At 39.6% G+C, this 71,831-nt stretch overlaps 5 protein-coding genes and 1 long non-coding RNA gene across 8 annotated transcripts; 2 read left to right on the forward strand and 4 right to left on the reverse strand.

Annotated features, from left to right (window-relative positions):
* The first annotated feature begins 283 nt into the window (after positions 1-283).
* On the forward strand, positions 284-819 carry LOC127533976 (uncharacterized). The gene is made up of 2 exons (XR_007941874.1): positions 284-316; positions 397-819. It is a non-coding gene; the product is annotated as an uncharacterized LOC127533976 (long non-coding RNA).
* Positions 820-8,908: 8,089 nt separating this feature from the next.
* Positions 8,909-10,297, reverse strand: LOC110945642 (synapse-associated protein 1-like). The gene is given in 2 exon segments (XM_051948079.1): positions 8,909-9,406; positions 9,408-10,297. Coding segments are annotated over 2 exon segments (1,173 nt in total). The 5' UTR covers positions 10,235-10,297; the 3' UTR covers positions 8,909-9,060.
* A 9,494-nt stretch (positions 10,298-19,791) lies between these two features.
* ergic3 (ERGIC and golgi 3) lies at positions 19,792-47,916 on the reverse strand. 3 transcript variants are annotated; one of them, XM_022220580.2, is made up of 14 exons: positions 47,731-47,916; positions 46,488-46,558; positions 44,395-44,482; positions 44,183-44,302; positions 42,463-42,559; positions 42,224-42,389; positions 37,561-37,618; positions 34,294-34,308; positions 33,101-33,132; positions 32,624-32,720; positions 26,812-26,876; positions 26,442-26,578; positions 24,238-24,293; positions 19,792-24,102 (listed from the first exon to the last, which is right to left on the reverse strand). In XM_022220580.2, exons 1-14 carry the CDS (start codon positions 47,816-47,818, stop codon positions 24,023-24,025), a joined length of 1,170 nt encoding a protein of 389 aa, XP_022076272.1. In that variant the 5' UTR covers positions 47,819-47,916; the 3' UTR covers positions 19,792-24,022. The 3 variants fall into 3 exon arrangements, with proteins under 3 accessions (XP_022076272.1, XP_022076273.1, XP_051804041.1); XM_022220581.2 differs by lacking the exon at positions 34,294-34,308; XM_051948081.1 differs by lacking the exons at positions 19,792-24,102; positions 24,238-24,293; positions 26,442-26,578; ... (2 more) ...; positions 33,101-33,132; positions 34,294-34,308 and adding an exon at positions 35,794-36,298.
* On the forward strand, positions 27,902-31,711 carry romo1 (reactive oxygen species modulator 1). The gene is made up of 3 exons (XM_022220582.2): positions 27,902-28,039; positions 30,535-30,665; positions 31,458-31,711. Exons 2-3 carry the CDS (start codon positions 30,535-30,537, stop codon positions 31,564-31,566), a joined length of 240 nt encoding a protein of 79 aa, XP_022076274.1. The 5' UTR covers positions 27,902-28,039; the 3' UTR covers positions 31,567-31,711.
* Positions 47,917-49,416: 1,500 nt separating the features above from the next.
* On the reverse strand, positions 49,417-51,928 carry LOC110970318 (homeobox expressed in ES cells 1-like). Its single transcript, XM_022220583.2, has 4 exons — positions 51,714-51,928; positions 50,141-50,292; positions 49,908-50,009; positions 49,417-49,611 (listed from the first exon to the last, which is right to left on the reverse strand). The coding sequence occupies exons 1-4, from the start codon at positions 51,853-51,855 to the stop codon at positions 49,417-49,419; spliced, it is 591 nt and encodes a 196-aa protein (XP_022076275.2). The 5' UTR covers positions 51,856-51,928.
* A 3,174-nt stretch (positions 51,929-55,102) lies between these two features.
* On the reverse strand, positions 55,103-63,694 carry LOC110970315 (cytochrome c1, heme protein, mitochondrial). The gene is made up of 7 exons (XM_022220579.2): positions 63,532-63,694; positions 61,273-61,463; positions 59,972-60,098; positions 59,610-59,767; positions 58,568-58,728; positions 56,075-56,175; positions 55,103-55,752 (listed from the first exon to the last, which is right to left on the reverse strand). Exons 1-7 carry the CDS (start codon positions 63,691-63,693, stop codon positions 55,648-55,650), a joined length of 1,005 nt encoding a protein of 334 aa, XP_022076271.2. The 5' UTR covers position 63,694; the 3' UTR covers positions 55,103-55,647.
* Positions 63,695-71,831: the final 8,137 nt, after the last annotated feature.

Genomic DNA, 71,831 nt, shown 5'->3' on the forward strand with positions numbered 1-71,831 from the left:
AGTCATTTTAATTTCTTTTAGGATTTCCCAGTGTGATTGGTTGCATAGATGCACACACATCCCCATCACAGCTCCCTCACATCATGAATAGGAAGTCCATTCACAGCATAAATGTGCAGGTAGGCTACAGGTAGACTGACTACTGTTTCTAAATGTTAAAGACTGCATCATAGTTCAACATTTGTCGTTCTCTGCACTGTCCAGATCATATGTGATGCTGCATACATCATTTCTAATGTGGAGGCCAAGTGGTCTGGGTCTGTTCATGACTCCAGGATTTATTTAGAGTCTAACCTGAGCAACAGACTGCAGCATGGTCAGCAGCCTAAAGATTTTCACAATAGAATTCTCTTGTCTCTCTCCTTTAATATAGTCTGATGTATCCACTATCCACAGGAGAGTTTGATGGCCTTCTGCTGGGTGACAGGGGTTACCATGCCAACCCAGGCTGATGACCTCATACCCTGACCCTGAACCAGGCCCCCAACAGAACTTCAACCGGACTCACTGCAGGACCAGAGCCCGGGTGGAGATGACCATAGGCCTGCTGAAAGCCCGTTTTCAGTGCCTACGTCTCCTCAGGGTGACCCCTGAGAGGGCCTGTGATATTACTGTGGCATGTGTTGTTCTTCATAATATTACCACTATTAGAGGAGAGCAACACCCTGCCCTACAAACTGAAGACCCAGATGATGAGCCCATCCACCTGCAGCTATCCAGGACAGCAGAACAGTCAGAGACACCGTATGCAATAATCACTTTAGAGTTTAAGTCACCATCATCACCACCACAGCAAATAAAGACATGATACACATTTCATTTGGTCTTCTTTATTTCCTACAAATAAAAGAGATAGTTCAGTGCATGTTCCAGTAATTAACATAATTCACCTGTGACCATCACCTACCTCTAACTTGTGCTCCAGTATTTCAATTTCCAGATCTGCCCTCCTAATCTGTTTTTTGGATTTTTCTCAGCAAATGCAGTTTGTAAATCTGTTTTACTGATAACTGGGAATACATAGAGGACATTAAATTATACTTATTTTCAGAGGGTTCTGTATTTCAGTTGAAGTTATTTGTGGGTTTTTCTTTGCATCCCGAACAACTTTCCTGGCAGTTGTGGTTGAAATTTTTGTTGTTGTACAAGACTGTGGTTTGGTTTAAACTGAATCCTTCATTTTCCACTTCATAATTAGAGTTAGAACACTGCTGATTGGCATTCTCAATTCCTTGGATATCTTTTTTATATCCCTTTCCTGTTATATACAGTTCAGTTACCTTTTTCAGCAGATCCTTTGACAATTCTTTTGCTTTCCCTATGAATCAGAATCCAGAAACATCAGTTCAGCACTGGATGAAAGATGCAAGGGTCTGTTAGGAACCCACAAACTCACTGATCTTTTAAGCACACTGATTCCAAGCAAACAGATGAAAGGTGAGGATGGTTACCTTTAGCAGTCATTCAAACCCATTTGTGCCAACATGTGAGCATGTTTTCAGGCCAAAATGACCAGGGTATATAAACTTTTGATCAGGGTCATTTGGGTGGTTTCTATTGTCATGGTTTAAAAAGAGTAAACACAGTTGTTTGACAATAAATGGCTTCACCTAACCACTAGCCATGAGTGAAAAAACGATTTTTCTCTTAGCATTCATATTCTCTGGTCATTGGATGACCATAGAGCAGGAATTTTATTATTATCATTATTTTATAAATATTTTTTTAAAACAATCACTTCCAGCATTTTCAAATTTGTCATTTCCTTTTTTTTAAAATAAAAAAACTACAAATATGGTGGATGGGGTGTGGCTAAGGGAGGGACTCTATGACATGACAGCTTCTCACTGGACCCCATAGGTCAAAGTCCCGCCCCTTGTGACATGACAGCTTCTGATTGCGAACTGTCAAAAATTGATAAGAAGTGTCCCATGTTACTCTCTATTTTTCGTTGATTCATCTAAGGCATTTGATACCACTGAGTATGAAATGTTATGTCAGAGGCTGTCAGATATATGCCTATCAGACCAAACTGTTGGCCTGTTCTCAAATCATCTCACCAATCATAAGCAATGTGTGCAGCTCAGTGGTCTCTCCTCTAGCTTTCTTCATGTGACAAAAGCTGTGTCACAAGGGTTTTTCTTTAGACCCACTCTCGTTACTATTTATGCCAACGATGTGGGTGAAAACATAAACGTATCTGTTCATCTTTATGCTGATGACACAATCATATACTGCTGCGTGAACACTGTTACCCTTTTATTTGAAAATAGAGAGGTTTCTTCACCTTGATAGTCTGGTACAACACTCACATTAACGCTGATGCTGCACCAAACCATCTGTTCATCCCACATTTTTCCAATCACTTGTGAGCAAGATCAGAATCAGAATGTCTTTATTGTCAAGTGAGTACACACAAGGAATTTGATGTGGTGTATAGAGAGCAGCGCCAAGCAACAACAACAGTCAATAAAAGAATAAATAAACAAATCTCAATCTGAGAATTCTAACTTAGAAATGCTACAAGTTGCTGCGACATTTAGATTTATTTGCTTAATATTTATTAGCAGTTTTAGTAATCATGAAGTATTTTTAGGAACCTACTCATGCCACTAATTAAATACATGGCTGCAAGAAAGACAATCAACAAAAATGTACTAATTTTGTTCAATTTCTTAAGCTGCAAACATGATTCAATTGGTTAGGACAATACAGCAATGTTGCATTAACTCAATATTGTGTGTTGTTTCAACTCAAATTTCTGTTAGTTGGTTTATAGCTAAATTCAAGCTAAGGTAACAATGAAAATGGTTTAATAACTTCATTTTTCTTCATTTTGCATTCATGGATTCAAGCCCCCTCCTCTATCTTAACATGCTTAGACAATTCAAGACAATTAACTAAAAATACCTAACTACTGTTATGCCCCCAAGTCAGAGTAATTTGTTGGTTGAACGTAAAGCATAGTGAATAGATATATGTGGAAGTTTAGTGCAGTAGTACTTTAGTTCATGTGAAAACAATATAAAATATTTCACAATATTAAGAAATCCTTCTAAAAACATGACATTTGGTTCTCAGTTGCAGTTCCCAGGTGAAATCCCTTGAGTTTTTGAGGATAATTTTTACTCTACAATTCTACAGTTGCATTTAGCAGATGCTATTATCCAAAGCGACGTACATCTGAGGATAGATACGACACCAGCAAGGATCTAGTCAGGAGAAAACAACCCAGATAAGTGCCATAAAACAACTTCAAGTGTGATAATAGGATCAGGGTGCCCACAGGCAGTGCGAACGCAATAGGAAATTGTTTTTATTTATTTTTTTGATAGTTTGTCAAGTACAAAAGTGTAAAGTGAGTAGCTGGGTTTTTAGTCTTTTCTTCTTTTCTTCACACGGCATTTAGTAATTCGTTCCACCTCTGGGGAATCACAGAGAAGAGTCTAACTATCATAGTGCGAATTACGGGGGGGTTTGGGGGGTTGGACCCCCCCAATTACAACTTCAACCCCTCTAAAAGGGGTACAAATAAGAGATTGGGGGGGTTGAAACATTTATCTGTCTTTTTAGTGTCAAAAATATTACAGTGTATTGTATTTTCCATATTCATGCCAGGAAGAGGCTTGTGCTAAAACACACACACCCAGACAGACACCCCTCGAGTGGACTATACCATTTTCACTGTCACTCGTTAGTTCCCGGCTGCCTGGCTGAAATCCAAGTAGCCGCGTGCGTGGAAAAAAAAAAGAGCTAGACGGAGAAAAAGTTGGCTTTGCGCTGTCATCGACTTGGGGAGCACTGTGATGTAAGTTATCTAGCCAGTTTATTTTTATTTAGTATACCACTTTCAGAGTTACGAATTATATTTGGATTCATATTGTGTCCGGTGTCTCAGACGAATGTTATCATGTATATGTGTAAATGTCAATATGTTAATGCTAGCTTAAACTGGTGTGAATGTTACGTTAGCTTACACCGGTGCTCATGAGCAGTTAGAAAATGGGGGGCTGACGTTCATACAGTAGACCTTCTCGCAATGACGTCAGAATCTGGGACACGTGACCACACCTTCCATAGCAACGCACGCCGCCATTAAAGGAGGGGGACACAAAGTCCTTAGCAACCGTGATTTGACCGCCGAAACCACGCAGTTTTGACCCGGAGAAAAATGTCTGGTGATTATTTCGGAAATCTTGAGCCAAAAGCCAAGCTACGGTATAAAGAAAAAATAGAACTGGTCGGTTTGCAGTCATGTCCGTACCAAATTGCACTGGGATCATGGGAAAACGACCCTACTATGTGGCCAGATCTTCAATGGCACTCCATTTACGAGTACCTTATCAACAGCCCAGGCATCCACACAATGGAGAAGATGAAGACTTATAAAAGCCTGAACTCATACGTTTTCTTTGAGGTATGCTTATATTTATATGTTTTTGTGCATACAGGTCAATGTCAGAATGATAAATGCCTTGTAAGATACGGCTACACCAGCTCCGCTATGCTAATCTAATGTTAAGCTAATGGGGTGAGCCATTACACCTTTTAATTTAATGTGGAAGTAGTGTATGTATATTAGTTAGATGTGCATTATCAAAACTAAGAATCAGATACCTGTAAATGAGCTCTACCCACCCTAGGCCCAAGGGTATGAGGTGCTAACAATAACGAGGACAATGCTGCTGTTTACAGCATAGTAGTTAGCAGAACTAAAGGGAGGAGAGAAGGGAGACTTGTTTGTTCAGTATTGAGTTTAGGAGTGTTTAAAAATAGCAGTGTGAGTAGAAAGACCCCTGACTTTTTGTGGGAAGCACAGCTAGCACTAGCCTAAGCTAAGTAGCTAGCCCTCAACATTTCAGATAATTATAGACATCATAAGCTGCAGTCAATTCCAGCCATTTTCAGTACAAAAAATCTCTAATATTCTATTTGTAAATAAAAATATGACGAGAAATACAGGGAATATTGGACGCGCATCGCGAGGTGCATTTCCTTGAAAACGACCTATTCGTGGATTATATACCGACTTCAGGACATGTTTTGGACAAAATATGTTAGTGGCTTGTTTCGTCTGGATGTCCAAGGTTGAATTATGGCTGTTTTTTGTGGAATATTTTCATCTGTGTGTAATAATGAACCCGGAAATGTGAGTCGCGCTGTGTACGTTGAAGCCGTGTATAGAGAACGGATGGATGGATATTCGTTGTTTGTCGGACAAATGTGTTTATATTACCCGCTGTGGTAATCACATCTAAAAGTGGTTTATACCGGCGGATTCATGAGACTCTAAGCTTTCCATCGGCGTATAGTGTTTGTATAATCGCGTTTGCAGTTTCAGACATTTAGCAAATTGCTTATGCAGATCTCAAAGTGTACTGCGGGCGGGACACTGAAGTGCAACTGAAGCGCAACGGGTTAAGCTTATTAATTAATAATTTCAGAAAATCAGTTAAGAGGTAATAATTTCATGAAACACAACATACCATTGACGAAATGCTGACTGCAAACATAGGACCATTTTGACTGTGGGCTCCATGTGGTTCCATCATTGTTAATCCGCCTCAATGCTTTGAGCCATAAAGTCCTTTTCTGGCCCTTTCCAGTCGGAATTCTGTAAAAGGAAATGTTCTTGTTGCTCCATGAGTGAGAACTACAGCCAAAAACAGCGCAGGTTTTGGGCATATCTGCTTTTGGTCGTTAAAATCGGGTGGGAAAGGTGGGAAAGTACTGGTCGTTAAGGCAATAGCATACCCCTCTTAAAATGGCGGAATCGAGTTGCTAGGGGCGGTGACCAGCGGTGACGTTCGATGATGACGTTTCGGAAAAAGGTCTATAATGAAGACCAGTCCTCACTACTTTTAGCTTTTAGCTCCAGTTCTCTCTCAATGACTGACAGGCCTGTCAGCCTGTATGTCACCTTTATGAATATAGGAAAACACAGAACTGATAGACAACATGTAATCCAATGTCAGTCTGTTACAAAATTATATTATTTAATTTTAATAGTCTTCTGAGCGGTGATCTATTTACGCTTTTGCCTTGATATTAGCTTTTATAATAGGCACTCCATGACAGTAGATTTCATGCAGAACTATAATCTGGCTGATTAGTTGAACTGTTAAAATCAACGTACTAAAAGCTGATTAACTGATTGCCTGTGATAGTCGTATTAGTCCAAATTTATGACAACTTCATTGAACTCAAATTAGATTTCATTTACAGAGCCAACATGGTCAAGAGGAAAGGAGAAGATATCAGGCACTATATTGGTGCCAAAAAAAGAGTACCGTATTTTCACGACTATAAGGCGCACATAAAAGTCTTAGATTTTCTTCAAATTGTGCGGCGCGCCCTATGGTGCAGTGCGTCCTGTGTGCGTTGTTGTTGTAAGGCGGACGTAGACCAGGTGGTTTTTTCCACGCATCACCATCGCTGTTGATCTGTGACTCTATGCGTGCCCATCTCACAGCCGATGTGAAAAAACAAGTGAAGCAAATGAACTCTGAGCTTGCTGTCATTCCGGGAGGCCTGACAAAGGAACTCCAACCGTTGGACATCGGTGTGAACTGGCCGTTCAAAGTAAGGCTGCGAGCGGCGTGGGAGCGATGGATGACCGATGGAGACCACAGTTTCACTAAGAGTGGAAGGCAGCGCCGGGCGAGTTACGCCACAATTTGCGAATGGATTGTAAATGCTTGGGCTAACGTGTCTGCTGGCACTGTTGTTCGAGCTTTCGCAAAAGCCGGCATCATTTCCGAGGCGCCGCACGGCACGGAAAGTGACTCTGACAGTGAAGAAAGTGAACCTGGCATGTTTGATGGAGGTTTAGCGCAGCTGTTCAATTCAGAAACAGAGGATGAGGACTTCCATGGGTTTGATTGATGACGATTACCGGTAAAAAAAAAAGTGAATACAAAACTCAGTTTTGCTCCCGCTCTATTTTTAAATACGCACACTTGTATGCTTGTGTGTGTGTTGTTGTAAGGCCGACGTAGTAGAGGACACCATGAGAACGTTAAAGGGGGAAGTGTGGGCGTGGATTGTATATAAAACCCTCGCCATATAATCAGGTGCGCCTTATGTGTGTTTTAAATACAGTAATGGCACACATAACTGAGACTGCGCCTTTTGGTACAGTGCGCCTTTTGGTCGTGGAAATACGGTAAGTTGAAAATTAGGACATAGTTAAGAAAATGCAGCCTGTATTTTCAGTGGTTGTTATAGAGGCTACAAATACAGAGCATTATAGCATGGTGAATTTTACATACGTGCTGTTGTATTAAGGAGGCAGAGGGAGATATTGTGAGCAAGAAAGGAGGAGGAGAGGACAGTGAGCAGCCAGAGGACAGTGAGCAAGCAAGAGGAGGAGGAGGAGGACTGTACACAATGCAGACATTTTTTTTGAAACAAGTAAGATTTCTGTAAATATTTAAAATGACCTGTTAAAATTTAATGATTTTGTTTTCTTGTATATATGTTTATTTTATGTCTTTTCTCTATATTAAACAACAACAATAATAAAGATTGTTAAACCTTGGACCTTCATGATGCTGTAAGAATTGTGCAAGACTTCTGTTACCTTAAGCAGGCGCCTGCGCTGTACTGGGTTCCCTTTTCACCCTGGCCTCTAAAAAATGTTGACCCCCCCCCAATTGTCATTGTATCATTCACACTCTGCTAACTATCAAACTGACCTGTTGTTTTTGACTGTTTGAAAACCAAACATGGCACTGCATTCTGTTTTTTTGTTTTTTGTTTTTTTTACAACAGATAAATATTTATTAGAAGATGTCAGATAAAACTGAAAAATGAACAGTATTTCAGTTGAGAGAAACAAAATAAAGCTACAAAACACAATGAAATAGAAAAGCAGGGAATTGCAACTTGAAGTATAGTGTTAGAGCCCTCTTTATTTACAGAAATGTAACTTTACATTTAACTTTATTGTGCTACAATTATAGCAGAACTTGACTGTACAACCCACCAGGAAGCAGCAGTGGAAACAAGGATAAAAAGTGAAAACACACAGGCCCGATTCTTCATAAAATTGATAGCACTTGTACTGGAGCAGCCTGTACCAATCGTCAAAAAGATAGAGGGTAGGGGAAAACAAGAAGACAAATTTAGGAAGGAGCCATGAAGTTCTACTTCACTAAAAAGCCTGAACATACTGGAACTGCTGCCTCCAGCAGAGATGGCACACTCGTGCTATTATTGGCTCTAAACCACTTCATCAGTTACAAGAGAATGTCACAAATCCCAGTTGTGTTGGGCAGAGGATTTCAAGGCTCATACCCTTTTCCATCACTGGTCACTTTTCATCCATACTAGGTCAGATCACTGCCTGTGAAGGCTACAAACACACAGAAGTTACCTCTGCCAAGGAGGTTATGTTTTCAGTACCATCTGTCTGTCAGCAGGATTACACAGAAACTACCAAGCCGATTTTCATAAAACTTGGTGAAGATGTGGAGAATGGGCAAAGAGAGAGAGCCCATTAAATTTTGGTGCAAAATCGGATATCACAGGAGAGTGTACTATCACAGCCCGATCTCACGGGGATTCGTGAAACTGTCACGTAAGTTTTAGTTTCGGTTTCGTGTGCACCAACACGATTTCGTCATGTTTTTCGTGCCGCTCACCACGAAATGCGCACCAATGTATTTTAAACGGCGGACTTTTCGTGCCACTCAGAACGTATTTCAAAAGAATGTGTATATTATATTTTTAATGTAAAACCGTGGCGAATCCAACGCTATATTTTGCATGACATCGTCCCTAAACATAACCCTAACCATAACCCTAACCATAACCTAACCATAACCTAACCATAAGCCGGTGGTACACTTACCAATTTGCATAGGAATTTCAAGAATGTCCGGCGGCCGGCGGCCGCAAACGCGATCACACAAGCAGTATACGCCGATGGACAGCTTAGATCGTCATGAATCCACCGGTATAAACCACTTTCAGATGTGATTACCACAGCGAAAAACATTTCGTGGTGAGCGGCACGAAAAACATGACGAAATCGTGTTGGTGCGCACGAAACCGAAACTAAAACTTACGTGACAGTTTCACGAATCCCCATGAGACCGGGTTGACTATCAGCCTTGGTGGAGGTCTGCGCTCTCCCAGTGTTCTTCTAGTTTTCTTGCTGTCATCAGCCTGAAGCATCTTCTCAATCTCTTGATCCCACTGGTCGTCTTTGTTGTCTGTCTCAGTCACCACCTCATACTCCTGAAGCTCTTGCTGCAGTTCCTTCTCCCAGTCTGCGGACTCATCGTCAGGAGAAGGGGGGCTGTCCTTCTTATCCAGCACCAGCTGCTCCATCTCTTTCCTCAGGTCCTCCTGGTTGATGGCCGTCGAGTCGAAAGCGTCGCTCACAAACTCAGACACTCCGCGTTGACATCTCCTCCTCTTCTTCCTGAGGTGGCTTCTGTAAGTCGTTGATGGACACCGGTGGAGTTTTTGGTCTGACATTGTCTGTTAAGACGACGTCCTTAGGTGAAACACCGTCGCCGCTGTCCCGTTGCTGCTGCTGGGCTGCCAGCGCTGTGAGCTGAGCTGACTGCTTGATCAGAGACACCCGGTAGAAATAATTCCTCCAAAACACCTCCTCCTTCACATGTTTGAGAACCAGGTCAAAGCGCATCCGGTTGAGGAGCTGATCTTCCTCCAGCATCACTGCAGCCAGAGGATACATGTGTTCCATGTCGAAGTGGAACTGAACACCAGCTGGTGGGTCCCGCAAGAAGTTCCTCTTGTCAGTCGACAGCGCCAGAATCTGTTGCTGGATCGTCTCTTCCTCATTGTAGCCGACCCACGGAGGCACTGCTGCTTCTGATTTCTTTGCCTTCTTCTCTTGGACAAATTTCTCTTGTTCCTTTTGGAAGTCTCCTAAAAAGGTCTTGTCTATGATGACATCAATTTTCCCCTCCTCCACGCTCTTCTTGATGGTCTGAGCGGTCTCTGCCACAGACTCTGAGATCTTCTTGGTGGCACTGGAAGCGAAGCTGAAGATGTAATCTCCCAGTCCTTTGCCCTGCTCCGAGTTTTCCTGGTTCGCCTCTTGATCTTCGTCCTGCTCAACTGGCTGCTGTTTGTTTACCTCGTTCTGAGCCTCCACCACCTTTTCTTCCTGCTCCACTATCAGCTCTTCTTTGTCATCCGACGACTTGGTGTATGTCAGGTTCTCCAGACCCAGCCACGTCCCTAAACCTCGGAACATCCTGCTGGAAACAAACCGTCGCTGTGGAATGAAGAAAAACAGGAAAAAAAAAACAATTCGAGCAGCAGGAGACTGGGGACTTTATGCAACCGGGAACTCTTGGCACTGCATTCTGGTTTGACCATGTGCATGCCGGACCTGGCAGCAAGGAGTTGCAGCAGTCGATGCGTAATAATACGAGAGCTTGTACCTGGAGTTCAGCCGCATGTTCAGACAGGAATGAGTTGATTTCTCTGATGTTGTACAGGGTGAATTGACATGACGGAGCAACAGAGGACAGATGAGCCTTGAAGCTGAGTTGGTCACCAATCATTACACTTTTACTCACATACAAACTGATATCAGTGTGTCATGATTAGAAGTCTCCCACTGCATACGACCACGAGGTCACAAATCAACAACGGAGATGCTCCTTCATGAACCTGCTGAAATCTTTGTGTTCCGACAAGGCCCTAAAATGTATGTGTGAAGAGTTCACAATGTCACACACACAGATGCAGAGCACTACAGTATGCCCCAGATGCGTAATTATATTTCTGGTGTCAAACCATTGTCTGTGGACTGCAAAGGCTGGGTTATACTTTCCGCACCAACGAGACCACTGAAATAAGCTGCACAGAAATCCGCACAAGAGACCGCGTGTGCATTTATACTCCGTGTGGCATCTGCTCCCAAACTGCAGGGGACAGTGATTCGCAAACACATATGTACCTGCTCTACTCTAGTACTAAACTAGAGTAGAAGAAGTTTAACATTGTTTACACTACTTACAGCATGGCATTTAGCCGAATAGTTGCATTTCAGCAGTTGGTTTTAATTTCACACATGATTTTTTCATAACCCGGTTGTCACGTTGATCTCTGTGTGATGACTTGTATGAGTGCACATATTTCTAGACTTCAGCTACGAGTAGGTCCTGATCCTCTACCATGTTTTTCCGTGCGTCTCCGTCCGCTTTGTTTAGAAAACTGTAGAGGTGCACAGAGCGAAAATTTTCCGCACAGAAAGGCTGCTCGAGTGGGTGTGGGTGCGAAAATTACGCAATTTTTCCGCACGGAGCAGCACGGACCTCGTGGACGCAGAAAGAATAAAACAAGCTTAATGCAAGACTGATCAGTATTGCATGGCTCTGACCAGTGGCGGCTGGTGGTGAAATTTGTTGGGTGGGCTAAAAAATGCATAATACCGATTAAATGGTTAACACAGCTGTAAAAGCAACATCACCTATGATACACACAGTTACATCAATTACAGGTACACTATACTTTTTTAGTGCTCTACATCAACATTCTCTCTCACTCACTCACACACACACCACTACAAAATGTGTTCCAACTGCAACGACTGCCCATAGATAGCCTGCTGCAACTGTCTTATTACAACTGTTTGGCGACATGTAGTGCAAAACACGCCTTCAGTACAACAGATGACCTCAGCAAAAACAAGGTGTCACAGTCCTTTAACAAGGTCAACATGGGCCTACCTTATTTGAAAAGAAGCTCACATTGACGGCCGATGTGATCCCAGTCTCTTAACTTCCAGCTTTTCCTCCAAAGACATTGAGGAAAATGGACATGAAAGCAAATAATCCACCTCGTTCATGCTAACGCCCGCCGTAGCTCAACCTTTTCTCGCTGCGTCAAAGGCCAGTGGGCTGACTGAAGTTAGCCCAAATGATCAGTAAATCACAGGGGTGGGACATGACACCTGTCAATCACTTACAAGAACGAAATGAATGAAAGCCACCGCTGTATTAACTCACTGCTATTGGTCAAAAGTCAGTGGCCTGTGGGCTGCCTGAAGTTAGCCCAAATGATCAGTAAATCACGGGGGCGGGACACGACACCTGTCAATCACTTACAAGACCGAAATGAATGAAAGCGGACTGTATCTGCTGGGGCTGTAAAAAATAAGCCCGTTTAGAGATATTCTATGTTTTTCTTTTGACTGATTGATGCTGTTGCTACCTTTGGTTTCACCTAAACTTAAAACAATCTGTTGTAAGTTATTTGAAAAATTATTTTCTCATCTTTTTTGTGTTGGCCTGGGAGTTCTTAGCCCTGTTAGGCCATTTATACCAGCCGTCCCTGGCTCTGACACACCCACACACACACACACACACACACACACACACACACACACACACACACACACACACACACACACACACACACACACACACACACACACACAGGAAGTTGCTCAAGCCGACTGTAATTTCATTCAGATACTCTGTTCTTTCAATCGTGTGTGTGTTTGAGTGTATGTGTATCTGAGGACAGTTATTGTGATGTACACAGTCACCATCTAGTGGCTGATGTAAGTAGTGGCTGCTAGTGCAGAACTTCAGCCTACTGAACATATGAATTTACATGAAATTCATATTTCATTAGGAATTATTGGATGGATAATCTTAATATTACATTCAGGAAAAAAACAATGTACTATTCATGTAATTAGTTATGGGTGTAAGATCCAGTGTCCAAGATGGCGGCTCACTTCCATGACGCGATGGTGAATGTCACTTTCTACTGTCATGGTAATGGGCTGCCAAAGGCAGAGGCAGCATTGTGTCCACAAGTTGGTGTGAAAGACTGGACAGGAAGTACTGACTGTGTTAAACCAAGAGCACTCACAGAAGGATGGTTTGCCTCCACATTCCATAACTGTCACATTTGGTTTTATGTTGTGGTGGAGGTTTTGGTTTCTTGTGGATGAAGCCTGGACAGGCATAAAGAGGATGACTGTCTTTACACCTCCAGCAAAATACTTGAGACACACAAGGTTGCTCTGCAGGTGAGGGGTGAGACTGATGTGAGGGTACAGATTCTCCCTTTTCCTTTTGTTTAATTAGTTTTTTTTCCCGTTGGTCATATTGTGTTTGCCTGTGCTTATCTTTCTCCAGCTGCTGTCCCAATTTGACCAGTTCCTCCACTGTATTGACCCTGTTCCGCAATTGACTGGCCATGTGGGGATTAATGTTCCTGAGTGGCAGCATAAAGAACGATACATATAAGTTAGGTTTCGCGCACTGTTACCCTCACCTTGGATTTACGTGCACATTCTTTCTGCCAGCTTGTCCTCATAATCCTTAGAAAGAAAAGCAGAGAGGAATTTTGACTGGAAAGTGTGTTGACACAAGCATGTCCCACCAATCCCTAGCTGTACCAAACAGCACATTTCTGAAAATGATCCTTCTCATCAGACAGTGGATTAAGAGACAGAAAATCTATACATTCAGGGTTCTCACCAGAATTTTTTTTCAGCATAACGGCAGGTCCTCGTGCACGCACAATAGATGGGAACGGGTCAATCAACAGGAAAGTACGGCTGAGGTGGGGAGACATAAATTAACCTAGATAGGCACCCAGTCGTTAAAAACAAACGCACATGGCGTTATCTGTCAGAATAACAACGCAGCGGCCCTAATCACAGTGTTAACCCTTCCTGTTCGGCCCCCGACCGTGGTCAAGAAGCCCGGGGTTAACCCCCTTCACTTCATCAGCAGCCATAGAGGCAAAGACACAGGAGCCCAGCCGTATCGAAGAACACTGCAGCCTTTATTGTCTATCAACAGTGGCTAAACCGCACAGTACCGCACAGTACCGCACAGTACCGCCAACCCAGCAACTACACACCTTCTCTCCTCCTCTACCGAACTGCCGTCTCTCTCGCTCGCGCTGCATTCAGGGTCGCTAGGACATCTCGCTCTCCTCCTCTCTCACACTCACACACGCTGCTCTCTCTCCCTGTCTCATGATGGAGCCACACACTCTCATAACAATATTTTAAACTGATAGCGTAATGGGCCGTTACGCTGAAATGCGCTGGCGAGAACCCTGACATTTCTCCAAGTACAGCAGTGGGTCTGAACTGTCCTCCATTCTGCCAAAAGTAGGGAACTGCAGCTTAAGAGGAAATGCAATAATAAAAAAAAAACAATGGAAAAACAGCAGACAATGTAGGTCCGCTGTTTCTCACAAGGGCAGCCAACTCGTCAGTCTTGTTGTTTTGAGAGTTCACATTTCCCAAAAGTACAGAGGGAACAGCGGGCTTGTACACACGTGGACAAAATTGTTGGTACCCCTCAGTTAAAGAAGGAAAAACCCACAATTCTCACTGAAATCACTTGAAACTCACAAAAGTAACAATAAATAAAAATTTATTGAAAATTAAATAATCAAAATCAGCCATCACTTTTGAATTGTTGATTAACATAATTATTTAAAAAAACAAACTAATGAAATAGGGCTGGACAAAAATGATGGTACCCATAACTTAATATTTTGTTGCACAACCTTTTGAGGCAATCACTGCAATTAAACGATTTCTGTATTTGTCAATGAGCGTTCTGCAGCTGTCAACAGGTATTTTGGCCCACTCCTCATGAGCAAACAGCTCCAGTTGTCTCAGGTTTGATGGGTGTCTTCTCCAAATGGCATGTTTCAGCTCCTTCCACATATGTTCAATGGGATTCAGATCTGGGCTCATAGAAGGCCACTTTAGAATAGTCCAACGCTTTTCTCTCAGCCATTCTTGGGTGTTTTTGGCTGTGTGTTTTGGATCGTTGTCCTGTTGGAAGACCCATGACCTGCGACTGAGACCAAGCTTTCTGACACTAGGCAGCACATTTCTCTCCAGAATGCCTTGATAGTCTTCAGATTTCATCGTACCTTGCACACTTTCAAGACACCCTGTGCCAGATGCAGCAAAGCAGCCCCAAAACATTACTGAGCCTCCTCAATGTTTCACCGTAGGGACAGTGTTCTTTTCTTCGTATGCTTGGTTTTTGAGTCTATGAACATAGAGTTGATGTGCCTTACCAAAAAGCTCCAGTTTGGTCTCATCTGTCCAAAGGACATTCTCCCAGAAGCTTTGTGGCTTGTCAACATGCATTTTTGCAAATTCCAGTCTGGCTTTTTTATGAGTTTTTTTCAGCAGTGGTGTCCTCCTTGGTCGTCTCCCATGAAGTCCACTTTGGCTCAAACAACGACGAATGGTGCGATCTGACACTGATGTACCTTGGCCTTGGAGTTCACCTTTAATTTCTTTGGAGGTTGCTCTGGGCTCTTTGGATACAATTCCAACGATCCGTCTCTTCAATTTGTCATCAATTTTCCTCTTGCGGCCACGTCCAGGGAGGTTGGCTACTGTCCCGTGGGTCTTGAACTTCTGAATAATATGAGCCACTGTTGTCACAGGAACTTCAAGCTGTTTAGAGATGGTCTTATAGCCTTTACCTTTAAGATGTTTGTCTATAATTTTTTTTTCGGATGTCCTGGGACAATTCTCTCCTTCGCTTTCTGTTGTCCATGTTCAGTGTGGTACACACCTTTTCACCAAACAGCAGGGTGACTACTTGTCTCCCTTTAAATAGGCAGACTGACTGATTATGAGTTTGGAAACACCTGTGATGTCAATTAAATGACACACCTGAGTTAATCATGTCACTCTGGTCAAATAGTTTTCAATCTTTTATAGAGGTACCATCATTTTTTGTCCAGGCCTGTTTCATTAGTTTGTTTTTTTTAATAATTATGTTAATCAAAAATTCAAAAGTAATGGCTGCTTTTGATTATTTAATTTTCAATAAATTTTTATTTATTGTTACTTTTGTGAGTTTCAAGTGATTTCAGTGAGAATTGTGGGTTTTTCCTTCTTTAACTGAGGGGTACCAACAATTTTGTCCACGTGTGTACCTCCACCGCTTAGCCCCCACTCGGCTGCTGTGGTACTTACGGTGCAACGCATCCGGGATGGCGTGAACAATGCCAACTTGTCCCTAAATGAGATTTCTGCTACAGTTTTGCCTCCGAAAGTGTTCCATATTCATAGGAAATATAATAATACACAGCTAACATGTTTGGAAAAAAAACTGAAACAGTTGAAATAATAGTAAAAACACTTAAAAAAGGAGAGGCCGCCACTTGCGTCAGTGCTGGAAGTATTGTATAATGGTATATATATATATATATATATATATATATATCATTATTGAATTGCATTCACTTTGTGCCCCCGTGTCCTTTCTCCGAGTGTCCCTGGTCCCAGAGCTGGATGCTTCTGATGTGTGGTTGCTGTCCCACCAACTGAATTAGTCTCCACCATGTCCATTGTAGGATGCTGCTGCTGACTTTCCAACGGCCCCAGCTGTTTATTTTTCCTTGCCACAGGTTCAGGCATATGGGTTCTGTAAAGTGTCTTGAGACAATCTGAATTGTAGTTAGCACTATATAAATAAAACTGAATCAATTAATAAAATCTGCTTGTATTGATCAGTCTTAGAATCACGTCTGAAGTTTTGATTTTATTGACCCCCAGTTCCCCAAAGAAAGAAACAGACAGTAGAACCAACGACAATTATATACAAACATTTATTAACTAATACTACAAACAATAAACAACAATGATGTAACTACAAGCAGTGAAAAAATGAGTTAATAAATGCAGAAAAACAAGGTTATTAGCTGTGATTGTCATCGGAAGCTGTTGGTAGAAAGGTGATGAATTGAAAATCACTCTGGAATTGGAAAACCAATTGTAATTTGTAAATTCACCCGTTTAGTAGAAGGAAATGATACAGCCATGGCCATAAGTTTGGACACAGCATGACTTACTATGTCTGTTTTGATGTCTATTACAGAACATAACTAATATTTTTTGACAGCACCAGTTTAATTAGTCAACAAATCAACAAGGGATATAATATTATTAATAAATTCCAACAATTGGAACAACTTTGTTCCCAAAACATAATATTAGAAGAAAATAACAAAAAAATGCGGTACTTTCACAACCGAATTTGGTAAGAATAACAAAATGACACCAAACTCTTTTGATGTTTTTTTAAATATGAAACTTAATATAGTTCTCAGGAGTTGTGTACTGGATTGTAAGTGACAATTTTGTGGTATTTTCTAAGATTCACAAGCGTCACGGTACTTGTGTCCAAACTTATGGCCATGGCTGTACTTGCATAGCCTTTGTAAGGAGGAGGGGGAAGCCGCTGCAGGATGTGAAGCTATGATCTGCCAGATGAGTTGGTTCAGGAACGCAGAGACATGTTTGCACTAAGAGTCAAAGCTCATGGTTATACAGAAAATATGCACGCTGTTGTATTATTAAAGTTTACTTAAGAAGTCCAACTTTAAGTAAACATAGAAAAACAAAGCCCTAATTTAAAGTTGTTATTCATTTCTTTACAGCATCATAAAAGAACCCAGTTTAAAAGCCTTTTCAGTCTTCATCAAAGAGCTCATTATAAAAAGCCACTTTTTTTCCCCGTAAGCAATCCCGCATTCAAGTGAGTTTCTTTTGTGTAGAAAGTTTTGGAGGCAAATTCAAATCAGCATCTAACCACTCATGGATATGTTCTTCTCATGGGGTAGTGATGAGCTTCACTGTTCAGGAGAGGTCAGAGGCCAAGTACCTTCAGAACTTAATCCGGGGTGATTTTTTTTTAACACAAAAATTGAATTAGTCATTATCTCTGATGAACAAAGATTGAAATTCTCACTAAACATGTGATTACAATGACATCAAAACATAATATGTTTATCTTATATGGCTCCTCAGATAATAATAAAAGGTGCAAATATAAGAATAAACATACAAATTGTACACTTTAGGCTACATGAAGGAAAACTTATAACATAGCTAAAGAACAAGCATACACATTTAATAATAAGAAAAAGAAGACCCTGGAAGTCTATATGCTTAGAATAAAAAGTCTCTCACTACCTTTATAGCTGTGGTCTGTAAGAGAAAGAAGAGAGGTGTTGGGTCTCATGTGTGCTTCTCCACAAACGCTTCAGATTCAATGTATTCTTCTTCCATACTGGTCCTGATCAACTTGGTATCCGAGACTGAGTCTAGATTGTCACTTTAGCGATACTGCTTTTTCAGTGTTCTGATTTAAACTGTTCCTTTCATATTTGCATAGTAAGTTATGTGTCTTAGGTAGGGAGGTCAGAAGGTCACCATGAAGAATGCAAATCCTCTTTTCCAGAGGTGTGGTTTTCCTCACAGTTGACACCTTATGACCTTTGTCAGATTCTGGTGGAGGTTGTCTCTAAGAGAGTCATGAGTGGTCCTTTAGTAGTAAACATCCGATCTCTAAGTTTCACATAATTTCTATGTGAGTTTTGGGTTAGCTGTCTTCTAAAATGGTTTCTTACCAAATTTACAGCTTTGAGAAAGGACTATCTGGACTATCAATATGTTGTCTTGGAATGTTGGAAATAACAATGTATCTGTATGCATAAAATGTGATTCTATTGTATATACTTGCCTGAAATGAAATAATAAATACAAATACAATACAATACAATGTTCTGCTCCGCAGTCCACTACACCATCATTAGATTAATACTAGTGAAGCATCAGTGTGTCAGCAGCTTGTTACTACTGTAGCTGCTGCAGGTTTGAACTACTTCAGATCCTCTTTACATACAGGGACAAAAGATACATTTGAAAGATCCAAACATGATTATTGGGAGAAGAAAGAAGAAAAACAAAGTTCCGATATTGGTTGTCAGCTTTCATATTTTTTCTCAAATGTCTGATTTTTGTCGAGATATTGGATAATTTGAACATTTAATAAAACCACATGAGAAGTTTAGAGGGAAAAAACACTGTTTGGTGAAGATGTTAATTTAATGCAGCTGAAAAGGTGCTCTGAATACACAGTACTTTTTGATAGAAATAAGAAAAAACGTCAAAACACTGGTTTAAGATTGAACACTGTGCTGTGTTTTAAAAGTTTTTTATATCACCTATTGTAAAAAAAAAATGTAGGAGCAAAATGCAAAGTAGAAATACTCAAGTAAAGTGTAAGTACCTAAAAAAAATTCTATTTAAGCACAGCAACTTACATAGATTGGACAGGTGCACATTTTTTGTTCTTCAGACTATGTGGCTCCACTGTAATTAAAAAATATGGTGGCAAGATAAAAAAAAACAAAGGCCAGTTTACTGATTCAGATAAATTATTTAAGCTGCAGACATTATTTTTGATGGGTTAGGTTGAGATAATAATGTTAATAATTGCACCAACTTAGTAGTTTGGGTAACTTACACTCACAAGTCTCCATTAGTTGATTTAAAACTAAATTCAAGTTTAGATAACTTAATGAAATGGTTTAATAATTTGATAACTGATTTTTCTTCACTTTGACTTCAGGATTTCAAGTCCCCTCTTCTATTCTGGTATTTTAAGATAGAGGAGGCTATTTAAAGTCCTCTCCTCTGTGTTAACATACCCGGACAATGAAAAGTTAATTGTAAGTGCCTTTGTTGAGGAAAAGTGTATTCCATTAGCATAATGTAGTTGGTTGCAGTTGTCATAACTCAAAAGTAATAAATGCAAACTGTTGATGACACACATTTGAAACAGTAGGTGCATTAATTCTTAATACACAGACAGTAACACACAATGAAATTCACCATATTAAGAATTTCCCCAATTTTTTGAATGGGAGATCTCCTTTAAGCACTATACTGTGAATCTATTGGTAATTATAATATTAATACCAAATCAACAAGGCAGAACACAGCTGTAGCTGGTGTATTCAACATTTATTTTCTGTCATTTTAAAAACTTGTTTGAGGACAATCAAAATATAAATACATTTCTCTCTTTCACAGAACACATAAACACCTACACTCACTCCCCACTCCCTCACCCAACACACGCACATGCACACGCACACACACACACACACTGCCCACGCCCCTGATTTAGATGTTAAAAGGTGCAACAACCAGCCATCAACAACTGAACCTTCATGGTGAAACTGCATCTACCACACTTTTAAGCACAGAGAGAAGAAATATTTTCATACTTCAGATTATTGGTGTCTCTTTACAGCCGTAATACTGGAATATCTATTGTAACCTGCCACACTTAAGTCACAAATTCACACATTTTTTTCTGCATCCTTCTCCCTGCTTCGTCATCAATAAATTTGTAGAAGAGTCAAAACAGAAGATGAGTACCATTTAAAAACAAAATTTGGTCCAGTCATGCTCGGTCTGACTGTCTAAAGTGCCTTTAGATGAAAAGTACTAATTTGTCACATATATGTTTGAATAAATAGATATCATTACTTGAACACAATCTTCCAGCAATGACTTTGGCAAGGACTGTTCAGATGACTTTGTACAGGATAATTTGTTAAAAGCAAACTGAACTGTTTCTGAGCTGAGGTCCAGTCAAGCTTCCGTTTTTTTTTTCCTTTGAACACAGCAGAAGAAAGAATTTCTGAGTCTTTATTGCAATAGCAAAGAATTAAGGTGATTTGCTGTTGGATTGTAAGTCGACGCTCCCCTGCATTAAAAAATTAACTAACAAATTAACAAAGCTCAAAGTTACAAATGATAGTATGCTTTTGAAAATGGTTGGCAATGGTCTACATCTGGTTTGTAGTTAAAGAGCTGAAACGTGTGAAACTATGAGCGTGGTTCTGTCAGAAAAGCTTAAAAATAAACACAGAAGCAAAGATCAAACTGGCATCATGAAACATTAGGGGCCCAACATGGCGACTCAACATGTGAGTCAGGAACAAAGTGGAGAATCAAGTCAACATTTGCATGCTGTCTTCTTTGTGGTTTTGGAGCTGCCTCCCTATCGACCCCATCATTTACTGTTTACTGAGTGAAGTTCATCTGGAGCTACTGGATGTATCTTTTTAACATCTCTCACAGGTCAAAAAACAAACAGAAGATGAGTGTGTTGTTTAATGACAGTCTACCTGGGCAAAATAGGTTTTGTTAACCACAGAGTGAAAGAGAAAAACAAAGCAGAATAAGAGAACCCCATCCCTCCACCCCCCACCCCCACCCCCTCCCCTACCGATATTAAAAGTAATCTCATCTGCTTGATTTGAGTGGGATTTGGGATTCAAAGCGTCTTCTTCCTTTCTCAGGGTCAGTGATGGATGTGTCTGTACACTATTTACAAAAACAAAAAGATCATCTGAAGAGTTAATTTCCAAATCGCTGTATAATCACGGTGAGGAAAAACTCAGGAAAAAAGTTGTCGTTAGTTAAGGAAGTAATTTTGTTAATTCACAACAGTGATGATTTAGATGTTTTTGGGCATCAATCGGTGAAAATATGAGCTAAAAAATCTGCAGGTGGATGCAGAGAGGAAGAAGAAAGTCTGAAAGATGTGCCATTACAATCAGAGTGATTTTTCCTGGCTATGTGTCATCTTAATATTTTGTGTCCAACCTAGCGAGTATCAGCTGGAGTTGAGGACAAAAGAAAGGGATGTGAATTCTGGCTGCAGCTGGTGGTTTCAGCCACTTAAATACAGAACAAAACTGAAGGACTTCACCTTCTGACCTATCTGACTCTATTCAAACTGATTTGATTATATCAAGTCTTTTAGTTACAGTCTGTCCATTAAAGATAAAGGAACTCTTCACACATACTGTATATCTCATGAGAAAGGAGCATAGGAGAGAAACATGCATATCAAAAACTTTTAAACAGGTTCCTGTACACTGCAAAACATTTTTGTCATTTTGATGCAAGACATTCATCAGGTGGAAATGAAGGGATAGCACTGAAACACATAAAAGCATTTTTGCAGTTCTGACTGTGCAGGACTCTTAGATTTTTTTGTGATTTTTTCTGTCTTAAAATCAACTTTTTCAAGCCATTTTTCAGTAGGATTTTTCAATAAGGGCAGCATCCAGCGATGGTTTTGAAAATATATTGTGGAATCACTCCACATCTATTAATTTACTTGTTTTCTGCATTTCCACTAGTGCTGAGTCAATCACACTTTGGTTGGTTGGATAAGAGATGAGGATGCTATCGTTCCTTGCCAATGCCAATAAAACTACAACAGAAAATTTGGCAAAATAACAGGCTGAGTGAAAAACCATGCAGGAAAAATGCATCAGGATCTAATTTAGCGGTGCAGGTGATTCATTATTTCACCTTTGCAGGAATAAACCAGAGCAAGATTTACAATATAAACTTTTGAGCTTTTAGAAGTTGACAAAAACAGCTTCATCAGTCAAGCAGATTCTGATGTGTGGAGAAAAAACTACTTCACTGCAGATCAAACACCAGTCTGATGTTAGTTTGATCTTTGGCAGTTGGACAAGTTTTACCCAACAGGTTAGTAGGGAAACAACAGGGATAGTGGAAGCTAGATACTGAACAGCTGGATTTGCATAGTCTCACTGAAAGCTGAAAAATGAAGTAAACTAAAGTTAGACTGACTCTGACGCAGACTGGACCTAAGACATAATGTAAATAGGCTGAAAGCAACACTGACTGTATCAATGTCTACTGAAACTTTCTAAAAAAAAGAAATTGTACTCATAATGGCTTTGAATCAAGTGAACACAAAAATTTGCCTTTGTAGTGTCATGACTAACTGCTTCAAAAGATAATATCTGCTTGTTTCCACTTTCTCTTTGCAACTTTTTAAAAGGGACACATCAAGTTTTTATCAAATAACAGCTTCAAACAGTAGAAGTCAGTGGGTCAGTTTTAGCTTATCAGGGTTCTACTCCATCCAGACTGAGTGAAGACAGACTGGAACATTTGAACACTTGACTAATCTATTGACTTGTAAATAAACAGACATGCGACTGGTTATATTCACTGCTCTGTTGACAACAAATCCCATGAAAACTCTGAAATCAACAATGTTTTAGTCTCTCTCTCTCTCTTAGTACTTTCTTAGCTCCAAGTCCTTTGGATACTTTGCAAGATTAAACATTAAAAAATCTCTTGCAAATGCATCTTTTCTGTTCGAGAAACCCCATTTAAAAATATGGTCACTGCAGTTTTTAGCGACTGTTACCTTAACAGGGGGCAAAAGGTTATTTGTTGGTGAAAGGTGGTGAAAGATGGTGTATATGGGACTGAGTCCAAATAAACTACAGTGTGTGATGATGATGATAAAAAAGGAATATGTCACTCAGTGCGGCAGTGTGGCTCATTGATGTGTTTTTAATAATTCTGGACAACAATGGGAGGAATAAGATTTCAGGATTTAGACACTGAGTTCATTGTTGGCTTTACTCTTTTCAAGGGATTTGTTGACAGTAAGAAATATAAAACACCACCAGATTTATCATTAAAATCCACAATCAAAAAAATAATTTGGTAAGCAACAGAAGTTACAAATTACAAAAGTTCCCATCAGAACTTCAGTGAATCCCCATAAAGAGATGTGGGTACAAACTTTACACCCATCAGTCCAGGTTACAGGGGGTGAGTAACTCACAAAAAACACACAAAAAAATTGGGTAATATGTTCCTTTAAGTCTCTATGTCTTCATTTCGTCACTCCTCTCAATGAAGGGCTCGACCACAGATCCTCTAGCAGACATTCAGTGTAGTGATCTGAGTGTTGACTGGTGAGGAGGCAGGACATACATAAAAAGCACAAAGGAAATCAGCTTCCCTTTTTTTCATCAGCAAACCTCAAGAGGCTGATGAAGAGGCCTCCTCTGCGGATCAATCTCAGAGAGATGTCTGATTCCATCTCTGTCTGGCATCAAATTTAACAGTGGACAGGAGCATTCTGAAAATGCTCTTCTCCTGAGCTTTTCCACAATAAAAAGAGAGACAGAGGAATTTAAATCCTGACTGATTCAAAACCTCTGTCTCCCTCTGTATTTCTCTCACTCATTCTAACAGAAGACAGAGAGATAGAGAGAAAACAAATTGCTCTTAAACTTCTTCAAACGTCTCTGTCTTTCTGTCGTTGTTTCAGTGTCTCGGTCTGTGTTGCACCATTGAAGCCAGCAGGAGGTGCTGTTAGGAAGCCTTGCCCAGTTCTATCTTCTTCTGGATGGCACGAGCTGAGTGGTAGATGAGCGAGTCAATGAGACCGGCCACTACAAGAGTCAGTGGACAGAATACAGGTGACAGGTGACAAGACAGTCAGAATTTGTCATTTTCAATTAACTACTCTTCAATATACATTTCAGTGTTGTGTATAGTCAAAAACATGTTTAAATAGAGGGACTGACCTGTGAATACACCTCCAATAATGGCACAAACTCCTGTTAGGAAGTGTGTGAATGATCTGAACAAAGAGAAAGCATTATTTAGCAATGAAATACTCTAAAAAGCTACTTCTTTTTTGTAAAATGTAAATGTAACCTTACTTAATAAAATGTCTTGTATCATTGAAGAAACACACAAAAACGAGAGTAAAACATGATCACTACCACAATATATCTTTCTTCCTGACCTTTTCCCCCCATGACTTCAACTTTAGAAACATCACTGGTATCAGAACTCCACATTAACCTCTCACACTGGATACACTGGCACGCTTTACTTTTTCATTTAGGCACACCCAGTATTTTTCATGGCACATTTTGGCATTAAAATACTGACTGCAAATGTGACTTTCTTTGTCTATTCCCACATACACTGGTAATTCTCAACACATGAAAATGATTCTACACAGGAATAAAGTTGCATGATCTGGAACTTTATGATAGCAAAGGGTAGCTCTTCCTTGGCTGTAGTATAGACCCCTTTCACATGACGTATGTATACTTAATTAGGCAGCTGCGCGCGCAGACCCCGTTCAAAACAAAGCCTGTTTACCTGGCCAAGGCGTGATATTGCAAGCACATATTACGCTAAATATGCCTTCTTGTTGTGCTGTCGGCTGTCAGAATCGTAGTAAAGCAGATGATATGGCAGCTGTGACAGCGACCAGGTGGAACTTGCTTTGTTACTGCGGCTAAACGTTTGGTTTACTTAATACTGATTTCCGCGTTCTCCGGAGCAGTCGTTACGTTGATATCACAGTTCCTGCTGATATACCGGAGAAGCCCTGAGCCCATTAGCAGGACAGTGCAGTATGTCAAAGTAGTGCCTGATAACGCATTGAAGGATTACTTTAATACCCAACATGCCGAACCAGGCCAGCAACAACAGGACAGCACCACCATCTGCTGCATCCAAACAGCAAGAGGCCGTGTCCGGCAGGCAGCAGGAGGCGGCTGTCAGCAGCGGCAGCCCCAAACAACAGCCGCCACCGCCTTCTCAAAGCAAGCCCATTGATGCAGCCAAAGCCGAGACATGCAATTTCCTAAACGCTATCTTTCTGTTCTTGTTCAGGGAACTCCGAGACACCCCAGTCGTCAGACACTGGCTCATTAAATTAAAGTGGAATGTGGAGGAGCTCCTGCACCGGGTCTGCACGCACATACCTTGTGTTAGTAAACACTGCAAGGGGTCTATATGTAGTGGTAAATGTCATTGTCATTTCTGACTCCTCACTGCTACACTTTGGGGCTGATTGGTAGTAAAATACTGTGGGAAGATCACATCACACAATGAGGTTCGTGGAGACCTTTTTATTTTTGAACATTTCACTTTCACTGCCAGTGCTCCAACAGTAAAAACTCTCCAGCTGGGCTATAGCCCCATTATTTGCCTTAAATGCAATGTGTAAAGTTGGCAGTTTCATCATATCAAAGCGTTTGACACAAGCTGCAAATTTACTTGTGGTGGTGGACGACGTGGCATGATCAGTGTGCATGCAGAAACTTTGCAGTTTAGAGGGGGGGAGTGTAGTTCAGGCTTTTGTCTGTATCTACAATTCACAGCTGTCCTCCAAAACACTTCACATTCCATGCAGACTGTCAGTAGACAACAGATGTGGCCAAAAGTTAGTTTGAAAAGAGAGAAATAAGGCCCAGAGACACACAAACAGACTTGCTACATTGACAGTACTGTCGCATCAGACTTGACAGATTTTTGTTTGGAATCTTGAGTTGTAACTAGCCTGTAAATTTGCATTAGAGAAGGCTCAGTTGCATAATATGCATTTCCACCTATGTCTGGATGATAATTCAGGATTATCATTTTCCCACTTTCATTACAATCCTGTCATGATGACTACCAATTTGCAAAATTTATGCTGTTTAATATGTAGTATAGTGACTTTTACAGTGATATATATCAGTCCTGGAAAATGCTCTGGTGACTGGTGATTTATGGTTTATTATTCAGCCCTGTTTGGAATGATGGTTCAGCAGCAAAAAAAGAGATAGATTTAAGTTAAAAAGGACAGCTGTATTTATAACAAAAGAATAAATATTAACTTTGACAGACTACCTATCTATTTCCTCATGCAAATTTACCAACTCTCAGTCTAAAAACGTGATAGTCGTGGTCTACAGACTGTGTGTGACTTACTGTCACAACCTACCTGTGTTTCTCTGTGAATTTAACCATCATGGGTGACAGTTCATATAGAACAAAGACACCCGGCAGCCCCTGGTCTCCTATTAGTCCATTGGCCACTTTCTCGTGCCTGGTGACTGAGAACTGGTTCGTTTTTACCACCTGGAAAAACAAAAACCAGAATTGTAAAATAAAATCTGGGGTCATTATTAAGAAAAACACTAAGGAAACACCTGTTCTGATTCATGATAAATACCCTACTAAAACCATGTAAAAATGAATAATTTTGAAATGAAGAGGTTAAAATTTTCTCTCCTTTCAACAAACTCCGTTTCTAGAAGCAACAATCAAATATCACCCCAGAGGTAAATTTGAAGAACAAAAATTGGACTCACTTCGCCGTCAGTTTTCATGTAGATGGTTGGAACAATTTTCACAAAGTACTGGTACATCATTGATGCTGTCAGGAGAGATTTGGTTAAAATATCAGTGTTGACGCACATACTTAAAGAGATGAAAGCAAAACCCCTAAAGTCTAAAATGTATATTATTATGTACATCCATACATTTAGCAACAACCTTTCTTGGCAGTATAAAATGTATATTAAGTACATGCAGATTTTCTTTGCATAAACACGTGCATTAAAGCTCCGAACCCCAAGACCCACCAGCTGGTTTTCAATGGCTTTGTCTTTAAAAAGTAATCAAAAGGACACCACCTATCAGAACCAAAACTGGAAAAACAGAAAGAATGATTGAATTTTCAACTTTGAAACAGTCCTTAAACTGATTATTGGTGGCATATGGAATGTAAGTTTAAAATCATAATATTTAATTTTATTCTACATGTCTCTTTTAAAAACGTGCCACAAATAAACCACCTTCATAAACCTGTAAAACAAACAAACAAAAAAGTTATACTCTTGGCACAATAGTGATGTCATGGGTGACTCAACTGCAACCAACAGTCACAAAAATATTTTTACTGAAAAGTCACAATTTATTTTCCATTGTTGGTAACACCTGTGGGGATTTGAAAATATGTTTTACATGCTGATTAAAGGTTATTTTTCAATTTTGCAAAATAATCAAAGAATTTTTTTTATGATTTATAGCATCAAAACTGTCACACAGCACAGAAAAAAAATTGCGTTCTCTTCTTCTTCTTATGGTTGTGCTGTTTCCACAAAGATGCAGGATTTCATACTGCAGTGAAAATATGAGCCCACAATGAGAAAAATGTTATGGAAGAAAAAAAAAAGTTGAGAAACTGCTTAAGGTTCAAATCTGCATCAGATACAAAAACATCTAGGGGACAGGATTCAGCACTCACTTTAAAAGAGAGATTATTTGATATGTTCGAGAAACTGACTACAACCAATGGAGGAAATAATAGTTAAAATTGTGTTTCTTTAGTACTGACGTGAACCACGGAGCGGCGCTGTTTACTTCCTCCTCGACCCTATTCTCAGTCTTTATTCGCTTCCTCGACCTTTTCCTTCTTCCTCTATCCGGTTATGGAGATCTGCCATAAAGACATTTAAACGCTGCTGCGCTCCAAAACACGGGAAATCTCAACTTAGGAAAGCAAAATTCAACCTTACTTTAAACGCATAAGTCAAGGTAAGGTGGATTTTGGACGACTTGCGTTGCGTGTTGAGAAAACAGACTAACTGTCGGTGAAAACGCACCGTGTTTATCCGTCAAGGCCACAGGTGACGTTAGCCAGCTGGTTAGCATGCTAAGCTAAAGCAACAGACGATCCGACAAGAGAAGTGAATTTCACGGATTCAATTATTGCAAGTTAGACTTTAAAAGTCGGCAAAATACTTCATAGAGTCTTTGTATGCGATTGGAATTAAAGCGTGAAAACTGCAAACTTTAACACATGGGCTAGCTAATGTTAGCTTAGCTTCCAAGTTCATTAATGCCAATTAACCTACTCACAGCAGCAGCACAACGTCTTTTTTTTGCCAGCGTAACATCCTTTTGCCTGTTGGAAAGAACGTTTACAACTAGTTTTGTGAACCAAGTGTTAAGAACAAATTCGAGTCTTTACTACTAAATTCAAACTAACTTTACACATTAATTTGAGCAGTATTCGCCATCACTGGAAAAGTGATCTTTATGTAAAGTAACGTCAGTATACATACAAAGAAATATAGGGAAACGTAAAAACGAATAGTATATGACAATCAGTTGCAGGGTACATCTGTCTCTCAAAGTTACAGTGATGCGTTGTTTTCCTCCTTTTTTAAACAGGTGGAGTGTGTTCATTTCCTGTACACTAACTACTGAAATGATACATTGTGAATATTAGACTCGGTCATAGTGTTTAAATTTTTTCGTGCTGTGTGTACTTACTCGACTAGATTAACCTGCTGGGGGACTTTAAGTTGAACATAAGTTACTCAGTCATTATTATTCTCCTCTCTTAGCTTTTCTGTGTACTTCAGTGCTAGAATACACCTTTGGACAGATGAGACCAAACTAGAGTTTTAGAGACGTTGCTTATATTTGGAGAAAGAAGGGAGAGGCGTATAACCCAAAGAACTCCGTCCCCACAATTAAACATGCTGGTGGCAGTATTATGCTGTGGGGATGCTTCAGTGTGTCGCTAACTGGGAATCTTGCCAAGGTTGAAGGAATCAAATCTCAAGCTGTCACCTGCAAAACAGGGTCTTCTAACATGACCCTTGTCGTGCTGAAAGACAAAGGGTCGCTTTGTCTTCAAACATGACAACGACCCAAAACATACATTGCTCCTGGTGAAGAATGCCCAGAAGACCAAAGTGAATGTTATTGACTGGCCTGCACAAAGCCCTGACTTGAATCCCATTGAAAATCTGAGGGGTGAAGACCAGGGTCAATGCCAGAAGACCATCATATCTGGAAGAGCTTGAGAGATTTGCCAAAGAAGAATGGGATTCCTCAGAAGATGTGTCACAGACTTCTTATAAACTACAACAAACGGCTGCAAGCTGTTATCCAGCAAAAAGGATACACAATTGACTATTAGCATCAAGAGGGCTAATAATTTTGACCCTGGTACTTTTTGTTCAGTCATTTTGTTTCTGTGTACAAGGTAAAAAAATGTAAGCATCCAAAATAAAACTAGGATGTTCAACAAAGCTGTAAAAAAAATCCTTGATCTGTTTAACAGCACTAGGGAATTTGTTTTTACGAAACCCTGAAATTTCATAGAGAGCTAAACATTTTGTCTTCAACTGTAAGAGTTTCAGACAGCTTGGTTTGACAAACAATCTGCCACATGAAGCTTTGCATAAGGTTTCTGAGAATGTGATCTTACCCAGAATAAAGTTTAAGTTGTTATGTTTGATGACATTAAAATTAAGCAGAGCGCATTCCTACAGTTGCAATAATCACAAACTGCCGTTTCAATGAATACTTAAAAAGCAAATCATCAGAAAATTAGTTGCCAACTATTTTGTTTGTTTTTTTCTGCAGAGGTTTTAGTTAGCAGCCATAGAATGTCACCAGTGCCAAAACGATGAGTATTCAGAATAATAATAGCAATTTGAATTTCTTTTTTTCTTTAGCAGCTTCATTGATTGACTCCTAATGAAGCCTAATAGACATTTTCATTAATCAAATGGTCAGAAATAACAGGAAAATGAATAAATTTATGTCAAATTAAGTAACACACACCCATTGCATTTACTAAAGGTGAAGTACTGCGAGTCAGGAAGAACCCTGTTTTGATAACTGAACATTTTAAAAAAACTGTCTATTTTCAACTTCTCAAAGGTGGAGAATGGATGTTTTGGATTTTTCACTGGATAAATTAACATCAAGCCTTTTTGCTTGGATTTAAGAAATTGTGATGGACAGTAGAAAATAGTTTGTGGTGAGGCTACAACTGATGATTACTTACATTAGAGATTATTCTATTAATTTCTTAATGAATTGCTAATAATTGGATCTAAAAAATATCAGAAAAATAAATCGTGAACCAAGAAATTAACCGGATTGAATACACCATTCATTGCTCAGCATTTGTTCCTCATGCTATCACATCAAACTGTCCATCTAAAAACAAATATAATGCACTACTGATCCCTCTAGCCTCTTTAACCTGTCTTCTGTTGCTTCCCCAGATGCCAGTGGCTGTCGGTCCATATGGCCAGACCCAGCCGAGCTGTTTTGACCGGGTCAAAATGGGCTTTATGATGGGGTTTGCAGTAGGCATGGCTGCTGGTGCCATGTTTGGAACTTTCTCCTGTCTCAGGTAAACTGGGATTCAGTGTGCCCTCTGCTAATTGTACTTTAGTAGAAACAGCAGCTGCCTATATGATCAAATTGAACAGGTTGACATTTGCCCATTGTGAGTGACATTACTTAACACTTAGGACAATTAATCACCAACTAACAGCCCATAAACATTCTGAATAGAAAAACTTGCTAAACACCATTGGCAACCTTTAGGTCACTGATTAATGATGTTCATCTTGATCATTTTGCAGGGTGTTTCCCCTGTGTAGAAACAGGAAGATTAATATAATATACCCCATTGCAGTTGTGGGTTCTGTTCCCATGGAACTAACTGAGTTGCGTTTCATTGGAAGTTTGTGTTCAATGTCCAATTTTAAAGTTATTTTTCTGAATGAATAATGAACCCAAGCACTGAACCGCACTAATAAGACTATGTTGATTTGAGTTTCATGAATAATTTTCTGTATTTAACGTAAATTAACATTTGTATTTTTTATTTGAGTAAACTTTAAGTTTGGTTTTTGTATGTGGTAAAATCTTCATAAGTATGCCTCAGCTATATTACTTTTCATACACAGACACTACGTTGTGCACCATCATTGTGTACAGGACTTTTTGCACTTTTGTGTCTAAAAGCTACATTCATATTCAACATCACTTCCATAGATGTAATCTAAGTAGAACTTTGATTACAAACAATATTAAGATAATCATGGTAATTTATCATCATTTGTCAACCAAGGTTAAATATGTCTCCCATTCTAGTTTACATCTATTAAAAATCAAACACTATTGCTCCTGTCTTCAGGATCGGCATGCGCGGCAGGGAGCTAATGGGAGGAGTAGGGAAAACCATGATGCAGAGCGGAGGTACGTTCGGCACCTTCATGGCCATCGGTATGGGCATCCGCTGCTGAGGAACAGCCTTCTCCACCTCCACACAACTATACAGCTATGGGACTTTTCAAATCATTACAACCACAGATCTCTGTCCGCTCAGTGCTGTCACCACCTCAACCTGCAGAGTCATTTTGTCAATAAAAATTCAGATTTATCAAATGATTTTCAGAGTGGGTGTGTAATGCCTTCTGATGCTGCCAATGTCCTGCTCATGAGTAAAATTCCATTTACACTCTCTGCCCAGTCTAACTCTACATCAGTGGAAAGTCAAAGTGACGCTATTGAACTATGTTCTTTGGGTGTGTTCTAAACCCATACTACCATACTTTATGCCAGAATTAGATTCATAGTGTTCCAACTGTGCCACATGCAGTATGAAATATCAGGATGTCTTACTGCATCCAATCACATTTTCATTCTTTAATTTGCCCTTTCAGTCTTGTGTGACTAGAATCAGCCTTAAGCAACACAGAGCACAAAGACAGATGACCCTCATTTCAGACTAAAATGTATAAGCAAGATGGTCAAAAGTAAGGGCAGTGTTCTTATGGAGTATTAGCACCAACTAAAGTTATGTTGCATTCTACTCTGTTGGGATGAAAACTGAAATTGCTCTCTTCTGTGTATTTTTCAAATTTTTGTGCATAGTGTGCAGGTACAGAAGTTGTCACTGATATTCCGAGGGTCTGACAAGAACAACTAAACTTTATTCCAAATGTATGGAAAGGATCCAGACACACACAGACTCCCTAATAATGTTACATTACTGGTACTACTACCTAGAAACAGCTATAAAACTGTAAAAAAAAAACTGCTATAAAATACATTTTCATCAAAAACTAAATAAATAATACCTATGGGCTGTTTTAATGTTGCAGACATTGTAATTAGAACATTCACACAGACAAAAGTTCTTGTGGATTTTCTGCACAGAATGGAGAACTAAGCACTGACTTCTTGTAGGCTTTTAGTCTTCTAAAGAAAACATCCTGCTTTACCACCAAATGTTAGTGCTGCACAGATGATTCTTTGTTCTGTGTAGCATGACTGCTGTTTGAAACTTTACACACTGACCTTGTGGCGCTGTGACATCCGTCCCGTCCAGAGGGTTTACGATGCCGGGGTAATCTTTACCAAACGACAGGTGTTTTATCAGATGGGTCATGTTTATCTGGAGGACAGCAGAAGGATCACAGACTTCAGGAACATTTCATAGAAAAGTGCAATAAGCAGATGTTAAAAATGTCACACAGCTTTTTTTTTTTTTTTTTTAATGGCACAACTTATCTGAAAATTTAAACTGAACTGACTAGTTAAACACAAGACAACTTCATATAATGTATATAATAATAATAAAGTTTTTTGTACCAAGTATTTTACTTTGTATTCTAAATAATGGCTGGGTGATGGGGACTGCTGTCAACTTTAAACAATATGACATTATAATGTTATATTTAGACTGCCAACAGCAATAACTAGATAATAAAATGACATCTAAATAAGCATTAAATAAAAGAAATTGAAACAAGTGGAAAACATCATGTTACTTACATTGTCTAAGCCAAAGCTCTGCAGGTCATGTACTGCAAGCAAACAAACAACACTGTCGTAAACAAAATGGCAAATACATACCAAGGAAATGGTGTGTGTTATTGATCAGCGTGTTTGCTGTCAACCATCACACCCTCCATCTTTTTACATGTGGTTATGTTTATAAGACTTGATGACGTATTTGCTATCTGCCACCAAAGTCTACATTTTCACTCCAAATTACTTCAGCATTATTCTTTTTAGATGTACAAAAGGAGAGGAAAGTGTGGACGCTCCAGTTGGATCGTTTTCACTGTGTCTGAGCTTGAATGAGCTGCAGCTTCACACTGCACAGTGCTGACCCACAAAACCAGTATTCATTATGTGTGAAAATTATTCAAAATTAGCAATCACTTAAGAATTCAGATTTGATGTCAAAAATGTCTAACATGATCTTAGAAGGTAGGTGTATCAGGTGACAACATTAAAGTGCATATATATTTTGACCAGTTACATTAAACATGACGACATGTATCACAGTTTTCACGTTAAATCAATCACAATGAGGCTGGAGCTAGAGGGAAAGTACTACAAACACACAGTGACAAGTAACAGCTGCAGTTTGCAAGAGTCCACTGAGGACAACATCTCATCCAGTCAGTAACAGCATTCAATATGCAGTTAGTCAGTGGTTTCAGTTCAGCAGCTTCATGGTGAAACAGGAATATTTGGGGGCATTTATTACTGTAGTATACAGTAACATTTGTGTCTGCAAAGATTTGTAAGAACCCTACAAAAAGCAGAACAACAAAATAAAATACAGTGACATCATGTACTCCAAATTTAGAAGAATACGTCTAAAACACTGTCCGACTCATGGTGGACAGATTGAGGGAAAAAAAATGTAGCAGATGCAGAGATGAGGAGTTACAAGACCACAGAGATTTGGTAAGAATACCTATTTTCTTTTTTCAAACTTGTAATTTTCACTTCACAGATATGCTCCATGTGTTTTAATGGCAACAATACGTTAAATCAAAAGAAAATGCTTCCAATTTGTATATACAAATTATTGCTTACACATATGATCATCTATGCTGTATACATAGTAGTTTTATATTTACAATTCTTTCTTATGCATAAAAGAACAGGTTGATACACTGGAATAAGGCTGGCTTTGAAAAAGAAAAATCCGCAAAGAAAGATGAACTTACTTTCCACAGCGTGCACTGCAGAAAGAAGAGAAAAGAGTCACTATAATGATGCAAGTATACAACAAACCAGGTGATATTAATGTGGATGAGGGGGGCTACACAACCCTAACAAAATGTTTTGTGCTTTTTTTCAAATGTATATTCTTCTGTTTTTCTTCTTATTAAAAATACACTACATATTAAATGTAGCTCTGGGATGAAAAGATTTGGTTGTTTTAAGAGTATTACAAGCTTAACTTCACTATATAGTTCAATTTAACCACCTGAGATGTTACATAAAAAGCAGAAAATCCCATCGAGGAAGGATTATAGTTGTATATTTTTTCATGCCTCTTGTGATTTAGAAAATGGTATGTATAACTTCTGTCAGAGGAAACATACAGCCCTGAACACATGAACCGTTTTGTAACACTGAGGTCAGTTCAAGTTGAAGGGAGGTTTAAAACCAGAATAAGGGTGAGGCTGACAGATTTCAGTCACAGCCTCATCTACACATCTTGTGCGATTCTTGTCTCTTGTTTCTGCTGCTAAGCTTTTAAATATTACACCAAAAACTTGAGTAAAATGCATTAATAAACTCCCATCATAGACTCTGAGATCAGTAGATGCAGTTTGAAACAACATAAAATGTGCAACTCAAACTTCAGCTGTTTTCACTGTTTAACCAGCCAACCAAGCAAACTTTTACTGCAGCACATGATTTTTAATTGAGGCTTGTTTACATTCAGGACACTTCTTCTGTTTTAGTAGTCAACCAGTGCTACAATCAGATTAGAAGCCACCTTGTGGCAGGCTTCTTATTTAAGCGACTGTTGTCAAGCATTTTTGGGGGCATATTGTGGGCAGTCACAGTTAATATACTGCTCTGGTTTAATGTGCAGGTACATGGGACCATTTAGTAGACTGACAGCACAAAACAAAACAGACCAGTCAATATAAAAAAGACCAGACACACAGTGATGGAAGAGCGAAAACTGAGAAAGGCAGTCAGAGGGGAAGATGAATGAAATGAATAGAAACGCACACATACTCAAAGGAAAAGCAAACAATTTGAAGAAATGTTCATTTTTAGGGTTAGACTAATACAACATGAGTTTGCTAACATGTCAGTTGTTACAGTGAAAGAACAGACTGCATTTGTCCCCTCCCGAATAATTATTTAATCGGTTTGGTTATCTGAAGGAGCACAAAATAATCATGAAATACTCCTTTTAGCTTTGGAAACCTCGTATCAGTCAAACCCTACTGCACTTGATGAACCATGACAGGAGTGATGTGGTGTCAAATGACATCTGTACCTCTGCCCAGACATCTGTCATTATTTTATAAACCAGTAGCACTTCATTCTCAGATCTCACATTAGATTAGCTACAGTTATTTTGTCAAAACTGCAGGGTGTCCCAAAAAATGTATACACACTTTAAATAATTGTAAACTAGGTGTTTATTATAATTCATTTAATTTTCAACATGTAAAAGAATTTACAAACATCATTCTATTGTTTTGTCACCACCTGTTCTCAAACTGATGTCCGTTCTGGTCCAGACAACACGAAGCAATGGAATAGCACACATCATGAAACAATTCCCTTAGTATGTGCATGCATTCACATTCAATGGTTGCTCTCAATTCAGTGACTGTTGCAGGTCTTTGTCTGACTTTGTCTTTTAGGTATCCCCATAAAAAGAAGTCTAGTTTATCGAACCATTTAATTTGAATGTGGCCTCATCCCTGCACATAATCTTTGTGAGAAAGCGTGCATTTTCGGTACATCGTTCCAAGTACCACTCGCAATACTGTACTCTTCGGTCTGGATCATCATCATTAAGAGCATGGACTAATCTTGGAATGTAACTTCTCCATTGACAACGTTTCATGAAGCGAAGGACAGATGATTTTAAAATGCCTACCTCACGCCTAGCTTGCCATACAGACTTTCTTGGACTTCGCTGAAATGTTTCCAGTACTCTTTCTTCCTTTGTTAGACTTCTTTTTATGGGGATACCTAAAAGACAAAGTCTACGCAATGAGACCTACAACAGTCACTGAATTGAGAGCAACCACTGAACGTGAATGCACGCAAATACCAAGGGAATTGTTTCATGATGTGTGCTATTCCATCGCTTCACGTTGTCGGCAGTGTCAGGACCAGAGCGGACATCAGTTTGACAACAGGTGGTGACAAAACAATAGAATGATGTTTGTAAATTCTTTTACATGTTGAAAATTAAACGAATTATAATAAACACATAGTTTACAATTATTTAAAGTGTGTATACATTTTTTGGGACACCCTGTACTTTTTCGTGCAAGCATATGGCCGAAAACCACGTGAACATTTTTGAAAATCAAAGATGCAGTTATTTGAAACTCTAGACTTGCATGTAGAGGGTTTAAGCTTGACCATGGGACTCGATCTCAAACTTAGACATAAATGTTTTTGGGTTTTTTTTCCTGTCTGTGGTGCCTGAGTATCAAAGTCCGGTTCAGGCCAAACTGACAGAGGGTTAAAGAAATCAACTGACAGCAGAGATATTGTTTGTCCTAAGATCTTCATTTTACAACAATGGATGAACCATGACAGGAGTGACTAACAAATAAACAAAACCGTTGGAATGTGGTTAAATACCATCATGTTTAGTTCACAAATGCTAACACTGAATTCAAAATTACACCCATAAATTGTTGCTGAGGAACCAGTCAGAAAATATTCTGTGCAGTTGTGAACAGTTGTAGGCGTGCAGCGATGGATGGACGGATGGAAGACATACATAACAGCCAAAAGCTTCTAAACACCCTTTATTATACGTTATGCATTAGGCACTTTTAAATATGTAAAAGGTGATAATGGAACGAGTTTGTGTGACAGAAGATCAGATGAAGGAATTTTTTTGAAGACTGTGGGCACTGAATTTAGTCCTCTTTTTCAATCAGTGTTTATAATGAAATCTCTTGTGACTTGAGCCTTTCGTCGAAGTTTCACTGTAACACACTATGCGATGTTGAAATACAGAGCAGACTCCTATAATGCACTGTGCCAAATCTGAGATTATTGCCCTGATAAATGTGTACAGCGAAATATCTCTATTTAGAGGTAACATCAAAGTCTTAGATCCAAACAGTTCTTTTGGAGCTAGTTTGTAGAACCAGCTCAGAATGTACAGAAGTTGAAAGTACTTAAAAATACTGGCACATCATTAACAAAGGGTGTTAAAAACCTTTGAATTGTCAGGTGTGTGTATGAGCAAAATGGACAGCAGGTCTTACCATGGACATGGGACTGCTGGAAACTTTTTCCTGGAGCGAAGTGGAAATTTCCTGCCACCTAAAGCACAGAGAAGAGAGGGGTTAATACAAATACAGTCCGTGTTCGATCTAGATCAGGGATGGGCAAACAGGGCCACATACGACCGACTGCGCTTTTCAATCTGGCCCGTCAAATAATTTAGTCAAGATTAGAATTGACAAAAATACAATAAAGACCATATTTGTTTGGCCCCCTGTGACAATGAGTGGACCAAAGAAAAGAAAAGTCAACAGAGTGTTGAGTGTTTAATAAGGAGTGGACAGCTACATATTTTTTTTGCTGGAGTTCGCTGAAGGCTGTATGTCTTATTTGCAATTAAACCATTGTATTTTATAAATAATACAATATCAGCTGGCCCTTTTCCACCAAGCATGCTAACTGCACTGGCAACCAGTCAACGCAAGAACGGACCGTTACTGCTCAGAAGTTGGCAGCCAATTTACAGACTCAGCAAAAATACTTTTTTCAACAAACTACAACTTAAGAGTCAAGCACAAAGGCAGGTTATTTGCTAGCATTCAAAATAGCAAAGGTCAGTAAGGCTTTCTCCAAAGGGGAGTTTTTGAAAGAATGCACGTCTCCTATGTCCAGAGAGCAAAAACAAATTTGAAAAAACCGTTACTCACCATATTGAACTAATCACAAAGACTTAGCCAGCTCACTGAATGGAAAAGCTCAGTCCTTTAAGCTATATTCATTAGTACTAGATGAAAGTAACGACATAAAAGCCGCTGCTCAGCTTTCAATTTTTATTACAGGGACTGACGACAATTTTGAGACATCGGAGGAATTTTTGATCATGGAATCCATCCAAGAGGAAAACACCAGGTGAGAACTTGTACGACAGGGTGTCTGGGGTCATCAAGAAGCTGAAGCTGCCTTAATGTAAGCTTGCCAGTGTCACCACAGATGGATCGCCATACTTGACAGGAAAAAAAACATTGGCCTGCTGAAAAGAATGCAGGATAAGGTGAAGGAGGAAAACCCTGAACTGGATGTAATTTCCTGCACTGCATAATCCATCGGGATGCCCTGTGTAAGTCTGTTTTGCATCTTGATCATGTAGTGAAGCCAGTTGTAAAACTCGTTAACTTTAGAAAAGTGAAGAAACTGATGCTGATCACCAGGACTTGCTTTATGACTCAAGTCTGCTGGTTAAATTGGGGAAAGTATGTCAGCTAGTGTGGGTTCTCAAAGGGGAGATTAGCATATTTATGGAGATACTGTATTTTCCGCACTATAAGGTGCACTTAAAAGCCTTTAATTTTCTCAAAAATTGACGATGCGCCTTTTAACCTGGTGCGTCTTATGTGTGTATTGAGTTCCAAATTCTGACTGTCGGACCATTTCCCGTCGACATAGGGACGTAATACGTACACTACACATGCTGGCAGCGATAAAACTATTAGAGAACATTACATAAAGCTACGTACAGTACTGATTATTGTCCGAGCTTTCGCAAAAGCCGGCATCATTGCTGAACAGCCGCCCGGCAACGAGACTGACTCCGACAATGGCGAGAGTGAACCCGGCATGTTTGATGTCGAAATTGCCCAGTTGTTCAATTCAGAAACAGAAGATGAGGACTTTGATGGATTTGTGACAAAAGATTGATCAAAAAATGATGGGAGTGTATTTTTAAATACGTAGTAGAATAATGTTCAACCAAACTCACTGTTTTGCTTCCGTTTCCTTGTTTTAGCATGCGCACAATAATACGGTGTGCCTTATATATGGCTTAAGTACAGAAATAAACCCCATAATCGAGACTGCGCCTTACAATCTGATGCGCCTTATGGTTTGGAAAATACGGTAATCTTGAAAACCAGTGATTTTCCTGAGCTGAGCGAGATTGGCTCTGTGATTTTGCTTTTGCCGTGGACATACCGACACACATGAATGAGCTGAACGTGAAGCTGCAAGGGAAAGATCAATTTGTGTACGAAATATACATAAATGTGACAGCCTTCAAAGTCAAGCTGACTGCATTCTCAAGACAAATGTGAAAAAAAAAACAACTTTTGATCATTTCCCTACACTGGCGACGCTGACAGAGGCCCCTCAATGTGAAGCAATATAAGAAGTGACTAGACAACCTGCACGGAGAATTCTGCCAGCAGTTCTCTGATTTTGAAAAAACTGACAAGTCACTTCAGCTGGTGTCACGTCCCTAAGTCACCAGAGCCAGAAACTGCGCCTCATTAGTTGCAGTTGGAACTGATCACTCTTCAAAGTGACTCGGCCTTAAAGGAGAAGTTCAGCTCCCTTAAACTGGATGAATTTTACACTACACTAACTGAAGCCAAGTTTCCAAACATTCGGAAGATGGCACAAAGGATGCTGGTGTTGTTAGGATCTACCTACGTGTGTGGTCAGACGTTTACCACGATGAACATCAACAAAACACACCTCAGATCTATCCTGAGAATTGCCAACCAACTTGAAACCAGACTTTGATGCACTGGCAAAAAAGGGTGACCAACAACACTGTTCCCACTGAAACTGAATGTGAGTATTCTTTACTTTGTCGGTATTATCTTTAACATGTAATTTATATTAGTTTGCATAAACAGTCTACATCCATCTGATGCTGGCCTGGCCCATCTGTCAAATTTTAAAACTCAATGTGACCCCTAAGCCAAAAAGTTTGCTCACCTCTGATCTAGATCAACAAAGTGTTAAAGGCATTGGCAGGAGACATTTTGTGAATAACGTTAGAATATAAAGTTGTAAGTTTGGGCACACATTCTCATTCAATGTTTCTTTTATTTGCATTATTTTCTACATTGTAGATTAATACTGAAGATTAACACTTTTCTGAATACAACATAATTCCAAACGCATTCTTTTATAGTTTTGAAGTCTTCAGTATTAATCTACACTGTAGAAAATAATTAAATAAAAACACTGAATGAGAAGGCGTGTCCAAACTTTTGACTGGTTGTGTGTGTGTGTGTGTGTGTGTGTGTGTGTGTGTGTGTGTGTGTGTGTGTACATATATATATATATATATATATGTATATATGCACACGCACACACACACACACACACACACACACACACACACACACACACACACATATAACTAGTACCACTACAACAATAGTTTTGAGTAACAGTTTTATTCCATCTCAAAATATTTCAACTTTACTCTCAAGATCTGACTCTCTTTCACACAGTTCCCCTTATACCAAAAAAATCTATCATCATGTCATGTAAACAGCACTAGTTTATGTCAGGAACATGTGGTTAAGCAAAGAAAAGATGAGAAAGAGCTGACAAAGTTTCACTGTGAGAAATAATCCAAGTCTGCGTTTAAATTAAAGCTGCTGTCCGGAGTTTGAATCGCAGCGTCTCCCAAAACACTGGTGGTCCCACCCTCCCTCCCTCTGATTTCGCCCCTTTATTTGTGCACGCGCGCAGTACATGAGAGGAGTGCCCGGAGTGCTGCAGCATCTCGCCTGTTTTGCTGTTTTCCCCTCTTCTACATTTAGTACATTTAGTAAATAATAAAGGAATTACGTTAGAATTCTGTATTGAGTCTAACTTGTCCTAATACCAAAATAACATGAATCTGCTAGGACGAACGGGTAAAGTTTCAATATGTGATTACACTCGTGTATCCCTCTCGATGACGTTGTTTATCAAACTTAGTGCATTTACGCATGTATATGTGTTACATTGTTTATTTATTTCTATCTAGAGTTCAGAATTGCATGACTCCTCTGACGAAGAGTATGTCCCAGAAGCCCCAACATCTTCCTCCAGAGGTCGGGCATCTAAACGAAGCCGTCAGGCGGGCTATGGAGGCCGTGGTCGGGGAGCGACGCGAGTACCCCGAGCCAAAAAACGTCCTGCAGTCTCTTGGCCTGACAAGCCGTGGGATTAGTAACTTTTCTGGAAGTTGCTGAGCCCTGATGCTCTCTCCTCCACAAGCAAAACAAATATGCGCGCGGTTGCGTAGTGCGTAGCTCGCCCACCTCTGCATGGGCTTGCTTGCTGTGCGCGTAACCGTTGATTGACAGCATGACAAAGCTGAAGCTCGAACTTGATTGGTCGGCAGCGACCGGCGCTTTTTGGAATAACATGGGGGTCTATGAGAGGAAGGCGGAGCTCAGGAATAAATTTTCATATGGCGTTATACTAACTTTATATTATAGTATCGAACTAGACTAACACATTTAAGCTTTGTTAAAAAATGATACATAAATTGAAAACAAACGGAAACTTCGGACAGCAGCTTTAAGTTGAAAACATACATTTTCATGCTGAAATGAATCTGAAAAGTTTTTTTAAGGTCTGAAAACTCAGAATGTTAAAAGACAATTATTAGTGTCAGAGACTACAGAATTAAAGAGAACTGTAATTTTGCAGTTCAAGCTTAGCTTATTCAGCTGAGCTCCATCTTTTGGCAAGACATTTAATATCACCGACGTCACGCCAAAACCCTGTTTTTCTCACATTTTACTTTTTTTTTTAAAAAACCAACAACTTCCATATTCTTATGAAACTTTTTCCAAACCTGTTTGATGTCCTCCAAAAAGAGAAAAAGCTACTTATGTTTGTTACTCTGACATATTACTGATACTAATGATGATAAATCCCAGATAAGAATCAGAGTACCTTGTTGACCTCCAGGAAGCCGTAAACCTGACAGCCTTCATTCTTCTGCTCCTGCATCTTCTGAGTGAAGCCTTCCCTCTTACACTGCTCAATGGTGTCAGCACTTTTGAATGCCCAGCCTCGCCGCCGGTAAGCTTCCCGTACGTCATCACAAGTGTTACAGCATCTACACACACGGGGTTATAAAGATGGCATAAATACAGAAAAAGGCAGAGCCTGTGTGTTTGTTGGTGTCCTACTTTAGGTCTTCGGTTTCAGCTCCATAGCAGCTCTCGCATCTGTTTGGGTCCAGTGTGCTGGGGTCAAACACATCACCATCGTCAGCCTTACCAAGTTCTAAGAAAAAATACACAAAATCATCATGGCTATGAGCCTTCAGTTGAAAGACATTTTCAATCTTTTTGACAGAATCACTTTAGTTTGTTTCCTGAGCAAAGCTATTGTAAGTGTGTATTGTAAGTGTTTTCTACAGGGAATGTGATTCAACCTGCAGCTGACTAAGCTACACAATGCATTCTGCAGTTTCAGTTTTAACAGGTCCCAGACAAAGAGGCTTCTTTCATTACTAGAAGAGTTGCTGGCAGCTAAAGTCAATCTGACCTGGTCTAGTAAGAAAATTCATACAGTAAATTGACATGTACAGGCATTGCACCATCCATGGAATGCCTGTTAAGCTTGTGAAGGAGTACAAATATCTCGGTACCATCTTTGACAGCCAGCTGAAATTCTCCTCTAACACAGAGGAGATAAGAAAATGGCACCAGAGGTAGCATCTCCTAAGAAAGCTCAACTCTTTTGGTGTAAGAAAGAACATTCTATTACTCCTTCATAGACAGGACCATCACCTTCTCCATCACCTGCTGGTTTGACTCCACCAGCCTCCAGAACAGAAACCGCCTGCAGAGGACTGTCACTGTCTGCTCTAAAATTATAGGACTTCCTCTCAGAACTCTGTCTGCAGTATATGAACATTTAACATCTGGTTGACGGCTTTGCTGCCCTGCATGCAGGACACAGAGGAGAAGGGCTACCTTTGTACCCAGGGCGGTCCAACTCCTCAACACCACCACCACACACAGACTTTAACGTGGACATTCTGTGAACTCTGCAATTTGTATCTACCTTGATATATTCTTGTATCTACCTCATTGCCATATTGCACCTACTTTACATTCGTATTTGCACTAGTATGACACCAAGTTGTGTTTTTGTCTTTTGTTTCTTTTATTATTATTATTATTATTATTACTTGCTCTAGATTTGTATGTATGTAGGGAGATATATATATATATATATATATATATATATATATATATCCATATTTCTTCATTACATCATTGTTGCACTGCCTGCTCTACATGCCTATTTAATTGCCACCCCCTGGGGACAAATAAAGTTTTCTGAATCTGAATGTAAGGTTGCAGGATGCCAGAATTTACTTTCTCTCTGCGTACCTGGACACATCTGACCAATGGGCAGAATGAACATTCTTATATTTTTTTTTAGTATTGTACTTTCGTTTGTTGTGTGAGAATAAATAAAGTGGGAAAATGGAAGAATATAAAATACTCATCAGGCTAATAAAAAAAAAAAATCCTGACGAAGAAGCTCTGCCAAGAAAAAAAATTAACTAATGTCAGCCTGCATGAACTTCTAACACCATGCATCAGTGTTATGTGTCAACACTCTGTACTTTCAAGTCAAACATGTGCACTCACACATTCCAATAGAATACCTTGTAATGTATTACCTTTAGCATTCTGCTAACTACATGGATTACATCACAAGCACTCAGGAAGAGGAACAATTTGCTTCTCAGGGATTCCTGCAGCTGCAACCACACCAACAGGGCCCTTTGTGCGCTTAGTTTTAAAGGAGTGCCATTCACTCTCTGAATGCCTTCCATAAGCTGCCCAACAGTGTCAGGAGGTTAAAAGTCAGTAAAAAGTCAAAGATTACCATGTTTTTCTGCCTCAAGGGTGACAGGCTTGAGGTCTTTATCCAGCCGCTGTTTGAACAGATTATGTTCAACGTCCAATTGCTGCTCACCTGCGACGTCCATCGCATCTATACTAAGGTCTGCAAGGAGAAAAAGTGAGTGTATTATTGTTGGCATGTTGGCCTCATCGGAATAAAGATCCTTGTTAAAGCAGAGCAGGAACAGCACTTACAAGCACAGGGCATGTGAGGGAAAATAACGTCAATGTTAATCTTGAGTTTGTCACCTCGCGATGTGTCGACGTACAGCTCAGGGTGGACCTGCAGGACACAGGCAGATTGCACTTAGTGATTTACTAAAAACACAAATGCATTTGACACTGTGGCATGAACACTTAATTCCAGATATTTGAAGTGTAAAAGGAAAATGAGCCTCCTGTTTAGTGACCCTTTTTGCAACAAGGCAAGAGAAAATTGTACTTTTTGAATGCATTAATGTGTGACTTCAATTCAGTTTGTTGGCTTTAAACTCCAAAACAAAAGATGTTGGCTAGTATCCTGTGAATAGCAGCTTTGTAAAATTGTGTACTTAATTTGACTTTATTTGCCTCAAAAAACATGACTGTCACAGCCATAAAACCCTGTGATATCTTCTGAGTTAAACAATCAGTGAAATTATGTCACCAAAATGAGTCTCATTTCTTGCTGAACTGTTATAATGATTAATAACCATTAGTAACACAATAATGATTGTTGTTAATTTCACTGCTGTGTAAGCAGACTTTCCACATACTGAAAACTGCTTCACTGTTTGTGTGATCTGACTTATCAGTCCGGTCAGACAGGAAACATACCTGAAGGCTGAAAAGTGATCAGTTTCCCAGCAGGCAGCTCTGAGCAGTATTATTATGCAATCATTTAGAATGATTTGCAAATCTGTGCCTTCTATTGCCAAAAATAAGAATATATTCATCTTGATCTTGAAAACGGCTTCATCACCTTCCGTTAACTGATATCAGTATATAGAAAGTGGAGGGACTTAAGGTTGCAGCTAACAATTATTTCATTATCAGTTAATATTTTCAAGATTGAATCAGAGACTAGTTCATCACAACTTTCCAGAGTTATCCTTACACTGCTTGTTTCATCCCAAAGCAAACTCTCATATTCAAACAACTGGAATGAATTATTTCCTTGAAAAATGACCAAAAAAAAGGTGAAATATCATAACTGTTGTAGTTCCAGACAGAATATTAAATAATTATAAAAAATATATGTACAACTGAAAAATGGCAGACATTGAAAGACATTTCTTACATGCTATGCTGACCTGTCTCCATGTAAAGTGTAAAAAAGTAGTTTTTGAAAGAAAATTGCACCTCAGTGTCAATTGCAGGGCTTAACAACTGATCAATTTCAAACCAAAATACAATTAAATTAAATTAGCAAATTGTAAAGGCTACTGTTAGGATATACAGGGTGTCCATAAATCTCTCTGTTTTTTTAAGAATCTATTACAAAGGCAGTTGATAAGATGTCGTAACCAGATTTGCCTCATTGTAATCAGTATTTATTAAATTTGCAATCACACTGAAATCGTGTGTTTCAGGTATCCTGTTGATGAGAAAGGGAATGTTAAATGAAACTCGATGTTTTCCTCAGATGTTCTTGGTCGCCCACTCCTACCTTTATCCAACACTGTCGCTGTCTACGTACATTTCTTGTGCCATGCACGAATTGAAGGACATGATGGTACTTAGTTCTGTAGTTTTGCTGAGTCTGCACATCCGATTTTGTCTCAATAAACCATGATACACGTTGTGCCTTCTCTTGAGGAGTAGCCATTTTTTAGGGTTTCATTTAACAGTACCTCTTTCACCAACAGAATACCTGAAACACACAATTTCAATGTGACTACAAATTTTAATAAACACTGATTGCAATAAAACAAATCTGGTTAAGATATATTATCAACTGCCTTGGTAAGAATTTCTTTAAAATAGTAAAGAGAATTTATGGACACCCTGTACATTAGGCAGTGTACCAAATCCAGTGTTTAAACTGTCTAGATGATGCTTGAATACTGTCCCCTTGTGTGACAGTGACAGACTGGAGGTGGTGGCTCTTGTAGTAATGCTCTATCACGTTTTGAACCTTTACACACTGAATACTCAACTAAAACTTGAAAGGAACTGAATATCTTTCAGAAAAATCCCTAGATCACTCGATATTTTCCACAAGTCCTAGTGTCACATTTAATTTCACATGAAGGATTGCAGCAATCAGATGAAGGTTTAGGATAATCAGATAATGTCGTTGAACTCACCTCTTTAGTTAGATAGTACTGCAGCTCAGAGACAAACAAGATTAACATGATCACACCGCTGATGATAGTCACTGCAGAGACAAAAAGGAAGTGTGTATTTTAAAAACCACAAGAGCTTTGAAATCCCAGTTTATACTTAGCCCAGGATAATCGACATGTTTCATATGTGAATATCTCAATCTTTGAGCCTCACTCGAATTTAAAACATGCGTGTATCATACATCTCTTATTAAACCAAATACTGCAGTTTGCCGTAAAAAACAGAAAACAAAATGGATTTTGTGTTTTTTCCCCCCAGTTTCAACAGTAAGTGTAAAAAAGAAAAAAATGAAAGGAAAAAAAATTATCTAAATACCCATCCAGAAAAATGAAGAATATTTTTCATCCATGACATGAAGAAACAAAAATTACAAAGCTCTGTGGCAAGTTCTCCGACATTGCCAAATACCTTAAAACATCAGAAGATTTCGCTTCTCTTCTAGATTGAATTGGTGTGTGCTGCTCACCAAACACAGATTTGATTAATGCTTGTCTGTCTGCTGCATGCAGTTAATTAACAACCACAAGAAAAAGAATTATGCTGCTATTCTTGAAAGCATGCTCACCTGCCTGTAAGTTGAGCACTGTATCTACAGTTCACACATCATGACTTTCATTTGTATATATATTTTCAAAATTCACTAAAGCATGTATTATATTGATCTTTTTAATGTCTCATCTCCAATATCTTACTTTGTTTCTCTACTCATGTCATCAAAATGGAGTTCAACGTCAGTTTTGTTACGTCGCAGTCTTGTCTCTATGTTACTGTAGTATATGACTATCCCCCTCGTTTAAATATACCTCCAAATTTCTAAAGCACGACAGCACAGTTTGTAGAACAGTCTGCACTAACGTAAAGTGTTCACTGAAGTACATGGACCACACATGCAAAATCCTTGGCAGGACCCTTGATAAGGAGTATGTGGTAAGAGCACTTAAAATTTGGTGATAAATCTCCCGTTTATGTGTATATTCGCTTATTTACCAGTGGGATTGCTGCAATGCTGCTCTACTGCTGAATGGTTAAAGCTACAAATGTCTAACCTGTTGGTGTTTAGGTTTTGACAGCGTTGTAAGAGTCAAGAAATATCTCAAACTTGATATTTGAATGAAGCTATTAGCCCTGTTGTTACCCGCAGCAGCAGCTAACACCCTGTATGTCTGAATGGTTGCGGCACTCCGATAAATTAAAGCCTCTTACCAGTCGCTCCTCCCCACGTCTTCACTCGGAAATCCTCCAGAGTTTTAGGATAAGCGTCAAATTGCTTTAGTTTATTCAACGTGTCCATTTTCTAAGCTACTAAACCACCGGGGAACACAAATGTTACCGACAGACTCCTGTTGTCCAGACACACATCGGTCCTCCGCTTTTACTTCCGGGACACACACGGTGCTCGGCTGGACCAATCAGAGCGGGCCGCGTCATTTATTCTCTCCTCTTTCTGATGTCAGAGCTGCATGTAACTATGATCAAATGTCCAAAGTTCATCTCGAAAGCAACAAAAACTGCTTAGGGTGGATTACTACTACTACTACTACTAATAATAATAATAATAATGATAATTATTATTATTATTATTATTATTATTATTATTATGACCATTTTACACGTGAGCATGGCTGATCACAGTACAGCCTTCGTTTTTATTTCATGTGTTGGTCAGTTTGTCAGGCTATGGTAAAGATGTAATATTAGTACTTTAGTGGTGCAGAGTGGCAGGTGGAAATGCATATGAAGTGACTGCTAGTAAACATGTAGTTCTAAAAGGCTGCATTACAGTCACTATTTCATACTCATTCTGCGTCCTGCAAATAGACCACAGTCTTAATGTGGTCTATTTGCAAATATTAGTTTAACATAAAATTAAGAAGTAAGCAATGCAATAATATATTTGAGAAATTCTTCTGTTTATCTCTAATGACATATATAACGTGAAGACAGTCTGTTAACAAAAAGCAGACACAACATTCAAAAGCTTAATTGGATCAGAAAATTTTAAAAAATATTTATATTGAGATACTATTACATACATAGGCGTCAGTTTAGGGGGGGGGGGACGGTGGGGACGTGTCCCCCCCACTTTTTGTCAGGGGTCATTTTGTCTCCAACACATTCAAATTCTTCACATGTAAGCCGTTGTAAACCCAGTTATTTTCAGTAGTATAGAAAATTCCGACGCTCCTGAACGCACCATCCGCACTCGGCCGAGAGTTGCACAGAGCAGCACACCTTCATGAGGTTAAAACAAAAAAACAAAAAACGCGCAGATGCTAAATTTACGCCTGTGCCAAGTGGAAGCTCTGACCAGAGGCGTGCAGGGGCAAAATTTCGGCCTGGGAGAATTAGTACTATAGCGGCCCACAGACCCATTTACCTGCATGTACTGATTTTAGTAGTATAGAAAATTCCGACGCTCCTGAACGCACCACCATTTACCTGCATGTACCGATAGCTCAACAGCTTGAGCTTCCAGCTTTGGTGTGGTGGTTGTGAGTTTGAGCCCAGCTTGTGGCATTTTGCCGCCGTTCTTCGACATTTTCTCAAAGTGCTGTGGTCTCCATCCCCCTCACTTTTAAAAACAAACTGACGCCCTTGATTACATAACACAATGAGCACTATACCAACGGATCCAGCTGAGCTCAGCAAAGTTTATTTATAAAATGCTGCTTATTTGTTAAAGCCTGATAATTAAATATGTCAAATGTCTTCGCAATGTGCTGGAAATTAATGATACTGTAACATCTTACAATTGTGTTTTCAATACTTTCAAAGTAGCGAAAACAACAGAAGAAGGAAGAAACAAATGATGTATGGACAGTAAACAGCCATTTCTGTACAAGATCAGAAACAAAATGAGTGATGAAAATAATAAGTCTTTCATCAGCATCACTCTTCCTCTTCCTCCACCTCAAGCTGGAGACGAGATGGAAGGTCAAAGTCACCTTGCTCATCCTGTTTGACCTTTGGCTGATCTATGACCTGGTGTCCGACCCTTAGGTCAGCCACTGCTGCCTGAACCAGATGTAGGCGGGTTTCTCTCAGAGAACGCCTCAGTTTGGCCCGCCGGTTCTGAAACCAGATCTGAAAGAGAGAGAATGAGCTATTAAATGCATGAGGACACATTATCGTAAGTATTGTTCATTTTTTTTAAGTCTCAGATTTTTTCTTTGATTACACATGTTCAAGTAAAACCATGTAGCTTTTGCTGAACAGTAAATCTTTCCCTTCATACCATCAGATTTATGTATCTGGTTTTAATTAAGCAATATGATGCTTAAAACCTGTGGACTTTCCTATTAGATGCCCCATCATTAGAGGACCAAGTGGTACAACCGCCAGGAAACAACAAGCAAATAGTTGAAATATTTTGTCTGAACCTGTATTCTGTCCTCATGCAGGTCAAGTCTTCCTGCCAGCTGCTCTCTCAGCTGGATCCCTGGATAACAGTTCACTTGAAACACTGTCTCCAGTGCATTCACCTGCAGGACACATGCACACACAGTGAGATAGCAATGAACAACCTACAGACAAGCCTGTGCTTACACTCAGCAAGTTTTATGATTGATGTTCTGAACTTTTAAATGAATCCTTGAGCAGTTTGATGGATTACCTGGCTGTTGGTGAAGGCAGTGCGTCGTCTGCGTCCGATATACCAGTTTGATGTGGGCCTGGAAGAGGCGAGCTGCTGAGGATAATGCAACTGCTGTTGTTGATGATGGTGTTGTTGTTTAGAATAGAGAGTGTTTTCTCTGTTCTCCTTTGCTACCATCTCTAGATCAATGGGGAAAAAATCACAATGCAATTCTTTTAATTAAAATGAAAGAAATTATTAATTTGCTCATCATTAAACAGAATGAGATTTTTGTAGACTTTAGATCAAATGATTACATTTTACTCTACACACTGATGTTCTCAACAAATTTTATAGACATCGTCTCACACATTTAAACACATGAATTCGGCATTTTAATTTTTTAACATCCAAAATTGAAAATGGCTATAATTTTAAAAGAAATTTACACATGCATTTGTGCTTTATACATTGTATGACACTTTTTTTGTTCAGTTTAGTTTAGTTTGTATAGTTGAATGCTAAATGTAATTTAGCCAATGGTACCCTGATCAATTAACAGAGAATCCAGTGAACCTAAATAAGAAAGTTTAAAAGGTCACTTTTCATCTGTTTTTCCTGAACGGCTGCAAATTGAATGTAGTCGTTTGATAGAATGGCAGAATTACATGGACATCACCACATAAAGAAATCACATGCAAGATTTTTTTAAAGCAGCCATGGGTTTATTTACATACAGGTTGATGACACTGAATCCTCTTTGCACATGACTACTGCCCAAAACAAACCTTTTTTTAAACTTATAGGCAAAGGAAAATGTCCATCCATTCTCTATACACCACTTTATCCTCACTAGGGTCACGGGGGGTGCTGGAGCCTATCCCAGACGACTCGGGCGAAGGCAGGGGACACCCTGGACAGGTCGCCAGTCTGTCGCAGGGCTACATATACAGACAAACAATCACACTCACATTCACACCTACGGACAATTTAGAGTAATCAATTACCTCAGCATATTTTTGGACTGTGGGAGGAAGCCGGAGTGCCCGGAGAAAACCCACGCATGCACAGGGAGAACATGCAAACTCCATGCAGAAAGATCCCAGGCCCAAGCCAGGATTTGAACCGGGGGTCTTCTTGCTGCAAGGCAAAAGTGCTAACCACTATGCCTCTGTGCAGCCCAAAGCAAAATGCACACCAACTAAAGCTAATCTGATAGCTACTTGAGGGAAATTGGAAGAAAAAAAATCAAGAAATACTAAGAGCTGGGAAGTCTCTATTAAATCTATGACCTAAAATAATAAAATTCTGCTTTTACCAAAACAAACTTTTAGTCCCTTGGTATACATTTAGTCAGGTAGATTATATTGAACACTTCTGTACAGGGCATCACTTTGATGTAAACATCAAACATCAAAGTGAATGAATGAATAGGTGCATTGTTGATCTTGCAGTACCTACAATGTAATTTATCATTTTACTCTTCTGTCAGCATTAGCTAGAAAACATTATCTGAAATGGCATTTTAATGTTATAGGTGTCAGATACAATGATGTGTTGGTGCTTTATCAGCCAGAAATGGACCCATCAATGGGAAGAAAACAATTAAAACATCCAAACTTTTGCTCCTCACCTGTCCAGGGTCTGTGGAGTTTTAAGCAGTTTCCAGGTCTTTCCGGTTCCAAACCAAGTATCTGGCAGATAGAAAATGCTGGCCTGCCTTCTCCTGTGACAGGAGCCAGAGTGGATACCATAATGACTGAACTATTTGATAAACAACAACGGTGTATAAGCAAAACTGCTGTCAGCAACCAAAACAAAAGTTATTCTGATTTCACTTAAAAAAATAAAATAAAAAGTTCAACAAGTTTGTTTTCTGTCAGTAAAAATCTCACAAACACTCTTGGTCCTTTGCTTTGGATCTGTGGTCTAAATCAAGCTGAGAGTGAATGGATGTTTTAGTCAGAGGCAAAACAGCAGGACGACAAACTGCTGACGGCTTGTTTAAATGGGAGTGGAGGATTTACACTGGCAGCCAATTACAAGTAAGAGATGTTTTTTCCATGTGAATGTGACTCCCTGAGGATCCATACAGAAGCTAATCTCTGCTAATTGTGTGTGTTACATTAGATGGCATATTTAAATCTTGAGCTCTACAATGAAACATCCGAACTCTGCAAATAACAGAAGCTTGCAAAAAAGACAAAACAGCGCATCTTAACACATTCATGTACACGTGTGTTTGTATCTGAGTTTTCTCCCCAGACAGTATACTGTATGAGTGTATGTGTGAGATTAGGATGAGAGGCCTTTTTAAAAACTGTCACCATGACATAAATACAAAGCAAAAATCACCCTCTTTTATTCCAAATTACCAAAGTAGAAAATCAATTTAGTTTCCACACTAAAATACATCCATCCCTCTGTTACAAGTCTGAGAGAGAGTTTAAACTAACAATAATAATAATAATATGATGTGGTAATAAAAATGATCCGGTGGGATCCACTAATGCTATTAGCCTAATCTGTATATGTTGTGATGCAGATGAAGCTCATAGCGCTGAATACAGGTTGAAGCAGTGGAGAGGAAAAACCTTTTCAGAGCCAGATTAGCTCCTAATGAAGGCCTGCAGCAGCTTTAAACCAACAGCACACTTGTTTGTTTGTCCCTAAATTAAAGGTGAGATAGATGCAAGGATGTGAAGACTACGTGCAGAGGGAAGATCAGTCTAACCGTGACTGGGGAAAAAACAGTGGCAAGAAAATTTCAACTACACAAAGACTGTAAGTACAACTTCAAAGTTCAAATTTCACACATTTAAAGCTCAATAATTTATATGATACATGTGTTTTTGTAAAGTGAATATTAGCACAAATGTAAAAACAGCTATTTATGGTGTTTGTGGGGTTTGAGAAGTGAAATTATTTCATAAAAAAATATTTATCAATAATTTCTTTGAAGCATATCTGGCACAGGTTGTCAGATAGAGTCAACTACCAAACTCAGACAGCTTCCTGAAAAGAAAGATTTAAATATGACTACCTTTTAACATAGCACCTGTGTGCAAGGGCGTCAGTTTGTTTTTAAAAGTGGGGGGGATGGAGACCACAGCACTTTGAGAAAATGTTGAAGAATGGCGGCAAAATGCCACAAGCTGGGCTCAAACTCACAACCATCACACCAAAGCTGGAAGCTCAAGCTGTTGAGCTATCGGTACATGCAGGTAAATGGTGGTGCGTTCAGGAGCGTCGGAATTTTCTATACTACTAAAAATAACTGGGTTTACAACAGCTTACATGTGAAGAATTTGAATGTGTTGGAGACAAAATAAATGACCCCTGACAAAAAGTGGGGGGACACGTCCCCACCGTCCCCCCCTAAACTGACGCCTATGCCTGTGTGTAGCCTTTGCACTGGAGGGAGTACAGCTGAGCTTCAGCCACACCTGAGACTCAACAGATTTCTGTGTAAGTACTAGTTTTGCGTAGTGCACCCAGTTTCAGCAGGACAAAATTTCAGCAGCCAATGGAATAATCATTTCATTTTTAAAGAAAAAAATGTAAAACATTTGTTTTGTAAGATACGAAAATTGACAATTTGATGCTTGTCTTTGTCGCAAAACAGCAAAAAGGATTATTGGTGATGGAAAATGACTGTTTTTGTACTTGCACAAAGCCTTGCCATGCAGGGCCACAGGCAACAACGCTAGCATGGTATTTTATCACTGCACAGCAACATATAATGCCTAAAAAGTGTTTAAGCCCAATGATGGGTCTCCCCTATTATTGGTTTTCAACACTGGATCATGATCGATTTAATTTGGCTTTTTTGACATGGATTTACAAATAAGACTACTTGAAGTTAAAGTGAAAAGAGATTTCCACAAACTAATGTAAATTAATTAAAAATATAAAACTCAAAACATTGCATTAGTAGTCAGTATTTAATTGGTGGCTGAAATCACAGCACTGAGCCTTCATGGATAGGTTTCAATCTGCCTTTTACATCTTGATCCTGCAATTTTATCCAATTTTTCTTTGCAAAATTGTTCAAGCTGTGTTAGGTTACATGGGAACATCTCTTTCAAGTCCAGCTACAAATTCTCAGTTGGATTGAAGTCTGGGCTCTATCTTGCATATTCTAGAACATTTACCTTGTCTTTAAACCATTTCCATGTAACTTTGACTGTATGCTTCTGGTCGTCATGCTGGAAAACAAATTGTCTCCCAAGTCACAATTTGTTTGAAGACTACATCAGATTGTCCTCCAGAATTTCCCTGTACTCTGCTGAATTCATTTACTCTCCATCTTCACAAGCTTCCCCACATTATGATGCTGCCATCACCATGTTTCACAGTGGGAATGATGCATTTGAGATGAAGTGCATTGTTTGATGTCCACCAGACATATGTGTTGGCTACATTTTAGTCTTATCAGACCAAAGAGCTTTCTTCCTGCCGACTTCAGAGCTTCTTACAAGCCATCTGCCATACTCCAATTGACATTTTTTTTCCAACTGTGTCTTTCTCTTTGCCACTCTCCCACAAAGCTTTAACTGGTGAAGAACAGGCAACAGCTGTTGTATGCAGTCTTTCCCATCTCTCCTCCTTCAGAGAAGTCATAGGGTTATTGTTAGCCTCTATCTATTCTCTGGTAAGGTACCAGATTTAAATGCAGATGCTACATCTTTAGAATGTTATTGATTTTACTCAATGTTGTGGGTAATATAAATGAAGCCTGGATTTCTTTTCTTCATAGTTTTGTGAAATTCAACAGACAAACAGATCAAATCACTAGCGGCATTTTTATCTGGAGGTCAAAAAATTAGAACATCACAACAAAGTTTGTTCATTTACCAGTTTATAAAATATTTACATGACAGTGTGTAGATGCAGATTCCACGAGGCAAAAAATCCCACAATGACGTAGTTACCATTAAAATGGTCACGACTGTGTCACATCTACTGCTGCAGGACACAAAAGAAATGCACACAGAAAAGTTTCTGTTAAGATAATTTATTTTGTACAGTAAAACAGGTTTAGCAGTTGCTTTGCAGGGAGGACAATGAAGGAAGGAGTTCCATATACTCAGAAAACTTAATACAGCAAGTATTTCCAAGTGCTTATGCGGTTATCGAGTATCTTACAAAGATGGACTGTCAATCAACTCATTAGTCAATTGTGACAGTCTGACATGAGATGTCAAGACGTGAACTGCTACCAGTTGTGACTCGCTGCAGGTCAAACAAAATTTGCGAAGGGTGTGTTCAAGAACGCCACAAAGCTGACGCAAGCTTGAGCCACAATATTTCAGATACAGGAAAATCTGTCGCACACCTGGATCTACCATGCCACCAACTTAAAAAAGGCATTTTCTGTACGAATAAACACAATATATGTACTCTTAGTTATCTACCCCCTCTTAGAAAGGCATGTGTATTTGTCCATTATTATGGGTCTAAGGTCTTCTTAAGGTGAGCACTGTGGGGTCATTGAACGCAGCCATCTCAGTTTTATGCCCATCTTGGGGTGTGTTTGTTTCTGTTTACTTGGGAGGCCTGTAGGCAATCTTCCTGCTCTTCAGCACAGACCACCTGTGTCTCTTCATGTAGTAGAGCAGAGGGACGAGGATGGCTGAGCCCATCAGCAGCTTTAAGAGAAGGAGAATGGAAATAAAAAGACCATAACATTAATGAAAACATCAAAGAAACGGGTAATTATGAGCATATCAGATAGCGAGAGTATTCCTTGTTTAGTGTGTGAAATGGAAACCTTTGCTGTAAGTTTTTATCTAAATTTCTTGTGTGGGTGTATTAACATGCTCATTTCTGATATTTGAAAATTTCATGTTTTGAATAAAGAACAAACTCCCCAAAAGTACAGTAATGTTGTATTTCACCACCCAAACTGTATTGGGACAAGTAAAACTATTTACAATTTCGAGAACACCCAGCAGACGGTGCGTTATGTACCTTCAGTCCCATGCGTTTGCGTTGGTCATGCTCCGGCTCGGCAGCCCATCTCAGGAAGGTACACACATCCTTAGCAACCTGACTCATGGTGGCAGGGGTTCCTATGGCACCAAACAAAAACCATTAGCGCCATCATTTTTACAGGGCAACCCTGAACATTTTCTTCTGGATCTAGCATGTGTGGAAGATATGCTTAAATCTTATATTGTATGATTTTTCAATGCAAAAACAGCTTGGAGTGTGTAACTCTCTCTATAGACAGACAGTATGTATCTGGGCATGCTTAGGCAACTTGCTGAAGTTCAATCTCATGCTCAGAAGAAAGACAATTCTCTCTGTCTCTCTAAAATGTATACCTTTTTTTCCCCATGTACATAATTGTACAAGGGTATTGTAATAATCAATTAGCCTTTCAATATGATTTGCCAACACAATGCACCATTACAAGACAGGAGTGATGGTTGCTGGAAATGCTCCTCTGTACTCCTATGGAGATATTCCATTAAAAATCGTCCGTTTCCAGCTACAATAGTCATTTACCACATTAACAATGTCTAGATTGTATTTCTCATTAATTTAATGTTATCGTCACTGAAAGAGCTGCTTTTCTTTCAAAAAGAAGGTCTCTTCTGAACAGACAGACAATTTTGTGTATCAAATACTTGGCACATTCTACTCAACTACTCAGTATAGCATTGATCAAAGAAGGAGCAGAAGTACTAAATAAGCTTGACTGTTCTGCATTGTGGTCTGGGAGGTGTTGTATTCATTTTGAATAGAGGATGTCCTTGTCAATCTGCCAGTGTAAAGCTGAGTTGTAGACTTTAGTGCTGTTACTGATGACTTTTTTGGATCAATCAACCAAACTATATTACTGTTTAGTTGATTAACTCAAAAGACCTATTTTCCTAAAATGATTTTTAGATCAGGAAAAACCAAGACAAGCATTTATGCACCATCAATCAAAGTGGAATAAGCACAGATTCTACCCTAATCATGTACCTAAACAAATATTCTGTGGAAACTTTAAGGCAGCAGGAACACAAATTTATGGCTTTATCAGTATATTTAGCAGCTACTTCAAGTATTCACAAACCACCAAAGCCTATAGAAACCTTTACACCTCACTGAGTTGATTGTTGCAGCAAAACGTCTTTATGCAGCAATTACATAGTCACTTTGAAGAGAAACATTTGTTACAATGAATCAAAGCATTTTACAAAAATGCATTAAATGCATTTCTAGCACTGATGTCATCCCTTCTGTGGACTTATTGCAGCAGGCTTAGTAGACTCTGTTTAAAGTTGTCTGTTCTTATAATATAACTTGTTTAAAGAGGAAACTTGATTACTCTTAATGCTTCCAAGGGTTGGCCATTGTAGTCATTTTGACAATAACAAATGCTTAAAACAATGAACCACAATGGTTGAAATGGACATGGTCTTTGCTGTGTGATACGACACATTTGCTACTTCTCCCTTACAATTATTATTTCTATCCAAATGAGAAATGAACCTTCTAAAATGCTGGTGGGTACTTTAAATCACTTATTGCCTTCCTATAAGCGGAAATTTCAGCTTTGGACTTTAGTTGATATTGCAAATTAATTCTAAATAGGCTAAGTAATAATGTAGGTTGAGAAGTTGCCACAATGAGGCAGCAGAAAGAAAGGGAGGTGTGGAGAAATACCAGTGGTGAAAGTATGGGTTTATTAACAGTGTATTTCTAAAAGTGTTTATGTATTTATGTGAAAATTTATTGTAATAAGGGAGACATTATTGAATATTTTGTCTTTTAACAAACTAAAAATTTAAGCTCAAAAATGAAAACTCGATTGGGGAATAATCTAGGATTTAAGTGTTCCCTGTACAAATTTTGGTTAAGCTGTTAACCCTTTACGCTTCAGTGCGTCGTAGGTGTACCGCCGGCGGTACACCTACTAATTTGCATAGGAATTTCAAGAATGTCCGACGGCTGCAAACACGATTATACAAACACTATACGCCGATGGAAAGCTTAGATTCTCATGAATCCGCCGGTATAAACCACTTTCAGATGTGATTACCACAGCGGGTGAGAAAAACACATTTGTCCGACAAAAACAAATATTCATCCATCCGTTCTCTATACACGGCTTCAACGCACACAGCGCGACTCACATTTCCGGGTTCATTATTACACACAGAAAAAAAGATTCCACAAAAAACGGCCATAATCCAACCTATTACATCCAGACAACACAAGCCAGTAAACTATTTTGTCCAAAACATGTCTTGAAGTCGGTATAAAATCCACGAATCAGTCGTTTTCAAGGAAATGCACCTCGCGATGTGCGTCCAATATTCCCTGTATTTTTCGTCATTTTTTTAAATTTAAAAATAGAATATTAGCGATTTTTTGTACTGAAAACGGCTGGAATTGACTGAAGCTTAAAGGGTTAATCCACTTCTGCAGCACAACAGCATATTGCACACAAACACACAGTTTACTCACCATCGTCATACTCCAGAATCTCGTTGTAGATGGGCGGGGCCATGCCGATAGCCTGACCAGGGAAGTAGGGGTTGTAATAGAGACCTTCCCTCACTGCCACTCCTGCAGGAGGCTCGCAGTAACCAGTCAGCAGGCTAAACACGTAGTCCTCGCCGCCATGTCTGAGAGGCATAAGGAGACATGAATTCAATTTAAACTCTTTATTTATCTCCGAGGGGCAATTAAAAAGGGCATCAACATCAACACTGTGAACAAAAAATTTGCAGGCTATTTCATGGCTTTCAGATTAACCCGATGAACACAAAGCAATATCAAGGTACTCCCCCCCCATGTCCCATTTTTTTTATCAAGTTGACTAATTTGCCACTGCATTACAAAGTCCTGCACTTCAATGTTAAGTTTAAATGCCAAAAAAGGGAAAAAAAGCTGCATTTTTTTGATTATTTAATTTTCCAAAACTCCATCCTATAACACAGTTACAATATCAGCTAAATTTATATATTTTGTAAAAAAAAAAAAAAAGTGAAACATTGTATTAGGTGTTCACAGTACTGCAAAACAGGTAATTCCATATACTACACATATTTTACTATGTAGTGTTTCCATACATGACCCCTATCTCCTCTGTTTAAACACAACTTTTACTTGAACCCAGTTCAGTCAGAATTCATTTTTGTTGTACTACTGCTGGTCACAGCTGAGTGACTATAGGTATGCTGAGGCGAGCTGGGCTTTTTGCTTTCTCCTGAATCTGATTACTGCAAACTGTTTATGGCAAATTTGTAAATGAGACATGTAGGAAAAAGTGATTCCAATGAAATACCTCGTTTTAATATATATTCGATAGTTTCTTTCGATGAAAGCCAGCAACAGCTGGACAGTGGAAAACGAGCAGATTCTTCGTGATTTTACAACATCTTGCTATAATAAATACTGCATTTTTTGTGATTTTCAAAACAACATCATGCCCTTCAAGCCCATGTGCAGTGTGTAGGGTTAAGAGGATTAAACTTTGTAGTATTTCCTATTTTTCAGGCATTACCTGGCATTGACAATGTAGCTAAGGTCTGGAGGCAGGGCTCCATTGTTGGCGGCACGAGCAGCCTCAGGGTTGGGGTAGGGCTTAGGGAAGTAATCTGACAACTTTCCTGGCCGAGTGAACATCTCACCATTGTCATCAGGTCCATCCACAACCTCAATCTGAACACAGCACACAAGACAAACTCTAAATATGGTCAAAAACCTAGAAATGCAACAGACAGGTGTCTCCATCTATTGGTGGAACTGAGCGTTAGTTTTTAAAAATGAGAAATAATCACATCGGTTATTAAGAATATGTATGATGTAATACACTAAGACAGGGGTATGTGATCAATTTGAAACTTCTCCACCGCACAGCTTTACCTCCTCAGCAATGGCCTTAACCTCATCCTCTGTGTGCGACACTCCCACCAGGTTTCTGAAAGCCAGGTACTCCATACTGTGGCAGGCTGAACACACCTGTTTATACACCTGGTAGCCACGACGAATACTGCAGGGGCAGAGAGAAAAGGAAAACATGAAGGGACACTTACATTAAGAAATGTGGACATCTTCTGCGAAGTGGGAGACTGAAGGCTGCAACAAAAAAAAGCCCACAAAAGCATGTAAATCAAAAGTTCAAATAGCTGAAATAATTTGTGGATTAAGTGACTTTCTGGTTAAAATAAGAAATGATATGCAACTGTCTTGATACTATATCAAACCTTTCAGTCTTTTTTCCAGCAAAAAAACTTTAGCTCCTCCCTCTTCATTTTTAAATATGTGCAGCTTTTCTCTGTCTTCTTAGTGAGGAAATGGAAATGTTATTAGGTTTTAGACAATTGGTAGGAGAAGACATGTCATTTTGATGCTCAAAAACCTGTATTTTTTTGGGGGAAGGGAAGTTTTTAGAAATTTTACTCAAACAAATGTTTAATCAATTAATGAAGAAAAATATCTGTCAGCTAAAATCATTACTAAAACCTTAATTGTGACAACAAAAATGCAAATGCCTGTAAAACACCTAGAAAACAAGCTACAAACTACTAAGTTAAAGATGCCATGTGTGGGGATGGGATCAGCAAGTTCTGATTGTAGCGGCCGTGGCGCACACGTTTGTAAACGGCCCAGCGATTGGGCCGTTTACAATCGTCGTTAACAAGCTATCGTTAGCGTCGTTACCATCTCGTGGGAGTATCAGCGACAATAAAGTGTTCAAACTTGAAATGAAATCCGCGGATCCGCGGTAAATTCCCATCCCTGAAAAAAAGTGGAATTCCGCGAATTCGCGGAAAAATCACATCCCTGTTGTAAACACCGATGTTATGTAGAGTTACAAGTGCTCAAAATCGTAACAAAGTACCTTGGGAAAAAAAAAGTTACCTTTGCGCAGATAGCTTGTCAAACTAACGCATTTCCTACATTTGACAGGATACACAGATAACAGAAGAGTAGACAGCAGTGCATAAAAACACATTTCTAGTAAGTTTAAAATCTGAAAAGTGCAAAGGCATCAACTTTTACATATAAAGTCTCTGCACTGATAATGGATGCAAGGGGCCTTATTGCTCTCAAATTCGCTGAGCTTGCAAGACTTTTAGAAACAGTTTCACACTTTCCTCACAAGGAGTATATTTGATAATTACATACACAGTGTGTGTGTCTATGTATTTCATGCAACACACCTCGCATGGTCCAGAGAGGACAGAGGTCCAGCATGGCTCCACGGGTACTGAGGAGGGTGGAGCTCCAAGTCAGAGGCTTTAACAGACCGGTGCAGCATCAGAGCGAGCCCCGCCCCACCAGCTGTGACCACACCTAGTGTTGTCAAGACAACCTTGTTTTTCCGTGGCAGGCTGGCGAAGGACATGTTGGCCTATGAACAAACATTAGCACAACAATATAACAGTTAGCTGCTTTAAAAAAAAAAAAAAAAAAAGCACATTACACTTCCAGTAGACAACTTTATTCAATATTTTATACTGAGACTAGAAGAAATTTGCCAACAGACACAAATTTAGCTTTCAAGCGATTTTTGAAGTAAGAATACCCTGAAGTCATTGTTTGTACCAACTTAAGTGTGAGTGATTGCTGCTTTCATCAATGACAGTAAATTTAAGATCCAACAACAAAAAGAATACATCTGTTTGGACATTTGTGCTATTATCTGAAATTTCCTTGATCAAACAATTCATTGAAAAAAAATCTGCAGCACAAATCATGTACACTTAGAAATGTATAGGCATTCATTCTGTTTTAAAATCTGTAAACATGTACAAAATGTCTGAGTCTGATACTTAAAAATTTAATATACTGTTTCATATTTATTGCTTCATCTATGCAGTGTCAATAAGTGTCAAATTTGGAGAATATACTGTGACTTCTGCAGCATTTTCTTTTGGTGTAGAACCCAAAGATTTTGTGATATCTATTACATGAGACAAAGACTAGCAGTGACCACCTCAAGACTGGAACTTGTATGACATGTTATTCTTGGAAAAATGGATACACAGATTATCAGAATAGTTGGAAATTCACTTTCTGTAGGACCTTGCTAACTTCCATCCATCCATTCTCTATACACCGCTTTAGCCTCACTAGGGTTGGGTTGGGGGGTGCTGTAGTCTATCCCGGACGACTCGGGCGAAGGCAGGGGACACCCTGGACAGGTCGCCAGTCTGTCACAGGGCTACATATACAGACAAACAATCATACTCATATTCACACCTACGGGCAATTTAGAGTTATCAATTAACCTCAGCATATTTTTGTACTGTGGGAGGAAGCCAGAGTACCCGGAGAAAACCCACGCATTCACAGGGAGAACATGCAAACTTCATGCAGAAAGATCCCAGGCTCAGGCCGGGATTTGAACCGGAGATCTTCTTGTTGCAAGGCGAAAGTGCTAGCACCACTGTGCACCTTGCTAACTATAAAGAAATGAAAAGACAAGATTCTAAAGTAAACAATGCAATAGCATGTCCATAGTTGTCTGACAAACTGAGGGTTTACCTGGGGACACAGTTGGCAAGCTATGGTAGCATGGCAATGCCCTTGCTTGAAACGTGCAATCTGATCGTCCTTATGACACTGCCCTTCAGCAGTGCTTTAGTAACCAGACATCACATGACAGCATCCCTGTACCAAACTAAACAAGCATAACTTGCCATCAACCTCCGTCTCCAGCCTGAAACAATACTACGCTCTGGTTATAAATTTCTCCAGGATCAGTTTGAGACTTGAATTAAAACAAGCGCAGTAGAGCCACTCTAGATATACAAGGGATGTATGAACAGTCCAAATCATCAATCTCAAATATGATCATTTGTCTAAAGATGAAATATACAGCAATAAACGCTTTTACACAGCTTTTCTTCAACGGAAGTCCTTTCAGTCCTTGAAATGCTAACTCGTTAGCAAACGGGTTAGCTTTACTTTAGCAGGAGCGGTTTCTGACAGAAAATGGATGAAACGTGACCTAAACTGGGAGTTAAAAAATATGAACACCGGGACTATACGCTTCAAAATTATAGATCTCCTTCTTGCATCGTTAGTTAGGAGTTAAACTGAATTTAAACCAGGCTGTACGTTTGCCGGGCATCTATGTTGCCGGGTGGTTGACACATCATGTGTTAGCTCACTGGCTAGCTCCCTACAAACAGCGACGGGTTATCGGTCTGCCGCTTTGATATTACAAGACACCGACGCTGTGTCGATTCATACGGGTTGAGAAGGAGAAAATTTTGTTGGAGGTGAAGCTAAAGCAGCTGGTGACATCCTAGAATGTCTGAGAACACGAGTGACCTTGTCTTACCCACCTGTCAGCAGCATAGCTAACGTTAGCTCGTCGTCAGGGTACCTCAAATCGGCGCCTTTCTGATAAACTGCTGTAATAAACATGGTCTGTCCTGAGTGACAAACGTTACACTCCTCTGTCGACCTACCTTGGGGGTCTTGACAGTCTTCGGAGTGCTGAGGAGAGTTCTCCCACTCCCCCATAGCACCACAACTCGTAGCGCCGCCATCTTCTCTTCGGTTCTCTGAGCTAGGAGTGTCAAGCTACACTTACACACACATGCAGCTTTTCCAGTATGGACCTTCAGCATAGAAACGAACTGCGTGAAGCGCTTTTGACTGTATTTACAGGGGGACACCAAACATGTCAAAATAAAACCAGTGACACTAAGTCTATCACACTAACCATGCACACAGATCATTCACAACATTAAAACGCCCTGCCTAATATTAGGTAGGTCCCCCTTGTACTGTTACAACAGCTCTGAACAACCAGGGCTTGGACACAGCAGAACTTTTGTAGACGGAGCTTGTTCTGCTGCGTACCACAGATGCTCAATCATCCTTTATATTTTTTTATGGTACAAGAATTAATTGACTTATTTTAATAGTTTACAATTACAAATACTTCAACTTTTAACTAATGTAGTAAAGTGCAATAATAGAATAAAATAGAACTTTATTTGTCATTGCAACAAGTACAACGGAATTGCAAATAACATGCATTTATAGTTAATCTTGTTTTCGCATGTGATTAACTAATGTATGTGTCTTCTTTATGCTGTGAATTGTCCTCTCTGTTCTCTCTGCAAGTATTTCTGACTCCAGAGCTGCGGTTCCTGGCCTAATCAGTTTGCCCAGTGTGTGTGAGTGGTTTTCTTTGTTGATTCTCACTTCTCATTTTCTGTCTCCAATCACTCACCTGCTGAAAGCGAGTTCTCCCTCTCCTCTGTTGTTAGGTGCTTTTTGAAAGGGAATCTTTGGGTTTCTCTCCATTTTGTTGTCAGGTCTTGATCTTAACATGTAAATTGGTCCCTTAAAAGTTCAATTTTATATCTCAAGTGGAAAGCACTTTGGGTCAGCTTATGCTGTTTTAATGTGCTATATAAATAAGGATAAATTGACTTCACTGAAGGCTGCACAGTGACTCGGTGGTTAACATTATCGCCTCACTGCTACAAGATCCCTGGTTTGCGTCCAGGCCTGGGCATGGGATCTTTCTGCATGGAGTTTGCATGTTCTCCCTGTGTGGGTTTTCTCCGGGTACTCCGGCTTCCTCCCACAGTCCAAAAACATGCTGAGGTTTATTGGTGATTCTAAATTGTCCAAAGGTGTGAATGGGGAGGGTGATTGTTTGTCTCGATTTGTAGCCCTGTGATAAACTGGTGACCTGTCCAGGGTGCCCCCTGCCGTCACAAGTCAGCTGAGATAGGCTCCAGTGGCCCCGCGACCCTAATGAGGATTGGGTGGTGTATAGAGAATGGATTAATGGAAAAACTTAGCTGAAGTAAAGGTTGGCTGTTTGAGTGTTTAATTAGTATAATTGTATCATCACACTGTATTGTGACAAAATTCTCTGGTTTAAAATCAGTTTTCAGCTATATTTAGTTTATACAGTGTAGTTTCTGTGACTGTTTGGACCTAGTTTTCCAGCGTCAAGCTTTCGGCTCTTATTTTGAAGGCAGCCTTCACACCCGCTCTACGCATCCGGGCTCATTCGGGAGAACTTGTCGAAAATCTTACACAACTTATTTACACAACCACTTTTTTCACGTTATTTAGTAACATATTATGAAATAAATAATACAATATAAACATTTTCACTAGTATTTATGTACATTTTTGTTGTGTTTTTTTTTCTACCACTTTGCTTGAAACAAAGCAAACGTGATTGGGGCTTCTTTCTGAAGAAGCCGCGAGGAAAAGTCTCCACCCAGCGGCCGCTTTATGACACTACAGAACATTTGACCTGGATTATAAATTTGGTGTCAGACTAAAATATTGCTCAACAGAAATATTTACTGTTTCAACAGTCTAGACACAGAAGTACGGAAGCGTATTGCTGCCACTCTATATAAACAAAAATTGATCATTTATATTGTAAAAACATGATAATTATATTCAGTGGTGTAGTCTAGTTTTTTTCTAGTGGGTATAGACCCCTTTCACATGACGTATGCATACTTAATTAGGCAGCTGCACGTGCAGACCCGGTGCAAAACAAAGCCTGTTTACCTGGCCAACGCCTGATATTGCAAGCTCGAATAGGTGTTTTTATATAAATATAAATATGCCTTCTTGTTGTGCTGTCGGCTGTCAGAATCGCAGTACAGACAACCCTCATTTAAAATTTTATTCAATACTTGGAGGTAGGGTTGCCACCCGTCCCGTAAAATACGGAATCGTCCTTTATTTGACAATTAATCGTTGCGTCCCGTATTGACGCAATACGGGACTCAATTTGTTCCGTATTTTCATAAATGTATCATAAACGTCTGTCACACAGTCATCAAAAATGTATAATGAATAAAATAAAACACAGGAAATATTAAGGACAGCCAATTTCATCTTAGTAGAACCTACGAGGACCTGACGTGACATACAGTGGATAGACCTCAGAAGCCAGTGTCGTCTTTGTTTGCCTGCCTGCACGGTCCTGTCACAAGTTGCTAGTTACAGACTGCTGCGCGCTGCACCAGGGCATTTAAAAATGTCTAACCCCGAAGCTCCACCACATCCTCCTAAGAAACGCAAACGTCTGCAGATGTACAGATGTGAGTGGCTACGTGCGATCAACTGGGATAATCGGTCGGAGGCACAAATAAAGAATGCATGGCTTTGCAGTGCACATTTCATTTCAGGTAAACGGTCATTCAATTTTGATTTACATTTGTAAAATCCTTTAAAATCATGGAAATGTTACATCACCCAATATAAAAATTAGATATGTAGAGAAAAGATCCCGTGGATAGTGCTTTATCATTATCGTGCATGTGAGCGATAATAGGGTGTTTTGTCATTACCGCAATGAATATGTTTGTTGACTTAGCCTTGTTATTTTGTTTTACGGGACTTTAATAATTATAATAAATACAATTTTAACAGGTCGTGCATCTGACGATTCAGACAGTCCTGATTTCGTGCCTTCAGTATTTCCTCACAGGCGTGACAGTGCCAACAGCACCAAAGCTAAGAACAAAATTGACAGGTAATTTGTACACTCGCACCACATTTCTGATACTGGATGGTATGTGAGTTCTTGTACGTGACCGCAAAGCACTAAATTAACAGCATCAAGGAATTTGTTAGTGATGTTACGCTCGAGCCAGTTTGCTCGACACAGTGCCGAGCTTTTGAAGCCAAAGTGTTCCGAGGCGGTGTTTCGATCCCTGCTTCAGCATGCCCACAATCACGTGACTATCGAGAACGAGGCCTCGTTACGTCACATCGCGTGTCGTGGTGCTTCGAGCAAACTTTGAAGGGGTTGGACATTTCAATCTGTCCAGGTCTTAAAAGGCATAGGGGTCTGATTCACTCCTCAAATTGTGGGTTTTTGAGAGGAGGAGATTACGCTAGTGCATTTGGCATTTGTCATTTTGAGAGAAGTTAGGGAGAGTATACATTTAGTTAGAATTTAGTTTAGATATATCTAGTTGCATTTCATACATTAAATAACACACAGATACATACGCATAGATTCACTCATACACAACACACATTCATTCATAGAAACACACTACACATATATGCACACAAACATACATATATAACGTTTTAAAACATTTATTGCAAGTACAAAACAGTGTGAGACAAGCAGTCTCTCTGGCCGCACTCAGTTCATTCAGTTGAAAACATTCACATCCCATTTATCTCCCGTCTCCTCCGGTGTTCCCCAAGGCTCTGTTCTTGGTCCCGTCCTCTTCATCATTTATCTTCTTCCCCTTGGCCATATATTCCGGAAATATAACATACAGTTTCATTGCTATGCGGACGACACCCAGCTCTACTTCTCCTCCAAACCCACTTCCACCCTCCCCCCCACCTCCCTCTGTGTCTGTCTCCAGGAAATCAAATCCTGGTTCTCTTCCAATTTCCTCAAACTGAATAGCGACAAAACTGAGGTTCTCCTCATTGGTTCCAAATCAGTTCTCACTACAACCAATAGTTTCACCATCACCATTGACAACTCCACCTTTTCTCCCTCCCTGCAGGTCAAGAGTCTGGGTGTCGTCCTCGATGGCACTCTGTCATTTCAAACTCACATCAACAACATCACCCGATCTGCATACTTTCATCTCCGTAACATTAATCGCCTCCGTCCCTCCCTCACTCCTGTCAGCACCGCCATCCTGGTCCACTCTCTTGTCACCTCCCGCCTCGACTATTGTAATTCACTTCTCTCTGGTCTTCCACTCAAGTCCCTCCATTAACTCCAATTGGTCCAAAATGCATCAGCCCGAATTATCACCAGGACACCCTCTTTCCACCACATCACCCCAGTTCTCCAACAGTTTCACTGGCTTCCAATCACTCACCGTATCATCTATAAAATCATTCTGCTAACCTTCAAGGCCCTCCATAACCTCGCCCCTCCGTACCTCACTGATCTACTCCATATAAACACACCCAGCCGGACTCTTAGATCATCTTCCTCTCTCAGTCTCACCATCCCCCCTGCCCGCATGACCACCATGGGCTCCAGAGCCTTCAGTCGCGCTGCTCCCCGCCTCTGGAACTCCCTCCCACCTGATATCAGAAACATCAATACACTACACATTTTCAAATCCACTCTCAAAACCCACCTGTTCAAACTAGCTTACTCTCTTTGACCTCCAGTCCTCCTTCTGTTTTAAAATTGCTAAATTTTCTTTTTTAAATTTTAAAATTCTTATGTTTTAAACTGTGTATTTTGAATCTGTTTTTATTCTGTTTCCTCTGTACGGTGACCTTGAGTGTCTTGAAAGGCGCCTATAAATAAAATGTATTATTATTATTATTATTATTATTATTATTATTATATTGATGTATTTTCAGATACTGAGGTGGTGTTTGGCCCTTCCCTTGGAGATCCTACAGACAGCCAACTGGATGACACGTTGATACATGATCCAGATCTGCAGTTTGTCAATAACGAACCAGTCATCACATTCAGCACTCTTCCTCCAACATGCACAGCAGACAATCCTCCGGAGGCAGCATTTGTAAGTGATGCAGCAAGCACCTCTACAGCATCATATGAAGTTGTCACTATCACCATAAAACTTCATAGGGTTAACCTGCTGGAGGAGATGATCAGCCAGTTCAAAGATGCAAGACTCCTCAAACACCCTCTGAAATACACTTACATTGATGAAAAAGGAGCCGATGCAGACGGTGTCTCAAGAGATGTGTACGCTGCATTTTGGGCAGAGTTCATGGAGCACACAGCAGAAGGAGAGGACCTAAGGGTTCCATTGCTGTCTCCTAAATGGCAGGAAGAAGAATGGAAATCCATCAGCCTAATTCTGCTGAAAGGCTTCAAAGACCACGAGTATTTTCCATGTCGTCTTGCCCCTGTTTTCACTGTGGCACTAATTTTTGGTGAGGGTGCAGTCACAGATGGAATGCTCTACGAGAGTCTTCTTCAGTTCATAAGTCAGTCAGATAGGGATCTGATAACCACCGCCTTAACAGAAGATCTTGTAGGTGAGGACAGGGATGAACGACTTGATCTTTTGGACCGCTTGGATGTAACAGTGCTTCCAACACAAACAAATTTGAAAGGCATCCTTCTGAAAGTGGCACACAAGCAGCTAATCCAAAAGCCAAGAAAAAATGTCATTGATCACTGGTCAGTTCTTAAAAGATGCATTTGTGAGTCCACAAGATGTCTTAAGAATGTATGAGGATAAAAAGCCAACAACAAGAAAGTTTTTGAAATTGTTGGATGCATCTCCAACAACTCAAGCAGAGAACCAGAGCTTTCGTTTTCTGCAGCAGTACATCAGGGGTCTGGATGATACAGGACTCAGAAGGCTGTTAAGGTTTCTCACAGGGTCAGATATCTGTGTTAACAAGATCAAGGTCCTGTTCACACCAACAGTTGGATTGGCACGACGACCAGTAGCACATACCTGTGGGCCGGTTCTGGAGCTGCCATGGACATATACTGTCTACCCCGAACTACGTATTGAAATGGACAATATACTGGCTTCTGAGAGCTCCTTCAACTTTAGCATAGTTTAAGTTGGTTCATCTTGTAGGGCACCAAGACATAGAATGACAATGATTGATAGGTGCATTGGATGTACTGTTTAGATCTTTTGAGTATTTTCTATCCGCTATCCATGAGTCAGCTCTTTTGAGAAATTATTTGTTAAACAAAAATTAGTTAAAAGTCAAAATTCTGTTGAGTTTCTTAGGGTGCTTTCACGCCTACGCCGTTTGGTCCGCTTAAAGCGGACTGGAGTCCGCAACACCTGCAAGTACGGTTTGTTTGGGCTGGTGTGAAAGCAGACCAGATATTTTTGGTTCAGACTAAAGAACCGGACCGAGACCACCTCCCGAAGGTGGTCTCGGTCCGCTTCTATGTGAACTCCAGTTCGGTTCGCTCCTGGTGAGAACACAAACCTGTCTCCATTCGGACCAGCTTGATGGCGCAGCAGACTTTTTGGTTTACGGGAGCTTCCGTAGCAACCTGCACGGAGAATTTTGGGATAACGATAATGTCTTGCAATGCATCTTCTCCGTGCCAAAAACGACTGTGTAATGTTCTCGTACCGAATGCGAGCTTCATGCTGGAACAACAGCAGTATTTGTGCTTGCTGCATAAAGCAATGATACGAATATATGGCAACACGAACGAACAGGAGAGCATAGTTCATTGTTTACGAATAAACCTCGATCCATGGAATAAACACAGCCTGTTGTTTTCTTCCGGGATTTTTCCCTCTTCACATCCTGCGCCAATCAGCGTTCACCTACGTCATCTAAAACACCTTATTTTTGTGAACAGCGCCCCCAAACGACTGGGGGGAGATATAACATTCATCGTAGTTGGTTCAACTGCGAAAACACTGGTGTGAATGCGAACTGAACCAGTTGAAAATAGCAACATTGTAACAACTTCTGGGTCCAAACGAACCACTCTAACGGACTAACAGGTGTGAAAGCACCCTTAGCTGTGAGTTGTGCTCTGTTACAGTAAAGTAAATAAACAAATTTGAGGACATAATTTTTTTTTTGGACACACAAAGACAATCAACATTTACACTATTTTCTGTTATTTTGGACCAAACAAGTAATTGATTAATCATTTGGTTATAATTTGCTAATGATTGTAATTTACAGCTCTAGCTGACTGTTTTGTTTCTGAAGGGACTTTTGGACATTTAGTTTTACCTGTTGGGATAATGGTTATCAAGTATGTTGAAGCAGTTATTTGAATGTGTAAAACAAACAAACACACTAAATACACAACTCTTTTATTTTGTGCCTAGGTTGTTCAAAACAGGCCTGCCCCCTTTTAATGCTCTTTCCTGTTTAATAATTCCCTTGAGTTGTAATGTGATGATTTGTTTTTTCAACTGCTGTTTTTATGAAGTTTGTTTGTCAAGTTTTACTGGTTAGAACTGACTTTTACAACAGCATGTGGTTTTAGGGTACTTTAGTCAATGTCAGACATCACTCTGTTGCATCGTGATGGCTGCTTTACATGTTCTTAAGGCATTTGGAAACTGGAAATAAATGCACAGTTGTGTCTTTTCAGGAATCAGAATCCCTCTGCTTTCTTCACCACAACTGCAAGTAATGACAAAGAATGTATTTTACTTCTATGTTATTTATTCTCACATAACACACATAATACATTTTTTCTCACATTTTAAATTACGACAGGAAATAACTAATATTTGTATTTCACAACGTCACGTTAATCTATTAGTTCAGATCCTTTACCTAAATAAAAGTACTAATACCAGTCTGAAAATAATTACTCAACCACAAATTTCATTCAGAACCTTAAATGCTAAAGTAAAAGTGTGTAAATTAAATTAAAAGTAGTCATTCTAAACAAAAGTAGTGTGGTGTGAAGTTGAGAAGAAAAAGGACAATATTTGTCTCCATGCAAAGTATATGGATATTATATAAATTTGAAGTGTAAGTGCAAGTACCTACAAATTATACTTACGTACACTGTAAATCATTGTTACAGTGTGTGGCTTCTTTGTGTGGCATGCCAGAAAAATGTTTGGAAACAATTGCCATAGGTGAATAAGAGGCAAATGGCGGGGCGTTAGTCTTAATGCATTGTCCCTTCTATGTGGATCCATCACAGGCTCAGCTTTTTGGGTACGAAGGGGTCTTCTCCTGATGAGCAGGGCACAGTACAACATTAACTCAACTGCCATGTGAGGCTAAGCATTTACTTCAGAGACATGGCCCAACTCTGATAGTTTTAAGTGAACAGAGT

This window comes from Acanthochromis polyacanthus, chromosome 5 (genome assembly GCF_021347895.1).
Source record: "Acanthochromis polyacanthus isolate Apoly-LR-REF ecotype Palm Island chromosome 5, KAUST_Apoly_ChrSc, whole genome shotgun sequence".
NCBI classification, from domain to species: Eukaryota; Metazoa; Chordata; class Actinopteri; family Pomacentridae; genus Acanthochromis; species Acanthochromis polyacanthus.

Bases quoted from the DNA above. Each gene is read 5' to 3' on its own strand.
- LOC110970315 (XM_022220579.2), bottom strand. From the start codon at position 63,693: ATGCTGAAGGTCCATACTGGAAAAGCTGCATGTGTGTGTAAGTGTAGC. The intron at 60,099-61,272 runs GTGTGTTGCATG...CTGCCCCTGCAG, and splicing joins TCCTCTCTGGACCATGCGAG to TATTCGTCGTGGCTACCAGG. The intron at 58,729-59,609 runs GTAATGCCTGAA...TATGCCTCTCAG, and splicing joins AGCTACATTGTCAATGCCAG to ACATGGCGGCGAGGACTACG.
- romo1 (XM_022220582.2), top strand. From the start codon at position 30,535: ATGCCAGTGGCTGTCGGTCCATATGGCCAGACCCAGCCGAGCTGTTTT. The intron at 30,666-31,457 runs GTAAACTGGGAT...TCCTGTCTTCAG, and splicing joins GGAACTTTCTCCTGTCTCAG to GATCGGCATGCGCGGCAGGG.
- LOC110970318 (XM_022220583.2), bottom strand. From the start codon at position 51,855: ATGGTATCCACTCTGGCTCCTGTCACAGGAGAAGGCAGGCCAGCATTT. The intron at 50,293-51,713 runs GTTTTAATTGTT...TAGAGATGGTAG, and splicing joins TGAGGAGCAAAAGTTTGGAT to CAAAGGAGAACAGAGAAAAC. The intron at 50,010-50,140 runs GTAATCCATCAA...TGTGTCCTGCAG, and splicing joins CTGCCTTCACCAACAGCCAG to GTGAATGCACTGGAGACAGT.
- ergic3 (XM_022220580.2), bottom strand. From the start codon at position 47,818: ATGGACACGTTGAATAAACTAAAGCAATTTGACGCTTATCCTAAAACT. The intron at 44,483-46,487 runs GTGAGTTCAACG...TGTGTCCTGCAG, and splicing joins AGTACTATCTAACTAAAGAG to GTCCACCCTGAGCTGTACGT. The intron at 42,390-42,462 runs GTAGGACACCAA...CCGTGTGTGTAG, and splicing joins GCTGAAACCGAAGACCTAAA to ATGCTGTAACACTTGTGATG.